We start from the raw sequence: 72,089 nt of genomic DNA, 5'->3' as shown, positions 1-72,089 counted from the left end.
ATGTGGAAAAGGAAGTAGGTTCGGCTGGAAGGTGTTTAATTGTCACATCTGGTTCATCAACCGACAGTGCAAGTGAGGAACCGAACCTGACTGAGGATAAGTGTTTTGCGGCCAAGCCTGTGAGTGAGAAGATCAACGACTACGATCGGTTGATCAAAAAGGTACAATCCATCCTTGAATCACTTAAAGTTCCAATAACAGATTACGAAGAAGAATTAAATGAATTAAAATTTAAATTTTCTAACTTAAGTGGTAGTCTCATGCAAACTCGCTTAGCGAATTCTAACCTAACTGACCAACTCAGCAGGGTGTCTTCAAAAAGTGATGAGAGAAGGATGTGGATTGAGCTGAAGGAGGCGGAGTTAATTAGGGCTAGGGATGAAAGTATTTATTTACAAAGAGACAATTTAAAGTTTCTAAAACAAATGAATGTTTTTTGTTTAATTGCTAAGCGTTTATACTTTAATATTGCTCAATTGCATTTAAGTTGTGAGATAGCAAAGAAGATTCATAAGATGATGTTACCCTTCCTTGAATTTAAGGAGGATGAGGTCATAGCAGAATGTGAATCAGTAGTGTCCTCAGAAGAAACGTCAATTCATTACAAAATCGGACTGGACAAAATAAAAACCTTCATTGACTCTAAGGAACATAAATGTATGCTCAAAGATCTTTTAGATGAAAATGATAGGTTAAAAATAAAGTCCGAAACTATTAAATCATTTGACTCGTCTAACGCAAAATTGATTTCAGAAAATAAAATGAACTTAGAAAATACGTCTGAATTTGATGAGGAAAGTGAGATGAGCGAAATCTCAGTCGAAGACGAAGTTGATTGCTCTGATGAAGAGTGAAACCGAGAATAAGAAACCCCTCATTTCTGAAAATTCGGTTGAATTCGCTCGCTTGTCGAAAGAAAAGCCACAGAAACTCAAGGAAAAAGCTATGGTCTATCAAAAGGTTCAAACTGTGCCGAATCAGGTATATGCAGTTACAGGGGTCACTGCTAAACAAACGACAGAATTAAAGATCTTGGTCGACAAAGACAATGCTGAAGGATGCGACGATTACTTCTGGTCTGCCCCTATCGACAACGCATACGAAAACGTAGGCTTATCTGAGCAAACTTCATGGAGGGTTAAAGGAAGATATGTTGCTGAACCCATCAACAAACCCTCAAGTTTTGACAAACCAAGCACAAGTGGAACTAAAGAAATCCCTGAAGAACCGATGACAGAAGCAACTGTTCCAGCAAATACAACCGAAAGTCAAAAGGAGAAGCCAAAGGCCAGCTTCAATATCCACAAATCACAGAAGGAGTTAACTGAACAGAAACGCTTAAGAAATCAAAGATACGCAAAAAATCTGAATGAGCGAAATCGTCACTAGGAATCCCAAAATCCCAACTACGTACCTCCTAAGAAAGAATCAACGGATAGAAGAAAGGTAAAACTGAAAGGAAAAGAAAACTTCAGCCCAAATTCCTACTATTCCAGATCTCAGAACCGAAAGTCTACTTTCGGCTCCCAAACTAGCGTACCGAACCGAAAGACAAGTTTCGGTCCCCACATGGACTTACAATACCGAAAGACAAGTTTCGGTCCAACCGCCAAGGCTAACAACCAAAAGCCTACTTTCGGTCCCAACAATAGCACTCAGAACCGAAAGTCGAGTCTCGGTCCTAAGTCTAGTTTCGGTTCTTCTAACTCCCAAAGAAAATTAACTTCAATGAAGGATATCAAAGGCAAGGGAAAGCTTGATTCTGAGTTCAATAATAAGAAAAAGTCAGCTAACCCTAGGATTCAAAAGAATATTCCTAAACCATCTAACAACACACAAACTTATACACCAAAACCGAAACAAGATAAAACTAAAATCAAGGTGTACACCATTAAAAGAAAAAATCAAACCACTCTCGTAAAAAGAACATATTTGGTTGATATTTCTACTGTAATTCCTTTTTCTGTGAAAGACTCACCAGGACCCAAGAAACTTTGGGTTCCTAAATCTGCTTAAATTTGCAGGTAATTAGTGACGAGCAGTTCGATGATGAATGGTATATAGACAATGGCTGCTCGCGTCACATGACAGGGAGGAATGAAGAGCTGAGGGAGTTTCGGTCCCTAAAAGATGGTGGGTGTGTAAAGTATGGAAATAACTCCTATGGAACAATCAAGGGATATGGTATGATTACCAATGGAGATTTCTCGATTTGAAAAGTGGCGTATGTGGAAGGATTGCAGCATAACCTCATCAGCGTGTCACAATTAGTTGTGGGAACAGGTCTGAAAGTATCATTTGATGATGAGGGGTTTGAGATAATAGAAAAGCAAACGAAAAAGTTATGCTAAAGTCTGAACGCAAAGGAGAAATGTATCCTTTAAATCTCAACCCAATACGAGGAAACCCATCAATATGTCTGTTGTCAAAGGCGAACACTGATGAAAGTTGGTTGTGGCATCGACGGCTATCGCACCTGAACTTCAAAGACATTAATAATTTGGTGCTTGGTGATCACGTTCGAGGCCTCCTTCTTCTCAAGTTTGACAAGGAACATCTGTGTGCAGCGTGTGAGATGGGCAAACAAAGCAGAAAGAGCCACCCTACACGAATTAATACAAAGATTGTTGAAGCTCTTGAACTATTGCACATTGACTTATGTGGACCTTCGGCTATCGAGAGCATCGGTGGTAGTAATTACATACTTGTGATTGTAGATGATTTTTCACGCTTCACCTGGGTTTTCTTTCTTAAACAGAAATCAGATGCAACTCCCAAGTTGAACACATTTATCAAACAAGTGGAAGTGCAGCTGAGAAAGACGGTGAGGAATATCAGAAGTGACAACGGTCTGGAATTCAAGAATAACGATTTTGAGGACTTTCTGGCTGACAAAGGGATAACTCACAATTTTTCAGCTCCTTATACACCACAACAGAATGGGATTGTTGAAAGACAAAACCGTTCTTTGTGTGAAGCAGCCAGAACCATGCTCAGTTTCGCTTCTCTTCCGTTATACTTCTGGGCTGATGCAGTTGCAGCCGCGTGCTACACTCAGAACCGATCTTTGCTCAACAAGAGATTCTCGATCACTCCATACGAGATAATAAACAATCCGAAGCCGAACGTCAAATTTTTCCATGTGTTCGGTTCAAGGTGCTTCATCTTTAATTCAAAGGAGAACCGAAACAAGTTTGACGTCAAAGCAGATGAAGGAATTTTTCTAGGATATTCACTCTCTTCTAAAGCTTACAGAGTGTTGAACAAACGCTCCAAACGAATTGAAGAAACATATTACGTCACCTTTGACGATAATTATATGAAGAAAGTGCAAAGGAGTGCAAATGACTTAAGTGGAATATTTCCTGAATCTGGACAGGTCTCGGTTCTAATATCCAACCTGTTTGAAGAGTACATTCGGTTATTTGATGAACCAGAGAAAGCGGCACACTTAGAGGCAAAAGCAGCAGATAACAAAATTGATAATCTCAAGAAGATCATAGATGAAGCTGCCAAAGGAATGGAAAGTGAACCTCTTAAAACTATAGGTTTTCAATCCTCAACTGACTCTCCCATCAACGGCTCAATATTCAAGGGGGAGAGTTCTTCAGTACCAAAGACAATCGAAATGTCTTTCGAGGGGGAGAGTCCTATTCTATCCCCAACTCCTAAAGGTCCAAGCGAGGGTGAACATATTGCTCCAAACCCACTCCATAGTTGTCCAATCAAGGGGGAGAATCCTACTCCCACAGAGGATGTAAATTCTGATGATGCCACAGGTTACACTTCGCCAGTCGAGGGGGAGAAAGAGAATGCAACTGACGAAGGCGAGGGTGATCAATCAGAACTTGAAGAGGAAGTGAATGCTGAATTGGATCCAGCATATGACCCAAATTATCCTCCGTTAGTCAAATGGACCAAGGACCATCCCAAAGCTCAAATTATTGGAGAATCATCTGAAAAAGTACTCACTCGCTCACAGTTGAAAGCGAAACAAACTGCATTATTCTCTAAAGTTGAATTCTGTATGTTTAATTCATTCATATCCAAGGTCGAGTCGAAAACAGTTAATGTTGCACTTGATCATTCTGACTGGGTTCAAGCAATGCAAGATGAGCTCCATGAGTTTGAACGCAACCGTGTTTGGAGGCTGATTCCTACCCCAAAGGATGCTTCAGTGGTGGGCTTAAAATGGGTCTTCAGAAATAAATTAGATAAAGAAGGGAATGTCATTCGCAACAAGGCTCGGCTGGTGGTGAAAGGTTATTGCCAAGAGGAAGGGATAGATTATGAGGAAACCTTCGCTCCAGTAGCTAGGTTGGAATCAGTGAGAATCTTCATGGCATATGTTGCTCATAAAAACTTCGAAGTTTTTCAAATGGATGTCAAATGCGCTTTCTTGAATGGGGAACTAGAAGAAACAGTGTATGTTGAGCAACCTCCCGGGTTTGTGAATGAGAAATTCCCTGATCATTGCTATGTGCTGGATAAAGCGGTATATGGTTTGAAGCAAGCACCGAGAGCCTGGTATGAAACTTTAACTCGCTTTCTGAAAATGTCAAAATTTAAGCAAGGTTCGGTCGACCCAACCTTCTTCCGAAAGAAAGAAGGCGAACATCTAATGATAGTTCAAATTTATGTCGATGACATCATCTTCGGCTCCACGAATCCTAGCTTAACAGTTGAATTCAGGAAGTTGATGGAGACTAAATTTGAAATGAGCGCAATGGGTCCTATTAATTTTTTCCTTGGTTTGAATATTAGACAGGGACCAGAAGGTATCTTTATCAACCAGGAGGCGTACACAAAGACCCTGCTAACAAAATTTGGCATGACAGGAGACTCAAAAGTGAAGGTTCCTATGGCGTTTGACACTAAGTTAACACCTTCTCTGGAAAAACTTGCTGTTGACATAACACTATATCAACAAATGATAGGGTCCCTTATGTATCTAACAGCTAGTAGACCGGACATTATGTTTTCAGTTTGCTATTGTGCTAGGTTTCAAGCTAATCCAAGAGAACCTCACATGGTGGCGGTGAAAAATATTTTCCGTTACCTGAAGCGAACCTCATCTCTCGGTCTCTGGTATCCTACTAGATATGGTTTCTTCATTCAAGCCTTTTCTGATGCTGATCTTGGAGGATGTGGTCTGGACCGAAAGAGCACTACAGGTGGATGCCAATTTCTTGACGGGAAACTGGTTAGCTGGCAGTCCAAGAAGCAAACATGCGTGTCACTTTCAACAGCCGAAGCTGAGTATATTGTTGCATCATCTTGTACTTCTCAAGTCATTTGGATTCAAAGTCAACTAAGAGATTACGGGCTAAGTATGAAGAAGATTCCTCTCTATTGTGACTCATAAAGTGCAATAAGGATATGTCACAATCCAGTACAACACTCAAAAACTAAGCACATTGCACTTAGATATCATTTCATCACGGATCACGTAGAAGATGGGAACGTGGAAGTGCATTTTGTTCGATCTTCTAATCAATTGGCCGACATATTCACTAAAGCCTTACCTGAAGCGAGTTTCAATAAAATTCTGCAAGGCTTGGGAATGATGGAAGCAGAGTCGGTACCGAATCCTTAATTCAACACCTAAAAATTAGACAAGCGAAATGGAGCGAACACTCGGTCTATTTCGGCTCCATAATTTTCGGGAACCGAAATGAACCGACCGCTCGGTCTATTTCGGCTCTGGAATTTTGAGGAACCGAAATGAACCGACCGCTCGGTATATTTTGGCTTCATAATTTTCGAGAACCGAAATGAACCGACCGCTCGGTCTATTTCGGCTCTGGAATTTTAAGGAACCGAAATGAACCGACCGCTCGGTCTATTTCGCTTCATTCCTTTAAGATAAGGTTTCGGTTGTAAATTTTGTTCAAAATGTGTTTTATGCAACTTTATTTTCTTTTTCTGTTTTTATTATTTTTCAGAAAATCTTCAAAAATCCAAAAATATTTTCTTTTTCTGTTTTTATTATTTTTCAGAAAAACTCAACCCTTAAAAATATTTTTCTTGTTTTTGTTTGTTTGTTTTGGTTTTGTGGTGTGTTTGTTTGCTTGTTCTTTTACATAGGTCCCAAGTATACGAGTATAACAGAGTTTGGAGCTAAGGAAGGTATAATCATTTAAATAAAAATCTAGTTAAGGGTCCCTAGAAGCATGCTGCTGCATGTTGACCAATGCCTCTACGACTTCAAGCAGGGCCTTAATGATTTGATCTCTACCTATCGTTTCTTCCCAATCAGGCTCTTAAAATCAACTCAGTCTAGAGCTACCTTACTCTTCTCATATGAGTTAAGAGTTTTTCTGCTTTGTCACGTCTATATAGCAGAAGGTACTTTCGGTTCTTTAGCCACCCTCCTTACTTTCTCCATCAACTTTCGGTTCATCACTGTAACCCTTGAGACTCTCAGTCTTTACCACTGAGGTTTATGGTTGCACAAAATATGTGTTCATGATCTTAGATACGGATACCACGTACTGAGTGAAACCCACAATCCAACACCAACAACGAATTGACGGTGAATTTTAATATTCAAGATCTTACTGGTTACCTAATGAAATCTCATTTTTATTTTTGAGTGATCTTTTATGAATTTGTCTAACACCAAGGCTTTTTCTTCCTATAAAGATCCAGTTTCTTTTTGTTTTTGAGATTTCTATATCTTCTTTAGTCACTATAAAATATATCCTTCCTACTTGTTCAACAGACCACATCGGTCTCACAAGTACTTCTTCCAATGTTCGGTCTTATGTTAAGAGTCGACGTTCGATTGAAGATAAGCCACCTTAAGCCTATGACTTAAAAAGAAGCCTTTAAATGTTTCTCTACAAACATTTGATCGTTATTTCACGGGAACCTACACAAGCACTTCAAGTCTCTCTTGACTTTGAAGGAAGCGATTCTTGCCCGGAATCCCCTGCTTTATGTCTTCTAATAGACATCACTCACATCCAATACACATTTGCTTTATTTCTTTATCTTTTGTCACTCTATTGCACGAAAATTTTAATTTTCCAACATTCTGGTTGCTGTTGGTTCGATTTGTGTTTATTTTTTTGGCGAAACAGGGGCAATTCTACATCTTGGAGCGAAACTGAATTTCAAACGACGATTGAGGATAAGGATTTGGGTGCGTCAATTTGAACGGTCGAGCTACCCACGCGTACTGACGTATACCTGGGACTAACCAACCTATCACATCGTGCTTTTTTAGGCGACGTTTTAGTGACCGCGTCATTATCATGATGATTTTTCTCTCTCCTGGCAACGGTATATAAAGGGTTTCTACGTTTGTTTGTCTTTTACCAGCACCAAATTCTCTCACTTACAAAGGAAGTTCAAACTGTTCATCTTCTTCCTACGATCAACAATGGCGACTTCTTCATCAATTCACGATCAGACTGCTTCGTCTACATTGCTTTCGATCAAGCCTAATCAGAACTTGATTATTGAACTCAATCCGTTTATATACGACGCTTATATGCTACACGTGGTTGAATGTTTGAAATATTCACCATTGGTTATAGCCCTAACCCAGGTGGAAGCTGTTCCAATGTCCCTTTTATCGCAGGTTTACTCTACTTCTTCTTATGACAAGAACAAGGAATGCATGTACTTCCAAATCCACTCTCATAAAGCTTCTATGTCAAAAGGGAGATTTTGTTCCCTTTTGCACCTGGCTATAGATTCATCTGTAATTTCCCCTGACTTCATCACCACAAATCAACTTTTCTCAATGCTATATGAGATGGGTTACACCGATGTGCTTACCACGATAGCAAAGGTTAAGAAGTCGTGCCTATCGTCTCCATGGAATGGAATCCTTACTCTTCTTATCAAGAGTTTGGCAGAGCGAAGTGCTGGATCTGATGGCACCAGCAAGGGTTTTCTGACCCTTCTCTACGGTCTTTACAATGGTCTCAATCTTGATTACGGGAGTATTATCTGGTCTCAAGTGGTTCAAAGCCTCAACACGTCCACGAGGCATTCTGAAATTTCATGTGCACGATCGTATACCCTTATTACACGACGGGCGATTAATCAGTTGGAAATTCCGATAATGAAGGATGCCATGGTTGCGTCTATTGCTACCTTTCACACCAAGAAGATTATAATTTCTGATCCAAAGAAGTTCCCTCACATTGGCTCTATCCCAGAGACAATGTACAGGTGTGTTACAACCGCGAGCAAGCTCTTCGTTGAATATCGAAAGATTCCTACCAAGGAACCGAGAGTCCTTTCTGCTGAACAGCAGGCTGCCCTAGATGCTCTGGACAAGCTGAGTAACCGAGGGAAACGGACTACTACAAAGAAAGAGCCAACAGATGATGCTAAGTCTAAGACTGCCAAGTCAAAGAAACGAAAGTCTGAGCAAGGAGATTCTTCTAAACCGAAGAAGATCAAAAAGATGGCGAAAAGATCCAAGAGTCCTACTCCTCCAAGTTCTGAACACGATGAGGATAAGGAAGAAGAAGAAGGTCATCATGACTCACCGAGAGGTAACACTCCTCCCAGATCTCCTACTCCAACCGAATCTCCTCATAACCAACTTCCAACCCCACCTCTATCACCGAAACAGACAGTTTCAGTTTCGGTTCCTCCTATTCCCCTATCTACTACATCTCAAACAACAACTTTACCACCAGTTTCGTCTATTCCTATTTCTTCAACTCCAATCCCAACTCCTATTTTTTCCCAATCCACTACCACCACTATTCCTGAACCGACAGTAGGAGTCAACGTATCTGATACGGGGGCGACTACTGAAACAGAACCCCCAGTTACTTCTACACCCCTTTCACCCTCACCTTCAACCGACTCCGGTGCCACTCTCGGTGGTGCTAATGATGAGTATGATTCTACATACTTTAGTCCCTATCGGCTTCCTACTGATGAGGATGATGATGCTTCTGTCACACGTCAACACTTGCAAAGAATTCATGAGAAGCTTGATAAATTGCTTGAGGACAGCAAGTCATATACTGGTGTTGTGCTTAAAGCATTTTTGGATACAGCTCTAGAACAATACACCGATTCCATTGATAAATCCACCAAAGCTGTTAATGCGTCTACCTCCTCTTGCCAAAAGGCCACCTCTGATGTTACTGAAATTGTACATAGTACTCAGATTTTTCTTGAGTCACTTAAAGGGCATGCTGATACAAATGCAGCAAAGGTAAATGCTTCTGTTGATTCTTTGTCCAAGTCTCTTCAAGAAGAACAAACAAAGTTTGAGGATGTGCGTTCTTCCATCCAAGCCGAGAACTCTTCACTTATCAGTTCAGTGAAATCTAGACTTGAATCTCTTCACACTGATCTGGCCAAAGAAAGTGCTTTAAAAGAAGAGCTGGCTCGACAAACATCCGTAGTTGAAGTACAGAAAGTGCAGCTCGCCCAAGCAGAAAAAGAAATTTCTTTATTGAAGACCGAAAGAGCTGTTTTTCGTAGCTGTGCAGGGGATGTAAGGATATGCTCACCAACATTCTTGGTGCTCATGATCCTATCCTCACTTTGACCATTCGGAATCATCTTACAACAAAACTTCTTCCCGCCCTTGCATTGTTACATGAGATGAAGGGTGTTTCGGAGAGATTTATTGCTCCAAAACAAGGGGGAGAGGGTGCTAATCAACCGAAGGTTAAGACTGAAACCGAAACTGTTCAACCGAAGGTCAAAGTTACAACCGAACTGAAGGATAATGTAGCTTCAGGTTCTGGTCCACAAGAAAAACAAAAGGAGATTGATGATGATAGCAATGATGAATCTGATGAAACTATTGTTGAGGCTCTCAAGCGAAAGAAGAGAGATAAAGAGCTTGATGAAACCTTGAAGGTTGCAAGGGAAGCAGAGGAGAGGGAAAGGAGAAACAAGGAAGAAGAAGAAGCCTTGAATTGCAAGAAGGCCTTGTTTCCCTTATGGACTAAAGAGGCACTTATCAATCAAGCTATAGAGTTTCCAAGTATTTATTGGTTGGAACCTGTTGCTTCGTTTGACTGTGATAATTCTAAGGACTCGCAGTTCGATATGCCAATCACACGAAAAGCATTCACGTTCCACTACTTTGATTCGACTGCTGAGGTTCCTTTTCCTCATCCAAAGGATAACCGAGAGCTTATTGATTTCTATCTGAAGTATGGACAACCTCAGTACATGACATGGAGCGCACAGAAAATAATCACTGTCAAGGTACTGAAACCTACGTCTGCTGGGAGATTTGTAAATATCAATTTCAAAATCACACGAGGTTCTGCAAACTCGGTGTCGATTATATCTCTAGCAGATCTTCCGAATCTAAACCCTCATGATTGGATTTTATTGTTCAATATTCTGCTTACAAATCCGAGGGAATATGAACCTATTTTGGAGCACTTGAAGAGGATGTTGGCTTCTTACATCCATGAGGTCGCAGCTATGGATCAAGAGATAGCGAAAGTAATGAACAAGAAACCGACCATCAAGCCAACATCAAAACCAGGAGATGTGAATAAGATGAAGATGGGCCAAATAGATTCAAAACATCTCACTGTGATGTTTACAAAAGGCGAAGCTCACAAATTTTTGTTCGCTCTTGTTGATAAACATTTATTTTCAACTGACTACTTGGAGCACATCATCAACATTATACCTCGGTGCAAGCAGAACTCAGAGGTTGACAAGAAGAATTTTACTGACATGCTTCGGTGGTACATAACGTTCCGTCATCATTTGCTGGCTATCATTCCGAAGGTGTTCAAAACAATAAAGAAGACTTCTGCAGCTCAACCGAAGTGAGCTTTCGGTCCCATTGACGCAAAGGGGGAGATTGTTGAGTCTAATTATGTTGCGTCTTGGGCTTTTTGTTTTGTATCCGGATTGGGCCTGTCCATCCGTGTTTATCTGATAGGGTTATACTATAAATATGCATGCATGTATGCATTAGACCGTGTTTATTATTACATTCATTGTTTTGTAACCCTAAACGCCTCTACAGTTGAAGTTCTTAATCGAGCTCTTCTGAGGTGTTGAAGTATTAATCATACGACATATTCAAAGCCATTCTTGTGTTCTTGATTACATTCTTAACTGTTTGCTTGCATAGAATCTAACGATCCTAATAGAACTTTGTTCTAACATATCCATTTTGTTCAAAAGTTCCCTTTTAACGATAAAACTTCTAGATTAAAATTTATGGGTTCTAGTATGAGCCTATAACCGAACTATGGACGCGCAAGCCTCTGTAAAGCAGTACGGTGAGCAGATGTATTGTGACCATCACAACACTTCATCGACGTTGTGAAATATATAAGTGACTGAACGATTACGCCCGTTTTGACTCGTCAGGCGACGGTTGTAGCTAACAACCGCAGGCGGTGCTGTCAACCCGTATAGATCTATACCAATGTTCCACGTTCTTTTCGGATTAACAGTTATAGCACAGAGGGCTTTGTACTAAGTTTTTGAGTTCTTAACGATGAAGTGTTTCTCATACAGAATATCCTTAAATTGTTAAGTCTAGGATTTTTGTCGTCATTGATATTCCGAGCCTTAACAATATTTGCATTTCTTTGTCGTCACATTCAGATATATAGTTGTACATACACTATTATACATATATTTTTAAGAGTATGTAAATATGTATGTATATATCGTTGAAGGCATAAAAATATTACTTCAATTCTTTGTTTTTTCTTGAAGCGTTAATAGATTTTTCATAAGTTTTCTTTTTATATAAAATATCTTATTTTATATAAACAATCATATTCTATAAACTACTCATTTTTATAAAATACTACAAGATCTCCTTATAAACTCTGTTTTTATATAAAATATCATTTTTATATAAAAATTATCATATTTTATAAAAACCACTTATTTTTATAAAATGTTACAAGATCCTTTTGTAAACTCCATTTTTATATGAAATTTTTATTTTATATAAAAATAATCATATTTCATAAAAACTACTTATTTTATAAAATATTACAAGGTCTTTTATAAACTCCATTTTTATATAAAATAACAATTTTATATAAAATAATCATGTTTTATAACATAAATCCAATGGAACACTTATGTATCTATAAGTATAGTTATCTCATATTATATTTACATTTTAGACCTTGCTTGTAAATAAATTAACAAAGTAGGTCCAAAGTCTATAATTTTATTGGTTTATTTTATTAATGACCATTCTAACACTAATTGTTAGTTTTGATTATCAACCAAAAATACTTGCATGGACTTATGTCACAAAGATAATACGAATACATATATTTATATTGGCATCTAATATTTTATATAATTGTTTTAACGCTACATGAACAACAAAGGAGGCTAGTTTATCATGCATGAAATATTTTTGTATACTCATTGCATGTTTGTTTTGATATAAATAAGATGTTGGGTGGTAACACGTTAGAGAAAATGTTAAGAGTATATGACATATTATAGTATTATACTTTCTTATCTAGCATGCAACGTGTGTATGTAACTCCCCCCAAAATTTGTAAAACTAAAATAAAAGGGGCCATAAAGACTCACTTTTGTTGTGTGATCTAAGCTCGAGATTAGTTTGTTTTTGGAAAGCTTCTCGTGCCAGACCACAAACCGATAACAAGGAAAGGAAACCGAGGCTCTTGTCTCTTCTTTGTTTGCTGGAAATCGTAAGTTCAACACCTCTAAGAGAGGTATTCTTGGGTTGAGTTTGAAATAAAATTTATGCAGTGAGTGAGGGAGTTTTACGTGGGTTTTGTGGGTGTCTTAAATGGGGAAACATTCATGGGCATTTATATGGCTGCAAATGTGAAGTGTGGGTCTCATGAGATTGGAGGCAATAGTTTTCTTAATAGTTTAGGTGCATGCAATTGTCCCTTTCAATTCTTAGTAAAATAAACGTGTTTTTTTGCCCATTGGAGTTATATTCCCTTGTTTTTATATAATCATGATACCCAAGATATGACAATTGGGAGAGGTTATCTGTAGAGAAATAGACTTTGAAATACAATCACTATTCTTCATCATGAGTTCTTTTATGGTATGATATTATTGGTTCTCACTTTTTGATAATTAAGATAGGTGGTTTCCTAGTTGATGTACGTAAGTATTGTTAATACTATATGTGTGGTTTTATATTGGTTGAATAAAATATGTCATTCCAAATAATGAGGGTAATTTGATTAAACAAATGGTTAGTAGCGTCACATTTAGTGATGTTTAACTTGCTCAAAACGATTTCTCATTTTAGGTGGCATGTGACAATAATTGTAAAAATAAAAATTACCGTTTAAACAAGATTTTTAATAAGTCGAAGCATTTGGCAAATAGTTATAGATTTAAAACGTCCCACATATGTTTTATTATTCCACCATTTCATTCCTCGGTTCATAATATAATAGTTTTATTGCGGTGGTTTGGTCGACGTTTTTCGACCTAAAAATACCAATTGTTACATTCTCCCCCGTTAAAAGAATTTCGTCCCAAAATTTAACTTGCAGTCGGGGCATCTTTGAACAATTGGGGATATTTCTGCATCATCTGATCTTCTCGTTCCCACGTCCTCTCTGAGAGTTCCAACGCACCTTCACAATAGGTATGCGACTCTGCCTTAATCGTTTTATTTCTCGGTCCATTATCTCTACAGGCTCCTCAATGAAATGAAGTTTGGTGTTCAATTGGATTTCCTCAAGAGGGATTTTGAGTGTGTCATCAGAAAGGCACTTTTTCAAGTTCGATACATGGAAAACATCATGTACCCTTTCTAACTATTGAGGTAGTTCGAGTCGATACGCAATAGGTCCAATCCTTTCTAGGACCTTAAATGGTCCTATATATCGTGGGTTCAGTTTTCCTCTCTTTCCAAACCTGATCATGCCCTTCCAAGGTGATACCCTTAACATTACTCCGTCCCCTACCTGAAATTCTAAGGGTCTACGTCTTACGTCGGCATAGCTCTTCTGACGATCACGCACAGTCCTCAGTCTGTCCTTGATTTGTACTATCTTTTCAATTGTCTCGTGAATTATCTCGGGTCTAGTTCGTAGAGTATCTCCTGAACGTACCTTGGCCATTTGGGTGTCACCAACCTCTGCCCAACATAGTGGTGACCGACATTTCCTTCCGTATAATGCTTCAAATGGTGCAAACTTTAAGCTGGTATGATAGTTGTTGTTATAGGAAAACTCAATCAAGGGTAAGTGAATGTCCCATGAATTCCCAAAGTCTATCACACAGGCCCGGAGCATATCTTCTAGAGTTTGGATGGTTCGTTCACTCTGACCATCTGTCTGAGGATGGTAAGCCGTGCTCATATCTAGACGGGTACCTAAGGACTTTTGCAATGACTACCAAAATCGAGAGGTGAATCTACTGTCTCGATTAGAGATAATAGAGATTGGGACTCTGTGTAGTCTCACAATCTCTTTTAGGTATGTTCTGGTCAACATTTCCATCTTGTTTATCTCCTTAATTGGTAGGAAATGGGCGGACTTTGTTAACCTATCCACTACCACCCAAATTGTGTCGTAACCACATGGTGTTCTGGGTGAACAAAATATTTCGTCTTATGAGCTTCGTCCATTACTAGGCTCCTCACGTTTCCGAATTTGGGTGTCTAGATACGGTTCATGAAGTATCGTGTTCCATCATTTCTAAGATTGAATTGCTTATCCATTCCCCGCAAAGCTTCGTCCGTTATGTTTTCCTCCTTTACAAATTCAAGTTGAGCTTCTCTTATTTGTGCACTGAGGTTGGAATGGATAGTCATAGTTAGTGCTCGTACGCGTCTGGCTTTGACGGGTTCCTTACGACTCAATGCATCTGCCACAACGTTTGCTTTCCCTAGATGGTAGCGAATTTCACACCGTAATCATTTAGTAATTCAACCCATCTTCGTTGTCTCATATTTGGTTCCTTTTGATCGAAGATGTGTTGGAGACTCTTGTGGTCAGTAAAGATGGTACACTTCGTACCATACAGGCAGTGTCTCCATATTTTGAGTGAAAAAATCACTTCTCCTAATTCGAGGTCATGAGTTGTGTAATTGGCCTCGTGCACCTTGAGTTGTCTGGAGGCATAAGCAATTACTTTATCTCTTTGCATTAGTACGCAACCTAATCATTGATGAGACGCGTCACAGTAGACGACGAAGTCTTCAGTTCCTTTTGGAAGTGATAAGATTGGTGCGCTACACAACATTTGTTTTGATTTCTGGAAAGCAGTCTCCAGCTTGTCCTCCCAAATAAATTTCACATCCTTTTGTGTCAATGCAGTCAGAGGTTTGGCCGTCTTACAGAAGTTCTCAATAAATCTCCGGTAGTAGCTAGCAAGGCCTAAAAACTGGCGCACTTCGGTTGGTGTTCTTGGTGCTTCCCAGTTCTTGATTGCTTCGATTTTTGCGGGATCTACATGTATCCTTTTGTTGCTTACGACGTGCCCTAAGAAGTGTACTTCTCTGATCCAAAATTCGCACTTGGAGAATTTTGCGTACAGTATCTCTTTTCTTAACAGTACCAATATTAATTGTAGATGTTGGTCGTGTTCTTCTTTTGTTTGTGAGTATATCAGGATGTCATCAATGAATACAATCACGAACTTATCTAAATAATGCTTACAAACACGGTTCATGAAGTCCATGAACACTGCGGGGGCATTCGTCAGACCGAACTGCATAAGTAGAAACTCATAATGTCCGTACCGAGTTCTGAAAGCGGTTTTTGGTACATCTGATTCCATCACTTTAAGTTGGTGATATCCAGAACATAGATCTATCTTGGAATAGTAACTAGAGCCTTGCAATTGGTCGAACAAGTAATCGATTCTTGGGAGTGGATAACGGTTCTTGATCGTTAACTTGTTCAACTCCCGGTAATCGATACACATTCTGAAGGATCCATCTTTCTTCTTGACAAATAAAACTGGTGTCCCCAAGGTGAGAAACTTGGTCTTATGAAGCCTTTGTCAAGAAGTTCTTACAATTGGCTTGAGAGCTCTTGCATCTCTGACGGAGCCAGCCTGTATGGTGATTTGGCTACCGGGGCCGCGCCGGGAGTTAGACCGATTCTGAACTCAACTTGTCGGTTTGGCGGTAACCCAGGTAGGTCTTCTGGAAACACATCGGGGTAGTCACATACATGTGGTATGTCTTTTATCTCCTTTTCCTTGCTCTTTTTATCTACTATGTGAGCCAAAAGGCGTAACATTTCTTGTGTAGATATCTCTTAGCCTTTGTGCAAGAGATTAACTTTAGGTTTTGTCCTGATTTCTCCCCGTAAATTGTCATAATCACCCCATTGGAGAGGGTCAACTGCACAACCTTCTTGTAGCATAGGATCTCAGCATGATGAGGGGAAATCCAATCCATGCCAACGATAATGTCGAAGCTTCCGATAGGCATGGGCATAAGGTTTATTTGAAATACGTGGTCATTTAGAGTTAGTGTGCAATCTATCAGAATTTCAGTAGTGCTCTCTATTTGACCGTTTGCTACTTCTACTTCGTATTCTACCTCTAACTTCTTAATCTCATGGTTTAAACGTTGTTTAAATTTTGGAGTTACAAAGCTTTTATCGGCACCCGAGTCAAAAAGTATTGTAGCATACAAGTTATTGACGAGAAACGTACCAGTGACCATCGATGGGTCTTGGATGGCGTCCTTGTTTCCGATCACGAATGCTCTTCCACAGGCATTTCCTGTCTTGCCCTTCAGCTTTGGGCAATCTCGCTTGAAGTGTCCCTTTTCACCACACTCATAACATGTCCTTGCTCCTCCTCCTCCTCCTACCCCAGTGCCAATGTTCTGACTTCCCACTTCTCCTGTCAGGATTTTACAGAAAGGGGCGATATGTCCCTTTCGTTTGCAGTTGGTGCATTGAAAACATTCCCCGCTGTGGTGTCGGTTGCAGATGACACACAAGGGGTGTTTTCCTGCATAGTTTTTCTGGGGTGTAGGTGTTGGAGCTGGAGTTGTTGTTGTTGCAACGTAGATCTTCTTTCTCTTTGTTGTGCGTGAATCTCCTCCGCCCACTTTTTGTTTGTTGGGTTCAACCCTAGGAGTTTCAACCTTTGCCTCTAGGGACCCTCGACTAACTTCATTGTTGGTCAAACATTTAGCTAGGTTCTTAACACTTTCGTAGCTTGTAACCCTTGATGAGATGACCATTCCCTTGATTTGAGGTGCCAACCCCCAAATATAGCGTACAATCTTTTTGTGCCCTGGCTTTACAAGTGTCGGGCATAGTAGGGATAGGTCATTGAACCTCGTAGTGTAAGCTTTAATGTCCGAACCTTTCATTCTTAGGTTCCAGAGTTCATTTTCTAGATTCTGGATCTCATCCCTAGGGCAGTATTCTTCTACCATCATTGCCTTAAGATCTCCCCAAGATAAGGAGTTGGCAGGAATGATGCCCATTGTTTTCACCTGCTCGTTCCACCACGACAGGGCTGAGTCGAGGAGAGTGCAAGTAGCAAATCGTACCTTGCTATCCTCAGCACAGTAACTGATTTGGAATACAGATTCCATTTTCTCGAACCACCTTGTTAAACGTATGACTCCTTCATTGTCGTAGAAGTTCTTAGGCTTACAGTTCATGAAATCTTTGTACGAACAAGCCCTTCGGTTTTCATTGTAGTTGATGTTTGTACTACTCCCTGGTCTTGTTCCTCTTCCATCGATTTCTATGATGGGTTTTTCATGGTTTGTGCTCCTAGCATTTTTTAGAGCTATAAGGCGGTCTGAGATTAGTTGCTCCAATTCAGCTGCTGTTTGGGGAAGTCCCGTTGTCAGAGGTGGAGGTGGTGGAGCATCATTCATTTGGTTTTTAGTTACTAGGGTTATTGGAAGGTTTCTTACTGGCCTTGTACATGGTCGCCCCCTTCGTGTAGTCGTTGGACGAGTTCGGGGGTTGCTTTTTCGTGGAGGCATTGTGGATGTCCTATTAATCCAGCAGCATGTTATTAGTTTCATGTTGTTATGGTTGTTGTTTGTGGTATGGGACTGAATAATTGGTTTATTTATTATAGCGCATGAATTTAAATGTTTGCATAAAATTTTCATGATGGATTAATAATAACTTCCTTATATTATTCATTGAGGTACGCTTTTTATTAGCACACATTACAACAAGAACATGATAGGGTACAAAACCCTAACCATGTTTACATGGAAAACAGATAAAACCTATATGTGAATCGTTAAGCGACCCACGACTTATTACACATGCTTCTACATGCTCATTCTTCTCCATTACCAAGTTTCCTTCTCCATTCATCCATTCCATAACTCCCTTGCCATGCTACACTCTCCTAATTGATCCCGAAATTACGAGACAATGTTTTCAGTATTTCTCGGACCTGTTCCTCCAAAGCCCGAATCCTTTGCTCCATCCCTCGGGACCTTTTGTCTGCTTCGATTGCTCTAGCCATTGTCGTCCTCATCAAGCCCTCAGATTCCTGTTGGCTTGCTTCTTGAGTACTGATGTAGTTGTAAGTGGCCATCACCATATTGTGATCCCCCCTGATAACATTATTTCAAGAAAACAAAGTATTGAAGTAATATTTTTATGCCTTCAACGATATATACATACATATTTACATACTCTTAAAAATATATGTATAATAGTGTATGTACAACTATATATCTGAATGTGACGACAAAGAAATGCAAACATTGTTAAGGCTCGGGAAAAAGCCTAAAAGGCGATCGATGGCAGAATCACCGGGGTTGCGACGTGAAACGTCGGTTCATAGTTAACAACATACATCGAATATTACAGGATTAAAATAACATTACATTCTTCCAAAGTATGAAAAAGAAGAAATACATTCTTTAGTAAATCCCAAACGACAACTAATACCTAATTCAAGTTCTATAAAGCATATAACAAGTGGACCGGTTACTCGGTCAATAGTTTATTTAAGGAGAAATATTCTCCTTGCCATGTAGGCGTTCTTCCAACTTTTAAGTTCATGAAGATACATACGTTTTAAAAATACGTCAACAAAAATGTTGGTGAACTTTATAGGTTTAGACTCCAATGGTTTATAATCACAAATACATTTGTGACCTTTTAAGATTATAAGTATGTATTTAGTCCGCACTTGTAATCCCATACAAGTAAAATAGTTTGGTTCATTGTTCATAACCAAGAAATCATGAGTCGTGAGTATCGTGCTGAAAATATTATAAATACGAATTATATATAATAATGTTTTCAACACTTATCCATTTTGTTCAAAAGTTCCCTTTTAACGATAAAACTTCTAGATTAAAATTTATGGGTTCTAGTATGAGCCTATAACCGAACTATGGACGCGCAAGCCTCTGTAAAGCAGTACGGTGAGCAGATGTACTGTGACCATCACAACGCTTCATCGATGTCGTGAAATATATAAGTGACTGGACGATTACGCCCGTTTTGACTCGTCAGACGATGGTTGTAGCTAGCAACCGCAGGCGGGGCTGTCAATCCGTATAGATCTATACCAATGTTCCACGTTCCTTTCGGATTAACGGTTATAGCACAAAGGGCTTTGTACTAAGTTTTTGAGTTCTTAGCGATGAAGTGTTTCTCATACAGAATATCCTTAAATTGTCAAGTCTAGGATTTTTGTCGTCATTTGTATTCCGAGCCATAACAATGTTTGCATTTCTTTGTCGTCACATTCGGATATATAGTTGTACATACACTATTATACATATATTTTTAAGATTATGTAAATATGTATGTATATATCATTGAAGGCATAAAAATATTACTTCAATTCTTTGTTTTCTTGAAGCGTTAATAGCCTTTTCATAAGTTTTCTTTTTATATAAAATATCTTATTTTATATAAACAATCATATTCTATAAAACTACTCATTTTTATAAAATACTACAAGATCTCCTTATAAACTCCGTTTTTATATAAAATATCATTTTTATATAAAAATTATCATGTTTTATAAAAACCACTTATTTTTATAAAATGTTACAAGATCCTTTTGTAAACTCCATTTTTATATAAAGTATCAATTTTATATAAAAATAATCATATTTTATAAAAACTACTTATGTTATAAAATTTTACAAGGTCTTTTTATAAACTCCATTTTTATATAAAATAACAATTTTATATAAAATAATCATGTTTTATAACATAAATCCAATGGATAACTTATGATATAAGTCTAGTTAGCTCATATTATATTTACACTTTAGACCTTGCTTGTAAATAAATTAACAAAGTAGGTCCTAAGTCTATAATTTTATTGGTTTATTTTATTAATGACCATTCTAACACTAATGGTTAGTTTTGATTATCAACCAAGAATACTTGCATGGACTTATGTCACAAAGATAATACCAATACATATATTTATATTGGCATCTAATATTTCATATAATTCTTTTAACGCTACATGAACAACAAAGGAGACTAGTTTATCATGCATGAAACATTTTTGTATACTCGTTGCATGTTTGTTTTGATATAAATAAGATGTTGGGTGGTAACACGCTAGGGAAAATGTTAAGAGTATATGACATATTATAGTATTATACTTTCTTATCTAGCATGCAACGTGTGTATGTATCTCCCCCCAAAATTTGTAAAACTAAAAGAAAAGGGGCCATAAAGACTCACCTTTGTTGCGTGATATAAACTCGAGATTTGTTCGTTTTTAGGAAGGCTTCTTGTGTCACCTCTAAAACCAATACTAAAGAAGAAAATCGAGACTCTTGCCTCTTCTTTGTTTACTCGAAATTGTAAGTTCAACACCTCCAAGAGAGGTACTCTTGGGTTGAGTTTGAAATAAAGATTATGTAGTGAGTGAGGGAGTTTGTAAGAGTTTTGTGTGTGTCTTAAATGGGGAAGAAAACTTGGTATTTATCAATTTGAAGTGCACTCGTGTGTTCCATTATTTGGTGCAAATTATGGGTTTTGTAATAGTATTATGGAGTACATAGTTAGTAGGAGGGGACAATACATGGAAAATATTCTCATTATGGCTACACATTGGAGAGTGTCCAGTGACTTTAGTGAATGATTGAAATGAAATGGCACAATTCATTTATGTGCTCACGTACTAATTGCTTGAGTGTACATGTGGAGAGAAAGAGACTTCATACAGCATAAATAGGGATTCATGTGCAACCAAATTTGTTTGATGATTACTCTTCTTTTATTTATCTCTTATAGTCCTTGATCTTAAGGAGTTAGTCATATTTGTGACCTTTAATTTGTCACCCATTAATGTTTGTAATTTGTATATCAATTTACGATATTCACCAATTCCTCTATCATTAGACAAGATTTTTAACAAATTGAGATATTTGGCAAGTTGTTATAAATTTAAAATGTCCTACATATATTTTATTATTCCACCGTTTCATTCATCGGTTCATAATATAACAATTTTATTGTGGTGGTTTGGTCGACGTATTTCGACCTAAAATTACCAATTGTTATAATTTAGGATTACAACTTAGGCTTAACACTATAATTTATAACTTTTAACTATTTATAAAATATTCTCCTTTTTTTTCAAGTTTAACTGAAATTTTGATTTAAGTTAACCGTTTAACATTATATTGAAATTAATAATTTAACTATTTTGCATAAAATCATAAATTATACAAAAGTTGTAACTTTAAAATAACAATTGCTCACATACGACAACGTATCTAAACTAATAAGTTAACTATAATATGTTAAAAACTTAAAGTCATAATTATATAAATGGAAGTAAAATATGATATTTTAATATTGTAGTTTAGTTAATTTATGATTAGAACTTGGTTTTTGAATTAATTTAAAATTATTAACCAATTTATAATAATTATTAAAAAGAAATTGATAGGTTATGGAGGTTTCAAATGCATGTGGTGCAAGTAAAAATGCTTCTTTTATAACGAATTCTTGCGCGTTGCGCATCGTAGGTTAAAAATATATTGTTAAAATATTGAAAAATATATGTTTAAAATGGTTATGTTATTGACATTAACTTTGAAATAATATTTTTACATTAATATATATATATATATATATATATATATATATATATATATATATATATATATAATCTCAATTATTTCGAACAATAATATTCATTGACATCAAACCACATTTCTCATTAATAGAATTAAATATAATTATCTATTTAGTATTATTTTTAACAATTATTATGATTGATTAGTTATATTTTTACTTATGCAATCATTTTCTAATTTAAATAATGATGTTCATTTAAAATAAAATTTATTTGTAGCTAAATGTAATTTATAATTTGATGTTATTATCATTTAAAACTATTATTCATTAATTTTAAATCACTTATTATTAATAATAAGTTAAAGAAGACTTTTAAGAAACACTTAATATTATTATTAAAATGTGAAACATACACTAAATAATAAAGTGATAAGATAGACAATTTGCATTTCAAAAGAGACTTAAATGGATAATATGATATATCCATGATTTTTATAAGTTGATTTTATTATTTATAATTATTGCTCATTAATTTTATAACCACTTATTATTATTAATAAGTGAAAGAAACTTTTAAAAAGCACTTATTATTATAATTAAAATGTTAAATATATACTAAAATATAAAGTGATAAGATAGACAATTTGCATTTTAAAAGTGACTTACATGGATAATATGACATATCCATGATTTTTAATTAGTTATTGCTTTGAAGCAACACGAACATACAAACATGTATACAATAGTTAATTAAATATTATATATATCACCTTCCATAACATATGATCGATAACATGAATCTAATCTAATTTACATTAAAATTTCAACCACAACATACAATGATATTCTTAAAAGAATACTTAAACCAAGAAAATATAAAAAAGAATTAGTATATAACAAACTTACAAATTAAAAACTTCAACATTATAACATGACTCGAAAAATGGTCCAAAGCCCTCAAACCAATACAAAAACCTTTAAACTTGTTTTCTTTGTGAATTTTGTATGTTATTTGTATTTGTGTGTCTACTCAAAAAGATTGACCTTTTTATAGTAAACTATCCCTTAATTGTTTATTAAACTTATTATATAAGTTATAAAACCTTTGAACTGTTAATCATTATTAAGAGACTTTTGAGTGGTAGTCATTAAAATAGGAGGTTTCAAATGAATGAGGTGTTTGCAAATTTTTGTGGGGGGTTTCAAATGCATGAGGTTCAAGGAAAAATGTCTCATTTATAAGTATAGTATGATAGATATAGATACAGATATAGATATAGACTAGGCGAATGTTCGTGCGTTGTGCAGGTTAAAAAAATATTGGAAAAAATATATGTTTATTAAAATGGTGCATGCTTGTGCATTGTACAAAATAAAATAATAGGATAAAAAATTGTATATTATATATGAACCTATAAATTTTGGATATAATTTTAATACGAAACTAATTATAACATGGTTATCACAATGTGTATTATCTAACAATATTCATATTTTTCATCACAAATTTTAAAGATAAATCATATGTTCAACACGTTAATATAACCAACAACAACAACACATTTAATAATATCTATGAATTATTATAGTAAAAATAAAGCATATTAATAATAATATAAATGTCACATGAAAATATTGTATTATTGTGGATCATTTTTAGGAGAATCTCATCTGGTGTAAAAAAAGAAAATGTTACATAGGGATTCCACGTGGTAGATTTGTGTACTTAATATATCTTAAGATACGTAAATGATAAAGCATATATAATAGAACAAAATAACCATAAATTTCGTTTTATTTTATATGTAAACAATATGAACAAATCCAAAAGGTAAACTACAAAGTAAATGGTTAATTGGACACATGACATTTTCTAGAATTTTTGAATTTTCTATATATCAAAATCTTTTTGCCACATGTCATCTTCTCCTTTATTTGGACACATGGCATTTTCTAGAATTTTTTAATTTTCTATTTTCCACTTGTCATTTTATTGTATTTTTCATTTTATTAAATTAAAATTCCACATTTAATATGTAAGGTAATGTATATGTAAGCTATTTATTAGAAGAGGTTTATATATGTAATCTATTCAATGTATTAAAGTCTCATTAATTTTAATAATTCAAAATTTTTCTTATTTTTCTTATAGATTCAAACTTATCAAATTGTTAAAATTGTATATATATATATATATATATATATATATATATATATATATATATATATATATATATATTAAATAAACTCATGTAATACATGGGTGTCACACCTACTATATATATATATATATATATATATATATATATATATATATATATATATATATATATATACTAGTTTATAACCCGTGGAAATCACGATTATAAAATTAATTAAACTTTCATAATAAAAGTTTATAATTATTAATCAATTATTTTAAATAAGTCATTTTAAATAAATTATTAATTAAGAGATATATCAAAATTTTAAAGTTATTATAACTTCAAATTTAACATATAATTAGAAAATGTAAATTTGAATTTTGAAATGAGTTGCCTAATATATCTACATGACACATGACATAATATTAATGATGAGTTGTATTAGAGTGACACTTGGCAAAAGAAGATTAAAACTATTCATTTATTAGAATATATATATATATATATATATATATATATATATATATATATATATATATATATATATATATATATATATATGGGCGAGGCTAGTAATGCCAAGGTGGGTCCCTTGACCCACCTAAATTTTAAATTTTTACAATAAGTTATATTTAAAAAATATTTAGGACATATCTTAAATATTTTGAAGGACTTACCTTAATGTGTTTGACAAAAAAATGAAGGTAAAAAGTGATATAAACTGTAGACAGTCAAAAGCATATCATATATTTTGGCATCAAAAAATCACAGATCAACTCCAGGAAGAACGTCATGAGGAGATTTTTCATTATAAATAGTTGTTTCCTCTTTCACGCCTCCAACTTACTCTAAGTATAGTTGGTTTTAGAAAAAAAAAAGAAAAAAAAATACAGATTTGGTTGGGTCCTTTCACCACCAACTTTTATACATGTTGCACCGATTGTTTTTTTTGTTTTACCAACCCGATTGAAACAAATTTTGTTTTGAGCCGGTCTGGTTGAATCGGTTAGGGAACCACGTAGTTTTCTATTCTATACTCGACACTAAATTATATATATATATATATATATATATATATATATATATATATATATATATATTGATCATATGTGTCCAACAAATAATTGAGATTATTGCTTGTCTTATTTTTCTATCAAATGTAACTTTCAAGAAAATGAATGTGGAGGACATCAAGTTGATCTCGCTTATGTAAATTTTCATCTTCCAAATTTGCACCTTCCTCTTTCTCATTCAATATGAATACATTCACCAAAATGTAGAGTTTTGAGTGTTCTCAAATCATTTTTTTCTACACCAAACTCTAACAATCTCATCTACATATGTGGACTATTTACGTCTTTATATCAACCAATTAAATATAATAATTACCATTTACTAACAATAAGTTTAAAAAAAAATTTCATTTGTGTGATTTATTATTTTAAAATTGAAATCATAATTACACATAACTAATCATATATATATATATATATATATATATATATATATATATATATATATATATATATATATATATATATATGAAAATGATCAAACGAGAACACCTAAAAGGTTGAGAACGTGAGAACAGTTCTGGATCAACCAATTTCTAAGGTAAATTAGTAATTTTATATTTAAATTAAATTGCAACATAGTAATATTAATTGATGATCTCCTAAAATATAGGGATAATGATTTTAGTTACCTAAAAAATTAATAATTTTTTTAGTTAATGGAACATGAAAGATTTTTTTTTTCACTTTTCCCCAAAATTAATAACTTACGTTTTTTTCTCTTCAAAAAGAAGTGAATACAACTTCAATCACAAATAAATACACTTGTATTTACAAATAATTTTTTTGTTTAAAAACTAAAATAACAAACAGGTTCGTGCTCCATCACATATTATTAAGCTTCTATTTAAAATCACAAATGAATATATACTTCTATTTACAAATAATACACAGGATACATGATTACAATGTTTTTTTTTCATCAATTTAAAATAAAAATTGTCTAAAATTTTATCATTTTTTACAAATGAATGCATCACAAATGAATATACGTTTAATCACAAATGAATATAGTTACATATATTGTAATTTACATCTTGAAAAAGATAGAACATAATATAATTTCGCAAACAGGTTCATGCTCCATGATATCAGACCTCTCTCACGAATTTTAGCAAACAGGTTATGTGCACAACCTTTTCCTTTGAATCTGATCATTAATGCAAATAGTATAAAATATACCTCTAATCATATTAATACACTTGAATACTAATTTAATCATAAATAAATACATCTGATGGATATAAATTACTATCAAAAAGAAAATATTTATAAGAGACAAAGAAACCCAATGACTATATTGTGTGTCTCCTTAATAGATGCAAAGAGTCAAACCCATATTCTTGTTTTTTCTTGGTCCTGCGTGAAATAAGGAAAGAAATACATAGCCAAACTCTGTTCATCACCATTTTTTTTTCATATAGAGAGGGGAGTAGTCTTCATTTGGTTCTTTCTAGCTTATTACTAGAAAAATCATACTCTGACCCACATTGATTGAAACAAGTGGAAGATGGCTGCAACTTCCTTTTTTTTGCTATCGTAACCAGCAAAGAGGGAACGCCAACATTTTGATTTTGTCTGGATCAAAGACAAGAAAAGACGGGGATGACATTAGATGGATGAAGGTAATTTTTTTTCAATACCTTTGACCCTTTCGAAGAACAAATTTTTCCCACATCTCGATCTCTCTCCGAATGATCTTGCAAGGGACGACGTTTAGATCGGGGAAGAAGGTCGATTGTGGCTGCGACATCAGATGATGATGGTGAACAATGGTGTTAGTAGACGGCAGTGTGCCGGAGATAATTGGCGCTCTTTGGCCATCGATATTGGTTGGCGTTGTGTGGGACGATGGTGGCTACGGAATGGGATGAAGATGCTCACCAGATCTTGATGGTCGTGTGCATATGATGGAGGCGATTAACTATGAAACCCTAGGTATATAGAAAGAGAAATGGGAGATACGGTAAGATGAAAGAAAAGAGGTGAGAGAATTAGTAATTATAGGAACAAACTCATAAAATTACCTAAGTATATTTTTTGGTATGTTTTAAAATACCGGAAATATTTAAATTAAATATAAAATTATTAATTGACCTTATAAATTGGTTGGTTCAGAATTGTTCTCGCGTTCTCAACCGTTTTGGTGTTCTCATTTGATCCTACTCCTGAGTTGTAGTGATTAATTAATTTTTGGATAGAAAGACTTTTAAGTTGAAATGAAAGTTTTAAATATGTATGGTGTAAGGAAATTGGTTTCAATTAGATATATAGATGTGTCAAAACTCAATTTTCTATTAAAAACAAATTTTCGTTAAAGCTATTTATAAATATTAATGTGTTTCTACATGTCATTAATGATTTTTTAGAATATTTTCAAATCATAATAGTTTTTATCATAAAAAAACAAAAACAAAACAAAACATAAAATAAAATTTTATAAAAATGATCAAAAAAAGGTTAGTAAAAAGGTTATTTAAATACCTAAAAAGCATTTTATATTCATGTCAATAAAAGGGCTAATTAAGTATATAAAATAACATTTAATATTTATGTCAATATCTTAATGTTCCACAACTTATTTATGTTATGTTAGAAAAGGGTAAAAGTCAAGATTTTATGTTTTAATAAAAAATATACATATAAAATAGCAAGTTATAAATTTTTAAAAATCCACAAAGATTAAAGTGATACCAATCGATTCATGATACAGATGTCTCTAATTTTTTTAAACATTTTCGATACTATTCTAACATTATAATATAATTAACCATTTACTTTATTGATTGAGAAACGATACTCTTAAATTTGAAGAATGATCCAACATCATGAGATATACATCACTGTTGATTATTGGTTGCTCCAAGATCTTTCATTCCTACAATATAACACAACAAAACAATTATAGTATCTAATTATAATATTCGTAACATATAAATATCATGCAAAATAAAATTATAGAATTAAAAAATATAAAAAAAAAGGCAATTGGCCATATCATTCAATGTGCTTTGAAATTTTGATATAATTGCTTTAAACCAATCAAATATGTTGATCCATTGAATATTTGATATACCCAAAGAAAATCGTATCACCAATGATATATTTCACCATTAAACTCTTTCTTTTAAACATATGATAACCACAATATTCTTCTCTATTTGTATGTATTTCATATAAAATAATTAAAAAAAAGAAGTGATGCAAATATGAATAATCATACATGTGAAATCATGTTTTTATATAGGTTAACTATTTCAATTAATTAGAGTAAGTTGAAGAGCTGGAGGGTTTCAAATGAATATCGTATAAAAATAAGACTTGTATTGAATTATATTCATTTGAATGATCTTCTTTATAAGAAATAGATAGATTATAATCATGATACGATGATTGCTATAAATGGTAGAAATTAGATATGATTATAAAAAAAATCATTTTTTTAATAAATGGTTAGTGGTTAGAAGTTAGATTCACTAAGTTAATTAAATCGTCTATACTCAAATTTAAACTGAAGACATCTAATCTAAGGGGCTTCCATCTCTACCAATTGAGCTAGTCCCATGTTGACTTATAATAGTTGGTTAGTATAATTTGCACAACAGTTTAATATGAATGAATGATAAAGGACTGAATTTGATATTTCAATAGCATTAAAGGAGGTCATAGTTGGTTAGGTGGTGTTTGTTTTTTTTTTTAAATACCTCTTCAAACCTCTTAGTGCTGCGCAGCGCAGCACACGCGCAACACTTTTAAGTTCGCAGCAGTTTGTTTTTTAAAAGACTTCGGGCTCAAACACCTCTTCCCGTCCTCTTCCCCACACAACATTGGGCTTGGCTCTTCTCACCTCTTCTAACCTAATCTAAACAAAAAAAAACGTCATAAACAAAAAAAAAGAAACGCGGAAGATCGCTCCAGCCGCATTGCGTTCTCCTTCTTCGTCCGTTCTCCTTCGCTCTCTTCTCGTCGATCCTGTTGAAGACCGACTCCAGCCGTTTGCTGGTTGCCGCCGCCCCTCACCGGTTGCCGCTGCTGCTGCCCGGTGCTCGTTCTTTCCTGCCATCGTCTTCAACATCGACAGGTTAGGTTTTTTTTTTTTTTTTTTTCTGATTTCTTATTTTAGTACCGATTTTATGCTGTGTAGTACCAAATTTATGCTTTGAGTACCAATATTGTTGCTGAGATGTGAAGAATCTTTGCTAAAATCTTTGTTGAATGTTGATTTGTGATATAGTTGTTCTTATAACAAATTTTTTGCTCAAATTTATGTTTTGGTTTATGAATTTTTGTGGTGAATTTGGTATGAATGTTTGGTAAAATCATAAATCTTTGCTGAAATCATATATTTATATGCTGAAATCATAAACTTATATTGAAGAGGATGACACCATTCTCGTTGGTTACACAACGAAACATTATCCTAGCATGTTTTGTGTTTTATAATTTTATAAGAAGAGAGAGACTACGTGATGGGTATTTTGCACGATATGATGAACCAAATGTCTTGGTTCGGAATAAAAATGCAGTCGTTGATAATGATGAAGATGAGATTCCAACACATGGTACTGCAGCGGACCGTGGATATATGACCCAGTTACGGGATGAAATTGCCGAACAATTGATGCAAAATATGGAATGAGAATTATTAAAGTTTGGTTGTATGAATTTTATTTAAAAATGTTATTGTAAGACTAATTTGGTTGTTTAAATTTTATTTCAATGTTTTAAGACTACAATTATTAAATTTTTGGTATTAAAAAACTATTTTCGGTTTATTAAATTACTTTATTTTAAATTTTTTAATATCTGCAGCAGCCTGCAGACGTTAAAAAAACAAACATGCTTCTTATTATAGTCTGCAGCACTTTGGTCCACCTCTTCTGCTGCAGAGGGCTGCAGAGGTGGTCCGCAGACTTAAGACAGTTTCGCTTCGAAAAAACAAACAACACCACCTTAGCATAATTTGCACAACAGTTTAATATGAAACAAAGATAAAGGACTGAATTTGATATTTCAATAACATTAAAGGAGGTCATCTGAAATATATCTAAACAAAAGAACAAACTCGACGATTAACGAGGGTTTCATTCTTGTTCATGTTTATTTCTGATTGTGTATTCAATTGGGAAGCATTTTGATCGATAGAACGATCGATTGAATTCGAAACCCTATGTGATTATATGTATAAACACACATAATATTTATATAAGAAGATGAGTGTGGATCTGGCTTCGAACACCCATGGGAACCTGGACGAGCAGATATCACAGCTCATGCAGTGCAAGCCCTTAACCGAGCCTGAGGTTAACTTTCTCCATCGCTCTCTTTCTGTTTGAAATTTAGTTAATTTCTTTGTTTTTAAGTTACATCTTTGTTATAATTCTCGAATTCTATGTGTGATTTCTAATGGATCTGGGATTGCATCTTACGAGGGCACTAGGGTTCTGCAAATTTGATGTTAGTAAAGCGCTAACAAAATTTCAACTTGTGCTAACTTGTTCATTAGTCCGACTTAAATGACTACTTTTGCAAATCTTTTTATAGGTAATTTATTGTGTGCTTAGCGTTTACTTCCTCCATTCTAAATAAAGAACTGCATTGTGACTTTTGAATGTTTGATGGGGTATTTATCCACTTCTAGAATTTCCGAAAACTAATTGCTAAATACGTGAAACTTATTCATCATTTCCTAAAATAACAATTACATTCTGAATTTTGTAACCAAAAGAGATAGAAGTACATTTGAAACTTGTAACAAAACTAGAAATTAGTTAACTGGTACGTTTCATGCCACGTTATCTGAGTGGTTTCTTGTTCTATTTCATAACAACATAAATATGTCATCATCCAATAAATGGCCATAGGAATTTCAAGTATTAGTTGGAAGATACATCTGTGATTCAGACATGATTTTATTCTGTTTCCTTTTGTTCTTCTGTGATTCAGACATGATTTAGACACAAAGCAGTTATGGTTTTCTCCTCATGTAATTTTGATAACTGAAGTCAACTAACTTTTTAAGATCAAAACCAATGCAAAATCATCTTAGCTCAACATATGTGATAAAGTTGAAATTTATCCACACTAAACACAATTCTTATTATCTTTGGTTTAATTATTATTAGTATCATGGTTAATTGGTTACTTCTCGTGTTCAATTTAAGTTAATAATCATACTCTAATTAAATATAAATATGTTTGTATTATTATTATTTATGGAAAATAAACTATGATCAATAACAAGTCTTTGATAAACAGTCATTTGTTATTACCATCCTTTTCTATAAAGAAGGATAAAATGGTCATTTACCTGTTCATTCAGTCCAAAAAAGAAACATTTGTTACGTTATGTATACAACTCTTTAGAAAAAACAAAAAGAAACACAACGATTCATTGATGAATTCTTAAGAAATCTTAAACCATATATAACATTTCTTAATAGGGTGTTACATTATATACTTAAAGGAGTAATTATCAACATAGTTTTCAGAACTTTTATCTGTTTAAAAAAGGTTCATAAATCATAATTATTGCAAGACCTATCAGGATGCTGGTATGTACATGACTAACTCAAAATAAATGACCATTTTACCCTTCTATTTGGAATTGATGTCAAATAACACATGACTATTCATTTTAATAAAAAGATTGTAAATATTTTATATATGGATGTAGGTTAAGACCTTATGTGAGAAGGCGAAAGAGATACTAATGGCTGAAAGCAATGTTCAGGTATGACTTTTTTTCCCCTAATTTTTAATATAAAAAAATATTTATTTTCACCTTTTCTTATTATAATTTTAAATTGTTTGGATTTTCCCTTTTGCAGCCAGTAAAAAGCCCTGTGACTATCTGTGGTGATATTCACGGGCAATTTCATGATCTTGCTGAACTTTTTCGCATAGGAGGAAAGGTATTTGTCAAAAAAAAATTCTTTTTTATATTTTAAAATATTATTTATCTATATTTCTAATTTTTCAATTTCAATGGCAGTGCCCAGATACAAATTACTTGTTTATGGGAGATTATGTTGATCGAGGATATTACTCTGTCGAAACTGTTACAGTAAGCACATATCTTACTATTTTTTTTTATTTTTATAAAATAATAAAAAATAAAAAGGTTGATTTAAAAAATTGTAAAATTCAACTCTTTATTTTCAGCTGTTGGTGGCTCTGAAAGTTCGTTACCCTCAACGCATCACAATTTTAAGAGGAAACCATGAAAGCCGTCAGGTATTCTACTTTTATTTTATTTTTCATTTTTCATGTTTTTATTCAAATAAATAAAAACTAATTTTCGTATACAGATCACTCAAGTCTATGGGTTTTATGATGAATGCCTTCGAAAGTGAGTTCAACTTTTTAATTTTTCTTTTTAATATTATATTTGATTTTATTTTTCAGCCTCTGAAAATATTTTTATAAATTATAGGTATGGGAGTGCTAATGTTTGGAAGACTTTTACAGATCTGTTTGATTACTTCCCATTAACAGCATTGGTTAGTAATAGACTAATAGTATATTATGCTTATTATTTGTTACTATATAAATGTACAAATTTAAAAATTTGTTATATATTTTTATTACTATATTAGGTTGAATCAGAAATATTCTGCCTTCATGGTGGTTTGTCACCTTCAATTGAAACTCTTGATAGTATAAGAAATTTTGATCGAGTGCAAGAGGTCCCACATGAAGGTCCGATGTGTGATCTTTTATGGTCCGACCCGGATGACAGATGCGGGTGGGGAATTTCGCCCCGTGGAGCCGGATACACTTTTGGCCAGGTAATAATAATTAATAAATCTCTCTCCCTTTTTTTTTATAAACATTTTTTGTGTATATATATTTGTAACATAAACTTTTGTAGGATATTTCTGAGCAATTTAATCATACAAACGGATTGAAGCTTATTGCTAGAGCTCATCAGCTGGTCATGGAGGGATTCAACTGGGGACATGTAATATTTTATTTTTTGGTTTATGTTTTTTAATTTAAGTAGTGAACTTTTTATAAAAAATAAAAAATTTGTTTGACAGGAGCAAAAGGTTGTGACTATATTTAGTGCACCGAATTATTGCTATCGATGTGGGAATATGGCGTCTATTTTGGAAGTGGATGATTGCAAGGGTCACACGTTTATCCAGGTCATAAATTGAAAATAATTTTAAATATTTTGTGACACTTGAATAATAAATATATATACATGTGAAATAAGTAAATTTAAAATTGATTAAATAATGTTGCAGTTTGATCCTGCTCCAAGGAGAGGAGAACCAGATGTAACAAGACGAACACCTGATTATTTCCTGTGAGCTTCTGTACCTGATTCATGGTCATTTGCTTTTTTTTTTTTATGGGTTTTGTGAGAGTGATTTATTTAGTCATGGGTTGATCAAAGTTTGATTAGTTGAAGCTTACATAAAATTAAATATTTGTATTGTTAATTTAAGCAATTGCCCTTGAGAAGAGAAGTGATCTATTTTGTTTCCTAGTATTAGTATATGGTTTATCGGTTGTGTTTTGTTTAATTTTTCTCATGAAACTGATTTCAAGTCAAGATATCATATCGTATATCATTAATCAAATCAGCCAAATCAGAAATCCTGGTATATGTTGGTATCATGTGCCTTGGTTAAGGTTCCGCAAACATATCAACAAAAAAGAAAGATGCACAGAACTCTTTAACGCTGATGTGGTATTTCCTATTAACACACACACATATATTAAAATCTGTGATATTATTGAGTTACATAGTGTGATTGGCTCTAAAACCTATCACTTATGAGAACAAGCAATGGGGTCAGCTATGAAGAGGATACGGGAGTATTGAGAAGCAAGATAAATATACTATTGATAAAGGGGTATATATATGATACATAACATATGCTACAAAAGTGGAACAGAAGTATAATATCCTAAAATATAGGAACCAATATCTTGAATGAGTATTCTTATCTTTATCTCTTATATGCCCCCTCAAAATGGGTGATCTTTCTGTGAAACCAATCTTGAAAACTAGTGATTCAAGTTGAGGACGGGATAGATGCTTTGTTAAAAAATCAGCAAGTTGATCACTTGAACGGACATGTGAAACCCGTAATGTGCCATTTTGAACTTGTTCCCGGATGAAGTGATATGCTTTCGAGTGAAAAATCGGATTTGTGCAAAGGTTTGTAGCTCCAGTATTATCACAACAGTTATCAACTGGAGTAGTTGAGACAGCAAAGCCAATTACGCTGAGAAGATTTTGGACCTACATTAGTTCAATAGTTGCTGCTACAACTTTATATTCTGCTTCGGTAGAAGACCGGGCTACCGATTTTTGCTTCTTAGAACTCCAAGTGATATGATTTTTACCAAGAAAGACAATGTGACCCGTAGTTGAAGTGTAGTCATCTTTGTTCATTGCCCAATCGACATCAGCAAAAGCGTGTAGAGTAAATGGTGAATCACGAACAATATGAATTCCTTTTTCCAATGTACCACAAAGATATCAGAAGAGGCGTTTAACCGCTGCCCAATGCGTATTGCGTGGCTTGTGCATGTACTGTGACAACTTGTTGACAGCATATAAGACATAAGTATTGTTAATGTAAGATATTGAAGACTTCTAACTGCTGCCCAATACTCAGTTGGATCATCTGGATCATCTAGAAGATCTCTCGACATTAACGTTAAAGGAGGATTAGCAACCACAGGTGTTGAAGTTGGTTTTCCATATTGCATATTGAAACGTTCAAGAAGATCCATAATATACTTCATTTGACTAAGAAATAGACCTTTTGGTGTAGGTGTAACTTCAGCTCCAATAAAATAAGATAAAGTTCCAAAATCTTTCAATGAAAATCTATTGGCCAAACTTTTGATAAAAACATCAAGATTAGTAGCATTTGGACTGGTGATAATAATATCATCCACGTACAAAATGAGATAAAGAGGGTTGGTGGATTAATTATAGATGAATAGTGATGCATCAACAATCGATCTTTTGAAACCAAAGACAAGAAGAAATTTTGTGAGTTCCGTATACCAAGCCTTAGGGGCTTGTTTTAGCCAATAAATAGCCTTTCGGAGTTTGCACACGTGAGTAGGAAAGTTCACATCCGTGAACCCATATGGTCGCGACATAAAAACTGTTGGATTAGGTGTCTAAGCCCATAACTATTTTTGGTATGTACTTGATTTGATTATGAGCATAGTCCTTTTGGGTTGCCTTCACCATAGCAACTGATAGGATGAATTATGGAGAAAGAGGATTAATTATGATTTATTAATATATTATAAGAATAAGATATTAATTGAGAAATCATATTATTTAATTAGTATTGATCAGAAATTAATTTGGTGATCAAAAGAGACTGATTAAATTAGTGGGAACTGATTATGTAAATCAGTAATATTTATAGTTTGTGCTTATGGACCTTATTGGTATAAGGTGGACGAAATCTATATGAGAGTCCATAAAGATTTCGTCCAAGGCTTGTCCAATGGGAGTCCATATGTTGCTTAGGGCCTAAGCAAGGGAATTAGGGTTTCCAAGTTGAAAACCCTAGTAATCCTCAACTATAAAAGGAACCCCAAATGACTCTCAAAATCGACCTATGCCTTTAGAAGGAACCCTAGCCGACTTTTGAAGCCTCCTCCTCCTCTCTCTCTCTCTCTCTCTCTTGTTCTTCCTTGTTGCTAGTGGTGTTTGTGACTCCATTAAAGGTGCAACACTTGGGGCACTAAGCTTTCAAAGGTCAAGGAATTCTTGTTATTACAATATAACAAGTGAGGTAAAGTTTCTAACTCTAATCATATGTGATTTTCGATATATGTATGCTAGTCATAGGGTTATTGCTTTGGTATTCAATGTTGTATGTTCAAATTAGAAAAACCTAGATCCAAAGCAATTAGGGGTGCATGTACACCATAGGATGTTGTTATGCTCAAAACCCAACAAAAACCTCCTCATGAAGCGTGCCATTTAGGAATGCATTATTGATGTCAAGCTGCCAAAGATGCCAATTGTTTGTTACAACTAGAGTGTGTAAGGTACGAATGGGAGTTGGTTTCACTACAGGACTGAATGTTTCGGTGTAGTTAATTCCAGGTCGTTGAAAACCTTTTGCAACTAATCAAGCTCGGTACCGTTGCATGCTACCATCAGGATTGTATTTTATTCGAAACACCCATTTACATTTGATAAGGTTTTGTTTCTTATCGGGTGACACTAAATCCTAGGTTCCAAGTTTGTGAAGAGCTTCAATTTCTTCAACCATAGCTTTTTTCCAGAGAGGGTCTTTGAGAGTTTGACTGGTGGGTTCAATGTGTTTTGACTGAAGAATGGTATTGTAATTGTATTTGGGATTAGGTTTGTGAATGTTGTTTTTTGGCACGTGTTAAAATACCCGTAATGGGAGATGGAGGGTTGTTTTGAGTTGATGGAGAGTTGTTACTTGAAGTGAAGCTATTTGAGGGCTGTTGGTTGGGTTCTAAAATTGGTGTAGGAGTATGTGATGTGTTTTGGGTTACTGTTGGTGGTGATTGGTTTCTGTGGGTTGGCGAGAATGAGTTGGAACCATTCGCATGTGTTGGAATTATAGTCAAGAGGATAGGAATTGCCATATTACTCCACTTATCGGGAGAAGCTGTATGTTATATGTTCTTTTGAGCTATCAAATTAGCATATGGAATCTCAGTTTCTACAAATCGTACATGGCGAGAAGTGTAGACCTTATGAGTGATAGGGTCTAAACAATGATAGGCACTTTGAGTTTTAGAGTATCCAATGAAAATACAGGGAACAAATTTTAGGTCCATTTTGTGTTGTGTATAAGGTGTTAACCACAGATAATAAAGACATCCAAAGCTGCGATGTTTAAGATAATTAGGAGGTGACCCGAAAAGACGATGAAACGGTGATTGATTTGAGAGAGTATGTGTAGGAAGTCTATTAATGAGGTATGTAGCAGTGGTGAAGGCATAAGACCAAAAACTTAAAGGAAGTTTAGAATGAGCAAGTATAGAAAGTCCTGTTTCAGCAATATGACGATGACGTCTTTCAGCATAACCATTGTGCTTAGGTGTATAGGGTGGAGATGTGAGATGAGAGATACTATTGATTGTAAAATAAGTTTCTAAAGCTTGATATCCCCCCCCCCCACATTGTCAGAGTAAAGACTTTTGATGGTTTTACCAAAATAATTTTCAACTAAAGCTTTGAATCGAACAAAAGTCAACTTTGTATCGGATTTTCTTTTAAGAGGGTAAAACCAAATGTACTTAGCAAAATGATAAAAAAATGACATAGTAGTTGTACCCATCAAGAGAATAAACTGGAGATGTCCATAAATCTATGTAAAGAAGATCAAGAGGTGCATGAGACTGTAAAGTATTGGAACCAAAAGGAAGTTTATGACTTTTATTACATTGACACGCATTGCAATTGAAAGAAAGATCACTAGAAATCTAAAGCTGAAAGGTAGATACTAAAGTATTGAAAGTATATTGAGATGGATATCTTAGACGATGGTGCCGATTTATTGTTGAAGCTTTAACACTTGAAAATGCTCGAATGGGTGTTGCAGAAGGCCATTCATAAATGCCTTGTTTAACCGGTCCCTTGAGAAGATGAACCCCCGTAGGACAATCCTTTAACAAAATCATCTAATGAAAATTCAATTAGAAGATTGTTATGAAGACATAACTGATAGATGTACATAATGTTATGATTCATAGTAGGAGCACATAAAACATTTAATAAAGATAAAGATTTGGAAGAGGTGGGAATGGAGAATGAACCAATGTGAGTGATGGGAACACCCGTGCCATTCCCAATGATTATTTCTTCCAAGCCATCATACGGATGATGAAGTCTAGATCATGGGTAACATAATGAGAGGCATCTATATCTAGTAGCCATGGAGAATGTTCAGATGAGCCAGTAGTAGCAACATAGGCTTGTGGAGTGGACTGGTTAGTAGACGGGGATGGTGACTGATTGGTTTTGGGCCTTTGAGGTGTGCGGATATTGGGAAAACTAGCTTGGAAGATTGGACATCTTTGAAGAGAGTGACCAAAGGTATGACATCACTGACATTTTCCTTGATACCCTGTTGTGTTGGTCATGTTGGAACGTCTGGTAGCAGAGTTGTTTTTGTAGGGATGTTGCAATCGGTAATTGTTTTGTGGAAGAGGGTAAGTAGATCTAATGGTGGTTGCATGAGCAGTAGCTAGGAGATTAAGAGAAGTGGTTTGTGATTTGATAGAAAGCTCTCTATTCAATAATTTTTCATGAAGTTCATTAAAGCTAATCGGTGTATCATGAGCATGAACAACATCAGTGACTCCTTGATAGCTAGATTCAAAGGCTATCAAGAACTTTATCTGTGATGTCTTCTGGATTCATAGGTTCACCAAGAATGGCTAGTTGACCGGTACACATCTTTATGCCATTCATGTATTCTGTGATTGATTGAAAGCCTTTGGTAATGGCCTTCAAATTGGATCTGACAGATTTGAGATGACCACGCGATTGTCTAGCAAATGTGTTGGCAAGTGTTTCCCATGCATTTTTGCTAGTTATTGATCGAGATATGAGTGGAACAAGGGTTGGTTCCAGGCTGCTAATAAGTGCTCCAAAAAGGAGTTTGTCTTGCTGAATCCAAGTAGTATAAGCAGGATTCGTAGTGGTGGTGGATGCAACTGTAGTTGATGTAGTGGTAACAGTAGGAGATGGTGCTGGAAAGGTACCATCTAGGAACTTCAAGAGACCGTATCCAATGAGGGTTGCTTCGATTTGGATTTTCCATGACAAATAGTGTAACATCCTGATTTTAGGTACTTTTTATTGATTATTGAATCTTTATCAAAAGTGGCACATTTGGTCCCTTAGAGTGAATGGCTTGCAAATTGGTTGTACGGAGGGTGTACGTAAGAGTACGCGCAACATACTTATGCAGTTTGGAACACGGATGACCAAATAGTACGCTAGGCATACATGTGGTGCGTCAGACGTACTAGCCCAGACTTCAAACCCTAATCTTAAGGGTTGCCCCTATTTAAAGAACATTATGTCTTCATTTGATCATCCTTATCATCCACCAAACCCTGCCTAAAACCCTAATCCTGAGTTGTCTTGCTTGTGTGAGCTTTTGCAAGTTTTTGAGTGTTCTTGGTGCTTGTAGTGGAAGAATGAGACTAGAGAAGAAGGAGTGGGTGCTAGCAAGCTTGAAGATCCAAAAACCTTTCCTCTTTGTGCATCATTTTCAGGTACAAAGTCTATACCTTGGCAAGCTTTTCATTAGATCTTCATGGTTGAAGTTTTATGAACTTTTGTCCCCAAGATTGGACCTTTATGAGTTTGGAGCACTCCAGGAAATTGTAGTCGTCCTTTCATGCATTTTAGGACCTATGGATTCATAAAAATGGTTGCTTGATTATTCCTTTTGGTTCATGCATGAGTATAGTAGCTTAGAGTGTGTTACAAGTTAAAGTTATTGCATTGGGTCCTTCCTAGCCATGAAAAGGCTTAAAGCCAACGACTTTATGGTTTAAGACATCTTAGAATAGTCAGATCTAAGGTTGGGCTAGTTGTCTTAAGTGATTAAGACACTAAGTTGGTGGAAGTAGAGGCAGACGGAGTACGCCGGGCGTACTCCTGGCTACGCCCCATGTAGCCGGTTATGCCCCCGATGGATGCTGATTTCGTTGTACGCCCCGCGTAAGAAGTGGTACGCCCAGCGTACTCGCTGGGCAGTTGACTTTTGACCTTTGGTCAAGATTTGGGGTTTTGGACCATGAGAAGGGAAAAATAGTATTTTTTCCCCTTAGGAGATTTAGTTGTGGGATTTGGACTCACAAGTGGGCTTTGGACCTTTATTATTAGTTAAGGTTAATTATTTTGTTGATTAGGCAGAGTCTAGATCCGGCAGTTCGGGTGTGAGATTTATTTGTCGTCAATATCAGGTGAGTCTCCTCATTTATTCTTACCTGTATGGTAGAATAGCTGTATTTGTACTGACCAGCTGGGTCTAGATGTTATGATTATGTTATGCTGTGTATATGTGATTGGGACTGTAGATAGTCTCCAGGGTTGCTAATAATAGGGCTGTCAAATATGTACCACGGAAAACCAACCAACATGTTACCAACCAAACCAAAAATGTTGGTAACCAATATGTTTGGTAGCCAACATGTTTGGTTGGTAGTACCATACCAATTGAGGAATCATGGTACGGTAGTGGTACAAAATTTTCAATACCACGATAATACCAACCAACCAATTCAATATATATATATATATATATATATATATATATATATATATATATATATATTGCATATTTAAAGTTTTAATATGTTTGGTGTTTAATATTATATTAGCATTCAATGTATTAGTAAAGCTTAAAGTTTTAAACTAATGATAGCGTGTCCAATTTTCCTCTGGTATTTGAAATTATAAACTCATGGTAGACATTAATAAAATCTTTTTGGATCGACTTTTGAATCCCAACCATTACCAAACTCGAATTCACAAAACCTCATTCACATTTCACAATGTTCAAGAACATGTAAATCGTTATTTACAAATTTCTCATACATCTTGATATATACCATTACCAACTTGTACCAACCGAGCTTATTGGTAGCCAAACAAGTTGGTACCAACTATAGTTGGTACGGTAGTGGTAGCAAAAAATTTATACCAACTACAATTGGTACGGTACATGGTTTAGGCAAAAAATAATCGGTACCGTACCAATTCCACCCCTAGCTGATAACCCACAGGGCATGCTGTTAGCCCACTAGGACTGCTGATAGTCCCCAGGGTTGCTGATAACCCATAGCTGTTTATTTTATGTTGTGTTGTATGTGGTATCTTGGGGAAATCACTAAGCTTTGTGCTTACAGTTGTTGATTTATATGTGACAGGTACTTCCAAGGACCGCGAGAAGGCGAAGGTCTGATTGTACACACTTGCTGGGAGATTTACTACTGGAACAATTTTATGAACTCTGATATTTGTGATACTGGTTGTTTTGGGATAGTATGTATTTGATAACTTGGTTGTGAAATCTTAATTTTAGTAATTTAAAAATGAAAATTTTGGGTTAAGATTTAAGGTGTTACAAATAGTTGGTAGTTGTTAGTTTTAGGATGTTGGTGAGATTAACAACTACCAGTGGAGTAGTGGGATCATCCGCATTTGGAATGGTGACTGAAGCCATTGAAGACGTGCTTGAGGAAGCAAGAAGAAAAAAAATGAATTATGGCTAGGATGAAGCCTGCTCTAATACCATGAAGAGGATACCAGAATATTGAGAAGGAAGATAAATATCGTCTATTGATACATGGGTATATATAATTCATAACATATGCTACAAAAGTGGAACAGAAGTATAATATCCTAAAATACAGGAACTAATTATCTTGAATGAATATTCTTATCTTTATCTCTTATACGCTCGACACGGTCAAAGGGACATTGCCACATGAAGAAATTTTTGGAATTAGAGGGTGGTTTGACAAAAAAAACTTATTGCTTATTAACTTATAGCTTATTGGCTTATAAGCTAATAAGTTAGAGGAGAGTAACTTATGAAATGCTACACAAGTTCATATTATGCCTAAAAAGAGGTATGCCTTCCCAGCGAGGAAGACCGCTTTTTCCATCATCCAAGTCCATCTCCGACCCCCTTCTTCCTAAAGCCCCGCTCCAGCCTAAAGGAAAATGGATCAAATGGGCTCCTCCTCCTTTTGGTATTTTGAAGTTGAACACAGATGGTTCTTCAAGGAATGGCATGGCAGCAGGTGGTGGCATTCGAGCCCTTTAGTTCGTTATCAAGCAGCTTAGAGGGTGATCGCTGGCCACAAACTTGCAAGAGTCAGCTATTTGTTCACCTTCAAGCGATTACAGTCTCTTTCCCAGGGTCACTTTCCCAGGGTCAGACTACTCCATAAGATCAGCAGTCTAGGGTGTTTCAGATATTAATTTATCAGAAAACTCCATAGGGATCTCGAACATTCTGGAAGGGACTTGGGATGTTTTGTATTTGATATTAGGTCATATATATCTCTTTTGTACGTATATATCCCACAACAACTGTAAAATGTAAAACTTAATAGAAACATATTTAGTTTGTGTATGTATGTAGCATGACTATCCCAATCGTGTGAAACATAAATTCTTGTATGTTTTTTTATTAGTATTTATATCGTATATTAATATGCACATTTCTTTTTTAACCCAAACATATATTTGCACGCCACAATTTAAAATAATAATTTCGTTATGAAATTTAGAGAGTTTTTTTGCCGGAAGATAAATCTTGCAAGAAACAACATAATAGAATTGGTTGTCATGTAGCAAGATAAAAGAAACCTGAAAAGAAACAACAATCTAATATTTAGAATGATGATTCCAAATAATTTATACTTGAAGATATTCAAAATTAGATGGAAGTCAAAAAGATAAAATATGAGTGTGCATAATATGTAGAAACGTAACGTATTGGAAACCATTTGAAATATGCTTCTTATCCTAACACCAATATCTTTCTTCATATAAATTCGATTTTAGAATATAGAAATTATTATATTTATCAGATTAATGTATTATAGGGTTGTTATTCGGGTCATAATCGGACCGAACTGACCCAAACCCGAATAACCCGGAAACCGAATAAGGATAATTGCATGAATTGAAAACCGAACCGATTAACCAATACGGGTTCGGTTCGGTTATTACCCGAATAACCTGAATAACATATACAAAATGATTAAGGACATAATATAACTGAAAAAAACGAATAAACCATATTAGGATTCTATAACCCGGATAATAGAATATCAATGTACTTTTATACATCAACATAAAACATTCAAAGACTAACATAACACAATAACCTATTGAAAGAATAACATTTACATAGTAGATTAACATAATGAGAATTAACTTCTTACTTGAGTTTCTTGAGTTGAAGCCTAATTTTTTATGATTAGACAAAGTAGGAATTCGTAAATACTTAAAGACAATATGAATGGTCAATTTTTGAAAGTCTGAAACAAGAGGAAGAATCGACAAAAGTGATTTCGAGTTTGGAAATAGTTGAGAAGATTTGTCGATTTTGAAACGACGAGAACGAGCGTAAAGTTTTTTTTTCCTGTTATGAACGACGAGGACAAAAGTATGAATCTTGATTTTGATTTCTGACGTTAAGAAAAAGGGGACGAAGAATGCTTATTCGGGTCGGGTATTTAGAACCGAATAAGCTCTTATTTGGATAACCCGAACCGAATAACCTGAGAACCGAATAAACATAACATAGATACCCAAAACCCGAATTAAATTGTTTATTGGGGCCTAATTCGGTTCGGTTTGGGTTTTCGGACTAAATTCTCATCCGTAAATGTAAATTCTAACTTTTTAAGTTGCTAAGTTAAATTAGTTTCTTGTCAAAAGCCAATATTATATAAATTGATTTAAACTACATGACAAATAAAACTTTACAAGTTTTAAATGACCAAATTGAATATTGGTTGATTCGTGCTATGAAAACTTGAAACAACGTTTGTCAAGATGCTCAATATTTATATTTATATTATTTTATATAAACTGAAATGTCCATTTTAATTCGTCATAAATATATTACTATTAAGATTTTTTAATTGTATTTTACAGTTTTACTTATTACCAATTTATCTAAATGATATTACTACCTTTGACATCATCGGCGTTAGATACCAAATGACAAAATTTGTCAAATAGTACAATCGTATAAAACAAAAACGAAGGAATATGCCGTTTATAACTTTATATACAATCTTATTTTTCACAAACAACCCTCGGCTTTTCATATATATATGATACATTTTTTTTTTATCATTTTATAAACCAATCAGAAATTTGTAACAAAATTTAATATAAAACAAGAATTCATCACATTTCATCTCTACTCCAACTGTTTTTCACTTTGGGTCCCGTGGGCCCATCCTCACCCAACACCTCTCTCGGAATACTCTTGATTAACTTGTCAAAAGCAGATTTCAACTTCCCTATCATAACCTTCTCCAATTTATTAATTTCTTTGTCAAGGTCATAATCAATTTTTGGACCCCATTTTCTCAAATAGTTTAACCATGGTGGCTCAACCACTATCGACCCTAAGTACTCCGCCGCAACCACCATCGCCCTAACGCCCGTATCCATCACCTTATCACTTTTTGCAGTATCGTCTCTTATTCCAACATCGACCCCTTGGGGGCCAATCAACACTAATCCTGGTTTAGGGTAGGAGGCGTGACCATTTAATGAGGAGTACACTATTGGTTTATTACCACTAGCGTACTCAAGAATCGAAGCACTCATCCATATCCCCCAACTATGTTGTGCAAAAAAAACGCTGTTTAATTCACCGTTGAAATTGCTGACCCTTAATGTAACGTGCTCCCAATCACCCACATGTTCCCCTATTTTTCCCAATGAAATGTTGATTAACCCAACTTTGGCTCTTGATGCCCCATTAAAAGGATAAAAGAGCCAAATGGCAATATCCGTAAATAACCCTCCATACATGGGTTTGATGTGGAAATAAGCATTTGAATCTTGTAAGTCGCCTTTCTTAACCCTTTCTTTACTTGAACCATCTTTTGGGAGGTCAAGCCAATATGGGTCATCATTTGAACCACCTTGTGGGAGATTCGAACCATTTTGGGCAATAAGGGTAGGGTTGGACTCATCTCCTTTGTGGTAGACCAAAGCCCCATTTTGAAAGAACCAATCAACGGAAGAAGGAAGGTAGAGTTCGTTAGGATGAAAGTAAACAACCGGAGAATATGTTTGAATTAAGGTTTCAATTTGGTTCAAATTTGGCATCGAATTTACCAAACTACCCTTCAAATTCTTCAAACAAGATATTGACAATGTGTTGCTCCCGATCCCATTTTCAACCACAAAACCTCCCATCGGTGCACCCATGGCTTCAACACCTCTATTTATTGGCCTACTACTATATACATTGAACCCATTCGCATTTAAACTCTTATTTGGTCCCCATATCCATGTGTCGCTCTCCAAAGAGTCCGTTAAGTCAGACCTAACACAACAGACTCTTTCAAGAGGAGGTTTATCTGATGTGCTAGTAACGACGTACCCAATGGCCCTATAGCCATCGGGTGGGTTTGGAAACCAGATGTAGCCATCCCCATCTTTCTTGATATTGAGAGAGACACTACTCCAAACAAGAGTGTAATCAATTGGTAGTTTGAGAGTAGGGTTTGAAGAGTCATTTGTGACATCTTTACCTACAAGAACATGCCCAAATAAAGGCATGTTGTTTGGTTGGCTATAAAACCCTAAAATAAAAAACCCTTGGGGGATGGAAACCGGGTTATAAAAGGTTGCACCGACATTTCCGGGTCCTCCCTCATTGGCTGCCCATATCTTGTCGAATGTTGATACTTGACTAACTTGTAATCCTCCTAAATCCATGGTTCCGCCACCAAACCCTCCACCTAAAACCAAATTTGAAAACTACACATCAAATATCCTTGTGAATATATATACAAGTCAATGTCAATGTGGTTTCAATGTCTTAAGGAAGAAAATGAAAAGAAATATATATACAAACAAACCTGGAGGCCAATTAGGCAACGGGGAAGGAAGTTTGAAGCTAGTTTGGATCCCAGCAAGCTCCCTCCTTGACGAACCATCTTCTAAAGAAGGCAATGACAGGTTCAACGATTCCACCATTGTTGTGCCATTGAAGAACAAGAAGATTATAACAACAGAGAAGAATACACTGAATGATGAATCCATCTTGAATAAGATGGACCCAACTTTCGATAACAATAAAACAAATGATGCTTCCTTTATTGTACAAATCCTGGGGGTTGCTCAGAACTGGTTTTGTGTGTATATGTAGTCGTGGATATCATCGACTGTTTGTTGTGTGGTGTTATGGATATGCATGTGAATGGCCAGTATGCTAATTAAATAGAGATAGATAGATGGGAAGTTACCAGAAATTTGGGAGAATGGCAAAAATTTGCACCTTTATTTTAATAGTAGTTATGGATATTATATTTTTCTTTAATGTGTATTAAATTGGTTTGTAACGTTTCTGTTTTATAAACATATATATAGGTAATTAACTGTAGTATTTTATTTTTGGAAATGTGTTAGTTATAAATTATTATTAGAAAAGAGAAGTTGTTATCGAATGAATTGATACGTTTACACTCGAAAAACATTAGTTTTATCATTGTTTTGTCGGATCTAATGTTTAAAGTTTTGACTTTAGGCTTTTGTTTTATTTTTTCTATACCTTCTACCACGTCAACTTCTTCTGGGAGATAATATTCGGTGTAGATGTATCATGTATGCAGGTTAACTTGGTTTGTTAACATGATCGATCAAATGATTACACAAAGAATATGTTAGGTCTTTCTCTAGAGGCTAGTTTTTATGAACATTATTATGAAACGTGTATAATCATGGTTGATAGGAGATTGATCGTGAACACATTGAGTTTGACTTTTTTTTTTTTACTTTATAATTTCATTTTAGTCACGAAAAATCTCATGCTTTCCAGCAGGTATATATATGTAATATAATCAATATAACTTTATTGTCAAGTGTAAAACACCACATCCAACAAATAATTGCAAAGATACAACAAATTTAAATGTGGAATATGTCAAAGTTTTGGAAGAATAAATAACACAACTATTTATTGTTATATATAGAATGTTTTGATATTCATACAAATAAAAATATAAAACGGGCTCTTGGCTTAATCTAAACCCTAATGAGAATTAGTTTAACCCTAATCACTAACATCCTCCTGCAGTTTGATCGAGAAGAGATGACTAAACTAGAAAAATAAACAAAAAACAAAACATAAAAAAAACATAGATGAAGACAGCGGCAAGGACGGTTGCAGAGCTCGCGATGACACAAACAGTGACTGCTCGTTGGAGAAGAAGAAACGGTTCCGTTGTAGAAGAAAAGATAATCGATGGAGGTGGCAAAAATCATGGAGTTGATGACAGAGGAGTCTAGAGAAAGGTAGCGAGAGAGAAAGATGGCTCGAGATACAACGGATGAACCCAATTCCAACGAGATCGATGATTGTAGTGTTGATAGAAGGGGGGGGGGGGGGGAGAGAACTGAAGATGAGAGGCTGCCAGACGGAGAAGATGTTGTCTAAGGGAGGAAGCAACAACATCAGAAGAGCCTGACACGGAAAAGATATCCGTAGAAGAAGAGGCCAACCGAGGAGAGGGACCATCCGAGGATGAAGCAGAAGGAGACGAGGCAGTAGAAGCAGTCGAGGAAGGAGCTCTGGTTTGATGTCTGGAGAAGAGGCCGACCGAGGAGAGGGGCCATCCGAGGATGAAGCAGAAGGAGACTTGCCAGTAGAAGAAGTCGAAGAAGGAACTCTAGTTTGATGACGGTAGCTATATTGTTATTTAGGAGGATAAACACACCAATGGTTTTAAAAATATGTTAACATGCCTACTTCTTGAACATTTTCTTAAACATCAGGCATATGCCTATAATGTCTCTATATTGTTTTAAAGTTCTAGAAGTATAGTGTTTAACATCATACATCTTACATAATTGGCATCATTGAGGTGATCTCGTAGGAACATCTCACATCCCTTGATTCTCCTAAGTCACACTCATCGGGAACTAGTTTGTCTGGTTGGGAATTGGTTTGTCAAGAGCATAAAGTTTACATTCAATTCTAAGAACGATTATTAGGTTCCAATGTCATTTAGGGGTCTTATGATTTAGTTTATAATCGTGTCCAAAAAATGCAATTTAACATGTTTGATATTATGTTTAAACTCTTGGACTCGGTCCAAGGTATGGACTTGATCCATCAAAAGTGAAGGATTCGGTCCCCTCTTTCACAAAGCAGGATTTGCTCCAAGGTTTGAACAAAAAACCATGTTACCGTTTTTCCCTACACATGCCTCCGCAGAGCAGGATTCAATTTTTTGCTATGAAATAATCAATTTACTGTTGTGAATATTAAAATTTTTTTGTTGAGATTTTGTTGTTGCTATTTGTTATGGTCGTTCTTGTTGACTGTTGTTGTGCTGTGATTTTTTTATACAATTGTGTGGCCCAAATGGAATAACTAAATGAGTAATTTGTGTGTATGTTTGTATATTTGTTTCTATGTGTGTATATTGTTGTGTATGTGTATGTATTTTTTTACCCTTATGTGTGTATGCATTGTTTGGGCATAGTCTGTAATGGTAAATAACTTAATTCGTTCAGCAACTTTTAAGTGTATTCAGACACCTAATTGGAGTTAAATAGATGATACTTTTGTTGATTTTGCAGCATGCTGCTGGAGGGATACTTGGATTGGTGGTGGGGATCCTTGTAGAAACATGAGCTTTTAGAATTGCATGCTAGTATGGTTTTCAGATACGTGGATAAAATGGCTTGATTAGTGTATACTGGTTAGATTTTCCGTTGCCTGGATGCTGCTTGCTTTGTGCTTTGTGGGACTCTTAGCGATGTGGATCAACTACTAAGTGAATATGCTAAGTAACATGTGGAACATGTTAAATAATCACAGAGTGATGGATCTGACCCTATTACGTAGCTCTTGTCTGAGTCCAATTGTTCTAGGGTTGAGTCTTTTACTCGAAGGATTATCTGATCTCTGTTGCATGTGACTATATTCATGAGGTAGGGTGAGGTCGGGAACCTAGGAGAGCCTAGGAAATGGACATTGGTGGGGGCCGTTCAGCATTAGTGGACATTGGTGGGGGCCGTTCAGCAGCTGAGGGTAGGGTGAGGTCGGGAACCTAGGAGAGCCTAGGAAATGCTTCAGTGGGATTAGTTGTGCTGCTTAGTGATCATTGGTTGCATCAGTTTAAGAAGGTGACTTAGAGGATTCATAATGATTCCTGAGGAAAGTATGGATAGGTGTGGAAGGTAGTATTGATCCTGTACTACTAAAAGCACAGGATCCATACTCAAATTGGGGAGAGTCTTGGAGAATCTAGGAAGCTTGTGGAATGAGGATCCTTGAGTATGTTCTGATTATTTGCATGATTGTATTTCAGTTTGGTGATGAGCACTCAGGGAGGAGGATCAGATTCTGGTTCCGGATCAGGTGCAGACACTGAGTCGATCAGCGAGCAGATGCGGGAGTTAATCTCGTCGGAGATTACCCGCGGTATTTTGGAGCATACTGGATCTTTGGTACGGTCAAGGAGGGGATTCTGGATATTTTGGATGAGCGCTTGGGCGCGTTTCGTGCCGAGGTTATGGCTATCGTTGGAGCTCGCATTTTATTTTTCTATGAGTTCCGTGCATGTGGAGATCCCGCGTTCCATGGGGAGAAGGACCCCATTGCAAGTAGGAGGTGGTTAGCGGATATGGCCAACGCGTTCAGGACGAGTTTCCGCCCCGAGGACTCGAAGGTCAGATTTGCTTCCTGCCTTTTAAAGGACATGACACGATACTGGTGGGGGAGCTAGGACATGAAGTGGGTGATGATGTTGTTGATGCGATGACGTGGGATGATTTTTCGACTAGGTTCCGAGCCGAGTTTGCATCGGTGATTGAGGTGCACCAGTTGGCGCGAGAGTTTTAGGATCTCCGCCAGACTACTAAGACTGTGGAAAAGATCACTGCCAAGTTCCGGGAAAGAGCTTTATTGGTTCCGCAGTATGCAGTAGACGAGGAAATGAAGAAGGTAAGGAATCATGATATGCTGAGGGATGACATTAGGGAGTTTGTGAGTATTTTGGGGTGCAAGACCCTGGATGATATGATTTCTAGAGCTCGAGAATGGGAGATCCACCTGGAGCACCTGGGGAAGAGGGGGCCAGATCAGGTGCAGTCAGTTCAGGTTCCCGGGAAGAGACCCAAGACTTTTGATCAGCGACTAAGGGGCCAGCAGGGTCGGGGTCAGTGCAGCACGTGCGGGAAACTGCACGATGAAATTTGTCGGTCTAGGGGTATGGGCTGCTACAGGTGTGGCGGGGTTGGTCATGTCAGTAGGGATTGTCCTCAAGGGGCAAGCCCGTTATGTTTTCAATGCAACCAAGTGGGCCACAAGAAGGCCAACTGCCCGATGATGAGGAGAGGATCAGTGGGTGAATCTACTTCGGTTACTTTGAGGATCACTGATGGTCGTGAGGGTAGAGCAGGAGCCCCAACAGAGAGGAGTCGGGCATTGTAGTGTCAGACGGGGGAGGCCAGGACTCCAACAGATGATATTGCGGGTATGTTATCTTTTGCTTTCTCTTTGGTTGTTATCATTATTTATGTTGCTTGGAATTTTGTATCATTTTGGGTAAGCTTTATATTTGGTCTAATTCTCTGTTACTTTCATGGTTAGTATCATCAAAAAATTGTTATATGCCATTTTTGCATGCCATGAATCATTAGTGGGTCAGTAAGGGGTTGCATCTTGTTGAGCGGGTTCCAGTGTGTTCGGTTGTTTTTCCGGTTCTTTGTTGGGTTCAGCTCAGGGGTATTGTTTGGAAGGTCTATGGCCAGGTTCAACGGGTTAGTTCTCTAGTATAGTCGGGGTTCAATGGTTTTAGCATATGAGCATGATTGGACACCGAGAATGCCAGGGAATGGATCTATTGCTGAGATTTAGGGGAGTGTTTATATGGATTTCAAGAGTTGTGCGGACATTGGGATGGGCTAGTGAAGGAGCACCAGTTTTGGTAAGCGCAGGGTGTCGGCGGTTCGACCATAAGGAGCAAAGATGAATGGGGAATCCATCAGACTTTGTGGGCTAGAAGAACTTCGTCAAATCGAAGTGGGGGAGAACCGTTCAGTTTTCCGGGAGCGAGATCGGTCATGGAACTAGGATGAGTTTCACATTCCCGTTGGGAGGAAAGACGACTCGGGTGGCCGTCTAGATTGAGGATTGTGTGAGTTGGGAGTTCAGGAAACTTCCAGCAGTTGGTTCGCGTCTTCTTGTTGATGGATAACAGGATTTTGATGAACCCATGTTGGGGTTCCAAGCATGACCCAAGCCCCAGTTTGGGCGCTTGGTCTGATACGTGTTCGAATCAGGATGAGTATGGAGGGATTGATAGATGAGTGTTAGGACCATGAGCAATGGCCATGGCAAGATAGGAGTGTTGTAAGACTGCGATGGTGGCCTGTAGCATTCACTAGTTGGCAGATAGTGTGGGAGTGTTGTAAGACTGCAGGGTGACCCGTAGCATTCACCAGTCCCTGTACAACGGTGAGGGTGTGGCAAATCCATGATTGGTCATGGATTTCTTCAGATAGATTAGACCAATATGGGTCAATTTGTAAGACTGTGGGAAGTCCACAACATGCATGGAATCAGGAAGTGGTAGGTCGTTGGAGGCCGGTTGTGATATAAGACTACAGTTGGTCATATAGCATTCACTTTTAGCATTGGATTTGGTGGCATTAGGATTTTCGAACTATTATGATCGGTTGGAGCCATAAGTGGCGAGATAGCTTGGGCAATTGTTTCCAGATAAGGCTTTCATTCGGAAGTCGCATGGGGTGACTGTGTGTGTCTTTTGACTCAACAACTGGGCGGGAATCCAATGTTTCAGTTAGTTGGCAGGCAAGTTGGGACCAGGGAGGTCTCGACTGCTTTTGGAAAGCAACTAGGGGGCATCGAGATAAGTCAATGCAGTATTGTGATTTGGGACTCGTGTGTGGAGTCGCTTGTTATTTGGAAAATATGAAGTTACTTGCAGCTTGGATTGGATAATCTCAGAGTAAATGATTTGACCCTGTTGCGCAGCTCTCGTCTGAGTTTAACCGTTGCTGTCACATCCATAAAATTCAAGCCAATTTAAAACTTTTTCAACCATTTAAAAGCCATTAGTTATTACAAAGTGTTTTCAAAATAGTTTCATGTCAGAGTATCCCAGAAATCAAAATCATAAATATGAGGAAGTGCACGATCACGCATTTGCCTTCCCGCGATCATCTGAAGTACCCGAAACAAAATCAACAACTGTAAGCCCAAAGCTTAGCGAGTTCCCCTAAAATACTCGCACAACAAATAACATAGATACAATAACACCATACTATGGGCCCAATCAACCATCGGGTTGGAATGCCCCATGCCCTCAACCATCGGGTTGGAATGCCAACATACTATGCGTCCAATCATCCTCGGGATGGTATACCATCGGCCCACAACCATCAGGTTGGAATGCCCACATACTATGAGTCCAATCATCCTTGGGATGGAATACTCTCGGCCTACAACCATCGGGTTAGAATGCCCTAGTTTGTTGGCTCATGCACAAAGCAGAAAAGCCTCAACCACCAATCAAACATGTGCACATATATCTGATAATCACATAACAGTCTACAGACAGCCAAACCGATCTACAGATCACTAAGCATAGCAAAATCCTATATATCAGGACACTGATCTAACAGATCATAACCAAATAGAAACCTCCTATCTACCAGGATACCGATCTAACGGATCACAATAGTAATAACATAGGATAACAATCCAAAGGGCCGACCTTAGTGCCTTATACCCTTGAGTATATTGAGGAAAACTCACCTCACAATATCGAACTGAAATGAAAGAATCATGCTCCCGAATCACAGCTCCAAACTTAAACACCTACAATCATCATAGGACCAATTCTATCAAAACCTAAATTACCAAAATACCCTTAGAGTCAAACTTGGTCAACCCCGGTCAAAGTCAACGGTCAACAGTCAAGGTCAACAGTCCTTGTTGACCCAACTCCCCAAGTGCATCTAGCAACTCGTCGAGTTCCTTCAGAACTCAGAGACGGAAAACCCGAGTCAACTCGACGAGTTTCCAAACAACTCGTCGAGTCCATGCAACGTCCAAAATATCGTGAAAACTCTAACCAACTCATCGAGTTGACTATACAACTCGTCGAGTTTGTCACGTCATAACGTGTTCAGCCCTTTCCAGTCGACTCCAAGGCCACAAACTACAGATCTAGCCTCTTAGGGCTAAGATACCACGTAAAGTTGCTAACTTTACGTGCATGCAAGGCTTCAAAGAGCTAAAACACTCAAAACTAGCCTTAGGAAGAGGTTTTGGACATGGAGGAGGGCCAAAGCTTCATAAAGCTTGAGGCTTTATGTCCATAAGGGCCTAGAGGAGTCCAAATCTGAAGTTACAACTTCAAATCATGCTCAAAACCAGAAATACTTCAAGACTAAGCTAGAAATGACCCTAAACTCTTAAATGAGGAGATCTAACAAGAGAATGATCAAGGTAATGACTTTTTACCTTCAAATGAAAGCCAAAACGATGTAGATGTTGGATCTACAAGCCCCCTTCTCGTTCCAAGCTTTTAAATCTTCAAGAAATGCACCAAACACACACTTTTAGCCTCTCACACACTCAAAATAGGGTTATCTTGCTTAGGGTTTGCTTCTGGACATGAAAATGTGGTAAGGAGGCTGGAAGAAGGACAGACTTAAGGTCCTTTGAATAGGGTGAAAACCCTAAAAATTAGGGTTTTTATGCACAGCCTCTACTCGTCGAGTTGGAGTCCACCAACTCGTCGAGTAGGTTCCATAAACCACGCGGGCTGAACCGTCTTTACACGACGAGTTGGGGTAGCCAACTCATCGAGTAGGTCTAAAATATAAATATATAACTTTTAAATTTTATACCTGGGAGTTGGGATGTTACAGTTGCAGGGATGAGTCCTCTACTCGAAGGATTATATGAGCCTTCTGTCAAGTATAAGTGTTCTGCAACAATAATGGTCAGTGATTTTGTTTCCTTTAGAAGCATCAAGTCAATCAAGGGTTGGAAGCATTTTGTTTAAGTTTGGACTTCAATGAGGATTGGCCTGGCAGTGGTATAGTATGGATGGTGTGTCGGGGAGTCATACCAATTCGAGATTTCAGGTTTCAGGTAAAGTAAGGGTGGTTTTCTGCATGGGATTATGGATTCGTCTTCTTCGGGTTGGAAAGTTCTGCTTGGGTTGGGTTCGGTTGCCTTGGGAAGGCCGTTGTATGCTCTAGGTTGTGGTTGTGTCCCTCAGGATGTTGGGCATGTCGGGGATGGTAAGGAATGATTTCGAGGACGAAATCGAATTATCATAAGGCATAGGGCCTTGGGGAAGAAAGGATTTGGCCCTTTTTGGATGCGGGTATTATAGATTAGATGATCCAAGAGTTCGATGGTGTTTCAGAGCCCAAGGGTATAATCGTAATTTGATAATTCGGTCCTTCATGAATTTTGAGTTTTTGGTTCGGGAATTTTTAAAGCTAAGGTGATTTTTTAGAAGTGTAGGGCTTCTTGTCACCTTTTCTGTGGATATAAAGTTCGTCGGAAACAGACTTAGAATGAAGAAGTTAGGGCCAAATGAAGTTTTAGGGTTTTAGAGGTTCAATGAGTACGCGAGGCGTAATGGTTAAGTTAGTCGCGGATGGTCCTTGAGTACGCCAAGCGTACTAAGGGGTATGCAAGGCGTACTCCCTTCAACACCAAACCCTAATTTTGGGGTTTTAACCCTATATAAGCATCATTATAACCTGCCTCTGGGCATTTTAAGTCAGTCTCCATCCCCTTTAGCATACATTGAAACCCTAGAGTGCCTTGAGTGAGTTTTGGAGCTTGGAAGAGTGTTTATGGTGGCTTTTGTAAGAGAAGAAGAAATTTGAAGACTCGTTTCTTGGAGAGGAGCTTAGAGATCCAGTGTTAGCATCTTCGTTTCGTAACTTTGGAGGTATAAAGTCCCTATCTTGTCTACTGATTATGTATATCTTCTTTTGGGTTTGTTTATGGTCATTTTAGCCTATTTTGGTTGGTCCTTGTGAGCTAAGGTTGTTTCAGAGGATTAATCTTGTAGATCTGGACGTTTTAGGTGTCGCAAAGGCATAAAAATGTGATCTTTATGGTTTATTTGGACTCATGTGTGTGTTAAGACCCTTTATTAAGCTCTTTTGATCTCTAGAGCCCCATTAAGCCATGCATGCAAGTAAAGTTGCCAACCTTACGTGATAAGTTATCAATAGCAATCAGATTTGAGAGTTTGGAGCAAGGACTTAAGTGGTTAAGTGCTTAATGGAGAAGAATGGGGTTCAGGGGAGTACGATGGGCGTACCTATCTGGTACGCTACGCGTATTGGCCCCAAAGAGTGTATGTTGGGCGTACCAGCTGAGTATGTGGGGCGTACTCGTCCTGTTTGACTTTTTTTGTTTTGTTGACTTGTTGTCCATGGATCGTTGACCAGAAGTTTGAGCAGGGTTGACCATTGGTTATTTTGAGCCTTTTAGGATATTGGGCCTTCTCGGGTTAGGCCCATGACGGGATTGGGCCCAATTTGCATATTTGGGCCTTATTGGGCCTTGTGGTGTTATTTCAGGGTTTGGGCTTATGATGCTTGGGGATTGGTCTTTGGATTGATGGAAAGTAAGGAAAAAGGGTAAAATAGACTTTTACCCTGAAGATTTGGTTATTGGACTAGAATTTTGGTTGGGTCGAGAACCAATTATTGATGAAATATTATTTGATGTTGTCAGTGCACGGATTCCGGTAGCAACATCTTGAGTATTTGGTTATCTTGGTTTGAGGCGAGTCTCCTCACTATACTATGGGTCGAAGGAACCAATGTCGGCCCATTTGGTTTATGTTTTATAGGAAGACCAGGGGTGGCCCTTGGCATTTATATGAAAGACTAGGAGGTGGCTCCTGGAAAATCTGTATGAAAGACCAGAGTTTGGACTCTGGCAGTTAAGTAGATAAGTAGTTGTAGATTGTATTCTAGTTGTCATTATGATGCTTGCATGGAAGACCAGGAGGTGGCTCCTGGAACTTGTCTGTAAGACCCAGGGTTTGGTTCCCGACCTAGCAAGGAAAGACCATGATACGACTCGTGGCATAATGGCAAGACTATGGTTGGCACATAGCACCTCCTATTGCATGTTTGATAAGTATGACTTGTATGTTATGTATGGTATGTGGTATTTGGGGAACTCACTAATCTTTGTGCTTACAGTTGTTTTTTATGGTTTCAGGTACTTCCGGTTCAAAAAGGAAGGACCCGGCTTGATCGCAGCGCATACACCCATATTTTCTGCAACATTGAGATTTTGGGATTGTACTCTGATAACTGCTTTTATTATAAAATACCTTTAAGAGTTTGATAAATGATAATGAGTGTTTTGGTTGTTTTAAAAATGAAATTTTTACATTCGTATTTTGGGGATGTTATAGTATGTGTGACCTCGGGACAGAGAAGATAGAGGTGGATTAAGGAGATTAATGGGTTTCACAAAGCCACTTCTAGATCTAATGTGCATGTGGTGAGTGAGAGGGGGACGGATTAGCGGGAAGAGTAGGACGGGAAGTCAAAGGCGTAGAGGTGGGTCTGGCCTCGGGATAAGGAGTAGGGGTAGGAGGGTCGGTGTGAGTGGTAGAGGGATTGGGTGGGGTGAAGTATTTGATGAAGGTTGGGAGATATGTTAGTGTCAGACAGGAAGTCATGGGATGAAGGATCAGTGGGGGTGACTGATCTGTAGGGAATATAGACTCGTCAACTGTGACATGATGTGAGATGATGATCTTTAGAGTGGAGAGATCGAAACATCGAAAACCACGACGGAGAGTGGGGTATCTAAGAAAAATGCACGGTGTGGAGAAATGATGGAGTTTATGTGTAGTATGAAGGCGAGGGAAGCAAAGACAACTGAACACACATAAGTGATCATATGTAGGGTGACGTCTAAAAAGGCGATAGTGAGGAGTGTCAATGGAAATAGAGGCAGTAGAAATTATATTGAGTAAATGGGCTGCCATGTGGAGAGCCTCTGGCCAAAAGGATGGATGGAGGTGAGAATGGAAAAAAAGAGTACCCATCATGTTATTGGTAGTTCGAATCATGTGTTCAGATCTTCCATTTTTCTGAGAGGTGTGAGGGCATAAGAAGCGAAAGACGATGCCATGAAATTCAAGGTAGTCATGGAAGGGTTTATTATTGTACTCCCCTCCATTGTCACACTGAAGTTTTTTGATAGTGCCCCCAAATTGAGTTTTTATTATGTTGGAGAGGTGTAAGAATTTTTGAAATACTTCAGATTTATGTTTAATAGGATAGGCCCAAAGATAATGAGTAAAATGATCAAGAAATAAGACATAATAATTTAAACCACCATTACTAGTAATTGGAGAAGTCTAAACATCATATGAATAATCTCAAAATGTGCAGAAAAAATAGAATCAAACAAAGAAAAAGGAAGTCTAGTGTGTTTCCCAAGATGACAACCTTGACAAGAAACATTACTTTTTGGTAAATGATAAGAAATAGAACTAGTAGAAAATAAATGCTTCAAGACTTGATCTCCGGGATGACCGAGTCGTTATTGCCAAGTAGATGACGAGGTGTAGATGAAGGCATGACTTGTGGAGCTTGTGACAGGATAGAGGACCTTTGCTATCACAACGGATGAGAGGACGACGAGTCTGATAATCAAGAATAGTGAAACCCTAAGGATCAAAGTCAATAAAACAATTGTTATTGGTAAATTTGTGAACAAATATAAGGTTTTTGATAATATTAGGTGTGATGAGGACATTTTGTAAATGAAGGGTATAGTAAATATTTGGAATAGGAAAGTAGTATGTCCTAATGTCACGATAGGTATTGCAGAACCGTTACCAACATAAATAGATCGAGGATAATAATGATTATTAGAGACGGATTTGAGTATACATGTGTTGGTGTGAACGTGATCAGTTGCTCCAGTGTCCATGACCCAACCACTATTTTCCGGGTCATTCAACGACATAGTATTAAATAAGCTGGGGAGCGAGGTGGGCTGATCACTACCAAGCCAGGCCCATGGGGGCTGATCTGGCCCAAGAGATTGTATATGGGCATGAGGAATGGCAGCCGATTAGTGCAGAGTTGATGGGGGCCTGCTACCAAGAATGATTGGGCCGCTTGAATTGGATTTGCCCCAATTTCCAATGTATTGTTGGGCTTTCTGAGGGAATGAATTTGGGGGAGCCCAAAACTGTTGACCTGGTGTGTTCCACACATGAGAGGAAGGCGGTGGAAAGTATACCCATCCAAAAGGGGTGTTTCGATTACTTTGACCAACAGACGAGGAAGGCACCTAACCACCAGTAAAAGGAGTCAACTGTTGTTGGTGGAGCTGAGAGGTATTCCGACCGCCACCCCGATGGCTGTTATTCCCCCGGTACGACCCGCCCCCACCTCCACGATTTGAGGTCGCCGATGGAGTGCTGATTTGAAGCAGGGAAGGCGTTGAAGAGTGGTTCTCGTGGGATGGGAGAGTGGTGCGGTAACTGTGGAGGCGTGTTTCTTCAACCAGGAGCATCGATCTCATCTCCGAAAATGAAGGAAGATGTTTGGAAAATTGAATGATGCTTTAAATATTATCGAATTTACTTGGGAGGCTGTTTAAAGTATGGAGAACGACATTACGGTCCTTGACTTTTTCACCGAGACCTTCAAGAAGATCTACAATCTTCTTGATTTTCTCACAGTACTCGTGGATGGTAGAGTCTCCCAAGGTGATGTCCCATAGTTCACTCTCAAGTTGCATTGTTTTGGACTCAATGTCATCATAGAAAAGTGCCTTGATGTTTAACCAAACCTGGTGGGCTGTTGCATTGATGCAGTAGGCTGGGGTGATTAGTTTTTGAGAGATGGATCCAAATAACTAGAGTTTCACCAATTGATCAAGTTCTTTCCATTCAGTGGTTATTGGAGGAGTATTGGGGGGCCAAAAGTGTTGTCGATATGATCAACAACCCTGTAAGCAAGACAGTAGGCGTGGAATAAGTCACTCCAAGGTTCATAATTTCGGGTAGAGAAATCAAGAATAAGAGGAACATAGTTGTTGATATTAGTGATGCCATAAGCCTTATGAGTAGGTTTGGAAGGAGAACTAGTTTCCTCTGTCATGGTGATGAGGAAGAAAGGAGAAAACAGAAGATAGAGGGAGAAGATGCATTGTCAACAGATGAGAAGGTCGACAAAGGGTGAGGCAGGCATAGGATCGGCTAGAGTTGTTAAGTCTCTGATAGCATGATAGAGATTATTTTCCCAGGAATTCAATTCTCATTCCAAGATACGTATAAATAATGCACAATACATACAATGTACACGGGCCAATGAAATAGTGCCTAACTACAATGGACTATAATATGAGAATATACAAAATACATAAATATGTCCTAACAGACACCTCCCCAGGGCATCCTACATATTTCTTGGGTTCGTTATTCACTTATTGTAAACTATAATTTATGTCTTATATGATAGGCGTAGGGTAGGTGGCACAAATGACTGTAAGTGATATAGTTAACCATGTTTTAATCATGCAGTTGAGGAAACAAGGGTTATAAACATCATTTTTAGGTAAACCCTAATAAACTACCAATAGGTAGGAATCAATATATGTGTAAAATTGATATAACATCTATAAAATCATTAGGTTTTGTGATGTATGTTAGTATAACTCGGACTATAATAATACACACAAGTATCATATTTAAAGTTTAAAATAATTTATTTTTAGTAAAAATTTTACAATGATTGCTTAAGATTTTTTGTGGAAGAAACACTTAACAACTACGTTGATAAGCTTTAAACAAGTCCCTGGCAATGCATATACATAAAACACTCAATAAAACTCACTGGCATATAAGATTGTTTTGGATCCACCCAAATATTAAAGTTTAGAACATAGGAAATGAATATTTTTGAGTCATGTGTGAGGTCATTGTTGTATATGGGTTATGCTAATTATCTTCTACACACTCACTTGCAGAAGTTAGTTTGATCATTATAAGCCCTCTAGTTTGCACATGATGTTGATAAACCATGGGGGTGGGGTGGGGGGGGGGACTGTAGTTCGTTTGAATCAATTTTGTCAAACGAAATCAAGAACATAATGCAATGAGAACACAATCATAAATCAGTTCTGTTTGGCTCGTTGATTTATCTGAAAGAGTACAAAGTACAACTGTACAAGAGAGAATGTATAAACGAAGTGATCTAAAATCATACTCTCTACTTCAATACTAACCCTATTTATAAGGTACATCAGATAACAAAACATTACGCTTCGACATCTAACAATGCCTTACAAAATACATAGCGAATAACTTCGACACTAAACAGACCATAAGAACACAAACATACCATAATTACTTCAAATCTCACTAGACATTTCGCCCTAACAATCTCCCCCTTAGTGAGAAGTGTCGAATTCACGAAATCAACTTCATGGTCTGGAGAATAACTTTGCGAACATCCATATACCAAATAATAGCCTTCCTTATTTCATCCTTGTCTTCTGCACTATTCTTTTTGCAAGTATTGATTCGCACAATCAGACTTGTATACTGGACATTCGTGTATCTCTCAAAATCAGCAACTTGAAACAAAAACTTTGTCATTTTGTTGTTCTTGTTCTTTCCAACAAACACTACTCCAAAAGGCTGATGTATAATTTCTCCATCTTTATATTTGTCAATCTTAATCTTCCCCATTAACAAAGATTGAGGAACTTTTGAAGTCTTGCGAACATCCATGGCAAGCTCGATATCTGTGATTGCAAGGCAATCATAATAACTATCAATGAAGACTTTGATATGAGCAAAAGCGATGCGGAAATCATCCTTGTTATCATCTGGAATTTTCGATATATCCACATTGATTAGAATCGATTTCACTGCAACTGTGAAATCACAAACTACGTTGTTCGCCCTCACCACAACATAGCAAAATTTTTGAAGAATCCCTTCAAACAAATTTTCCTTAGTGATTGACATCACTTTAACAATCTTAACAGCATACCAAATCTCCTCTTCGCTTTTTCCTAAGACTACATGAAATCTCATTTTTAGTGTTTTATATTAAGGATGAGAATTTGGCCCGGAAACCCGAACCGAACCGAATTAGGCCCGAATAAGCAATTCGATTCAGTTTTTGGGTATCTATATGAGGCTTATTCGGTTTTCGGGTTATTCGGTCCGGGTTACCCGAATAAGGGCTTATTCGGGCCAAAAGGACCGAACCGAATTTGAAAAGTCACAATTTTTATTTTCTGTTTCAGCATGTTTGCAAATTTTTAGCCAACTTTGAATTGTCATAACGTCTTTGTTAGTTGTCCGATTAGCTCGATTTTTTTTCCAGCTTGTAGTTCACAATTTAAACTACAGTTTACACTATTTAAATGCTTTATTTGGTTGTATATTCAGTGAGATACAGACCCCTAAACATGGGGTATTAAAGCTGAGTTTTTTTGTTTCATCATGTTTGCAAATATTTAGCCAACTTCGAAGTGTCATAACGTCTTCGTTATTTGTCCGATTAGCCCGATTTGTTTTCCTACTTGTAGTCCACAAATTAAAATATTGTTTACACTATTTAAATGAGTTATTTGGTTGTATATTCAGTGAGATACAGACCTCTAAACATGGGGTATTAAAGCTGAGTTTTTCTGTTTTAGCATGTTTGAAATTTTTTAGCCAACTTTGAAGTGTCATAACGTCTTCATTATTTGTCCGATTAGCCCGATTTTTTTCCAGCTTGTAGTTCACAGTTTAAACTACAGTTTACACCATTTAAATGCATTATTTTGTTGTATATTCAATGAGATACAAGCACCTAAATAAGGGGTATTAAAGCTGTTTTTTTTTTTACAAAAAAAAAATACTAACATTTACTTTATTATAATAGATCCTACATATGTTCGAGATGTTTTGACCCCCACAAAAGAAGATTTCAACATTTTTAGAGCTATGGTTGGATTTCTCGAGAAATTCAAGGTGAAAACCGACATAGTATCGACGTCAATAAAACCGATGGCACATCGTTTTTTTTTTTTGGAGAAATATGTGATGTGTACAAACACAAATTCTAACTCTTTTTGCACCTTTGAAACAATTATATATACTTTGTATTATTTTTAATTAACAAATTTGTTTCTTTAAAAGATTTTTTATGAAATCATAAGCTACAAAAGTCATACAAAATACAATATTTATAATCACATTGTAAATGTTATTTGGGTTATACAATCATAAGACGGTTTATCCGGTTCTTTTCGGTTGTAATAGGTCCTTAATCATATTGTACAAGTTATTTGGGTTATTCGGGTCGGAACCTAACCGAACTGAATAATACCCGAACCGAACCAAACCCGTATTGCTTATTTGGTTCGGTTTTCGGTTCATACAATTACCCTTATTCGGTTCTCGGGTTATTTGGGTTCAGGTCGGTTCGGTTTGGAGCCGGCCCGAATAACATCCCTATTTTATATTCATCCTTGTCTTTGGAGCGATCAACCATCTTGTATTGGGAGGAAATATAAGTCATGTGATTGATAGGGAAATATAGTTGACTGAAGTCTGAGTTTTCAACATCATAACTTTTCTTTGGAACCTTGCGAAAATCATGCATCTTCCCCAAAGAAACAGCTTGCTCAATAGTTTCATAGCACCAGTGTTTGATGGGATCACCCTTGTTCAAACCCGCTGGATCATTCTGTCTTTGCCTCAGAATACTATTGATTTGTCTCTATTTTTCAATCTCCGTCCCCAATATTTTATTTTTCTCTTCTTCAATAGGAGTAACTTCGATACCTTTCCCTTTGTCTCCCTTATCATATTTCGAAGGAGGTGGTTTTGAACTCGACCCCGAGCCTCCATCACTATCGCCAATAACAATTCCTTTTGTTAAAGGTCTTGTTGTGGTGGTTGTCGAAGTAGTTGATAATAAGACCGGTAGAGAAGTAGGTATTTGTGTAGACATTACCTTCCCTATAACTGCATCTTTATCACCATATTTGGAAGATCCAACCTCTCCACATCCTTTTTCTCCCCCTTGCACCACTTGTTTCGCTGGTGGAGCATTTGTTGGTAAGAGAAGTACCAACTTAAGGATGGGATCAAGTTCGGCCTTGATATTCGATTCAAATCAAGAGAACATCTTTGAAATAGACTCCTGTGAAATCGAAGAGTGAGTTGAAATATCAACTTTCGAAATAGATTCCTTGAGACTGCTCATAAATTCCTCCAGCTTTGCAAAAACTTTGGAATCCGACGCTGACTTTGCTTCAAGCTTAGTTGAATAAGCAGTATGATATTCAACAAGCTTCGCTATGGCATCAGCAACAACATCTACTTTGTTATGAAGAACAGAATAATTTTTCTCTATATTCACCACTTCTTTCGTCATTTCGGTTTTAAGCTCTGCCACTTTGAGATTGACTGATTCTTCCAACTTCTTGATCTGCTCAAAAAAAATTTCATGACGCTCTTTAGCTACGTCACGAAGTTTTGTAATCTCATATACAAAATTGTGAGCATGATTCTTTAATCGTTCCTCGTGTTGTTGCTCAATAGTCTCCATCACACTCTTAGGTCGATGCTCTCGAGATTTAAGCATGTACTCCACTTCAATCCCGGAAACGAAGTTGCATCCCCCCGTGTCAACTTGAATCTGTAACAAAGACTTAAGTTTGTTATTGAGAATATTGAACTGCTTTCCTGGCAGAAGCATATTATCAGGAACATTGTCTTCCTGAGGATCAAACTATAAATTTGCAAATGACACCATTGAAGGGTTTTGAGCACTCTAACAACCTTATGGTTCACATGCAACTCTAGATGCTTTGGATCTATGTTTTCTCTAATTATACATGCAATTTGATTTTCCAAAGCACACATCCTAACTAGCATACAATTTGACAATTGAACAATATAACTAGTTGGATAACTTACCTCTTAGTAGTACGTGTAGTTCTTGGCCTTCAAAAGCTTTAGCACCTCAAGTGTGATGCCTCTAATGTGTCACAAACACCAAGTGCAAAAGGAGGCTTGAGAGAATAAGTTACTTAGCACAAAATCGGTTCACACTCTCCAGGAATGTATGTGGCAACCGATTTTAGCTCTAGGGAGTTCCTTTTATAGTGTGACAAGTGCTAGGGTTACATCCTTGCAAACCCTAATATGCCATGAATCTTCATATTACTTAGGCTCCATGGGTTAAACCTCCATGGACTATCCATGTTGGTTTAGCCTATCCTAAATAATCATGGATCATTGGCCCACACTATAAGAATCATTGATTTACCAAATCAGTCCCTGTATATTTAATTAGTCTCTTTTGATCACTAAATTAATTCCAAATTAATTCTTGATCAATACTAATTAAATAATATGATTTCACATTAATATATTATACTTGTAATATATTAACAAATCACAAATAACCTTATTCTCAAAAGTCCATCCTATCAAATTGCATTGGTGAAGGAAACCCAAAAGGACCATACTACTCTCGGGTCAAGTACATACCAATTATAGTTATGGGCTTAGACACCTAATCCAACAACCATAACTTCATCATCATTCGGATCTTCATCATGAACAAATCTATCAGGCTATGTGGATTGTGATGAAAAGAGAGAAGTAATAGGTTCAAGCATGATGTTGGAAAATGTTGGTGAGATAGTCGACACATGAAGTGTTGATGGTATTGGAGAAGACAGTGGTGGTAGCGAAGTAGAATTATCAAGAATTGCGGTTTTGATGGTTGAAGAAAGAATGAGTGATGTAGAAACCGTAGAGGTTTCGAGATGAGAAGTACCAATGGCTTCGTTATGCATCATCCCTTCCCCCATAGTGACATTTGTGTTCGTATCAGATACAATCACATGGATGTCTGAGATTCGAACCTCCTTCGTAATGGACTCAGTTGTCAAAATCTCGGGTGGTATGACAATTGCCTTCGCTGGAATGGAAGTAGATAGGGGTTCACTCAAATTGATGGTTTTGTCCGTATTAGATACATGCACATTTCCATCAGGATTTCCAGTCTCCTCGAAATTCGACTGAACTGGAGAATCCCTTTGAGGTGACCCAAATCTAAAACCAATATCCTCATAACGAATAGCTGACCTTTCGCTTTCACTGTGATGATCAGTTTCAACAATGACTTCATCAAGTGGGTCTTCTAATTGTCTCTTCTTCTTCTTGATCTTTTTTACCATTTCACGAGCTTTTCGTTTCTTCGAAGCAGATGAATCAGGAACAGGAACATCGCGAATATGCACACCCCTTCTGTTAAGTTGAGGTTTGTGTATTTTCTTTATCCCCTTCGTGGTAGACACTTCCTTAGATGAAGCAATATTATCAACTGGAACTTCTTCAATGATTGGCCTTTCAGGAGAATGACGAGGTCTATGAGCAGACTTCTTTGTCCGTTTGAGAATTGTAACATCCCAAAAATAATACCATAAAATTTTTCATTTTTAAATTAATAAACCATTAATATATATCATTTCCACGAAACCAAAGTTTAAAAGGACAATTTCAGTGTATATGTGGAGTATGGAACTTAGATCTGAAGAATAGGGGCTTAATCCAGTTAGATGAAGCAACAAACTGAAGAACTCGGCGAGTTCATAGAGGAACTCGACGAGTTTGTTTCGATTTGTCCCGATTCTGTTAAGGACAGAACTCGGCGAGTCTGGGGGAGGACTCGAAGAGTTGACTCGCATTATTCCATTTGAAAGTAGCATGGAAACTTTGCGAGTCAGGAGGATGACTCGACGAGTGGAGTCAACTCAGGGTTGACTTTGACTTGATTGGACGTTGACTTTGACCTTGAATTTGACTTTGACCAAGGTTGACCCATGAAGGGGGTTTTGAGTATGGACTGGTATCTAAGAGATTGTTCTGTATAGGGTGTGAGTAGAGCCAGTTGCGGAGCGGGGACACTTCAGCTATTCACACGACATTGAGGTGACTTTCCTCTAGTAGGAACGGGTTTACGACACTGTAACATCCGGATTCCCAGGTATCTTAAATTATGTATTTTATTGAGTTTTGGAGAGAGACTCGGCGAGTAGGCGCTCAGACTCGCCGAGTAGAGTCGCGAATCTCCATCCGGGTTAATGACTGGACTCGGCAAGTCCATACATGGACTCGGCGAGTCCACGCTGTTTAATGAAACCCTAATTTCTCGGGTTTGGGGACTATTTAAAGGCCCTTATGGCCGCCATTTGAGGTCACCAGTCATAGAGAGAAACCCTAGAGTGCTTGAGCGTTTTGGGAGAGGAAGGAAGCCATTTTTTGACCTTGGGAGTGTTGTTTAGCAAGAAGAAGGAGGTACTAGCCAAGAGGAAGCATAGGAGATTGCTATTCTGTGGATTTAGAGCTAAGATCTTCACATTTGAGGTAGTAATTCGACTCCCCTTCTGTTCTTATGATGATCATATGGATTTAGGGTTTCTTAGACCCTTTGTTGCTTAGATTTGAAGCCCAAATAGTCCCTTATGATGAGGAGGCTTTGGATCTGGATCCATAGAGGTCCAGAGAGCCTTATTCATTAAGCTTTTTGAATAACAATGGAGGCTATGACCTTGAGTTATGGTATTTGGGGCTAAATCATCATATATGATCAAATAGATGTTGTATGTGCATCAATATGGAAACTTTACGTGGTTATTGGGTTTGGGAATGATAGATCTATTGGTTAGAGGATTGGATCTGACCTCAGGAAGTTGTTTGAGGATGTGCATGGAATGAACTCGCCGAGTCCATGAACGGACTCGACGAGTAGAGTCGGGTAGCCCCGCGACTCGCAATCTGTGACGACTCGTGGAGCATAGGGTTGACTCAGTGAGTCGGAGGGAATTAGAGGACTGGAGTTCAAGGCGGAACTCGCCGAGTCCATGAACAGACTCGGCGAGTTGAGTCGGGGTGGCCCCGCGATTCATGCCAGGTGTCACCCGTCGAGTAAGGGAAAAGACTCGACGTGTCATGCGAGATCAGAAAGATAGTGGGCACGTGTAGACTCGCCGAGTCGCCCAAGTGCACTCGGCGAGTCGGTCAAAGTTTGACCGTTGACCTTTATTGACTTTTAGGGTTTGGTCAATTTTAGGGTCTTTGAGCCATGAGAGGGGTAAAATGGTCTTTTACCCTTCTGAGAGTACTAAGAGGAGGAATAGTCTAGCCTTGAGAGATGTATTGATTCAGAGTGTTTATTTCATATGATTAGGCGGAGGCTAGACCCGACTTTACAGAGTTCGAGCTTTACCGAGTTAACCGAGGTGAGTCTTCTCACTATACTTTACCTAGAGTGGTAATTAGAGCTATGAGACAGAGTATTGTGTATGCTTTTGCATGATGTGATTTCTATGTGTTATATGCTATGTATGCTACAGAGTTTTCAGAGTTAGGACCGGAAGGTCCACAGAGTTAGGGTCAGAGGACCCATAGAGTTAGGGCCAGAGGGCCCACAGAGTCATGGGACTGGGGGGTCCCACAGAGACACTTTGACCAGAGTGTCAAACAAAGTTATAGCCTCGAGTGGCTAATATGTGTTATGTGTGGTATTTTGGGGAACTCACTAGGCATTTATGCTTACAGTGTTGTGTTATGTGTCTCAGGTACCAGCGAGGATCGCGGGAAGGCGCCGGCTTGATCAGTACACACGCGGGGAGATTTTATTATGATCTTGGGAGATGATGTTATGTGATACAATGGTGTTTTTATAACGATTATGAATGAAAACGTGTTTTATAAAATGTGAAAAATTGTTTTGAAAATTTGGGTGTTACAAGTTGGTATCAGAGCCTTGGTTTGAGGGATTCGGATTCATCTTCGGGCGTATCTGAACTCAAACTGAGGATTTGAGAGAAATTTTGATGACTAAAAACTTTTTAAAAGAGTAAAAAGAGTTTTGAGACAAACAGAGCAGAGCCGTGTGTATGATCAGCCAGCGCCCGAACGGTGATTTCCCAAAATACCCTTGTAATTAGTGTTATGAGATATATTATGTTATGATATATGATGAGTTATGCTATGCATGCTAGAGTAGACTAGGTATTCTCATTAGGACTAGAGTGGCCTGATATGTGATGCCTTAGTCTAGGAGTTTTGCTGCTAGGGATACTTGAGAGTGTTTAGATAGCAGTGAGGAGTTTATGAGAGAGCTGCTAGTGAGTAGCATATGGTTAAAGAGAGTAGAGTACTTGGGACTTGGGATCCAAGGAGGAGGACTTAGAGTGGATGCTGATGCGGTGTGGACGCTAGTATAGGGCCTGTACTACTGAAGACACCGGAGCAGTGCGCACCCTAAGTAAGAATCCATTGGGTACTAAGGAGCAAGTAGGGTGGAGTTATCGAGTGCGAGTATACTCCAGCGAGTCCCTGATATTTATTATGTTGTATTTCAGAGACATCATGGTTGGGACACACCACACACCAGAGAGCAGCGGTACTAGTGATGAGGAGATCCGTAGGATCATTCATGAGGAGGTGGCTGCGGCCATCAGGGCAGAGATACCAGAGATGTTCGGGTCTATCAAGACCACAGTGATAGAGACATTTGACGAGAGATACACTGCTCTTTCTGAGGCTGCGGTTGCTGCGGCCACTGCAGCTATAGCTGCGACTAGGCCGCAGGGTGGTGATGCGTTGCTGTTTCGTGAGTTCAGCAACACAAAACCATCGGAGTTTGATGGGACCCAGGCCCCGATTGCAGCGATGAGGTGGATATCAGACATTGAGGGGTGTTTCTTTACTTGCTCATCTCCAGAGCATTTGAGAGTCCGGTTCGCGTTGAACCAGCTTCGCTTGGGAGCGAAGGACTAGTGGAAGTTTGTGACGGCGCACTATTCGCCTACTGAGCTTGTTGCAGTGACCTGGGAGAGGTTCACTGCTATGTTCCGAGAAGAGTACGTTCCCCAGGTGGAGAGGGAGCGTTTGGCCCATGAGTTTTTGATCCTCAAGCAGGGTACAGAGTCTGTTACAGTGATCACCAGGATGTTCCATGAGCGGGCGATGTTCTGCCCAGAGCACGTGTCCTCCAAGCAGGCACGTATGAGCCGATATCTGAGCATTTTGAGGAGGGATATACGAGAGTTCGTGGCGAACTCGACGTACCGGACATTTGCCGAGCTTCAGGCAAATGCCCGGAAGAGGGAGATAGAGCTGGAGACTCAGGCTAGGGAGGAGGCGGAGTCTCAGGGGAGGGATCGGCGACCGGCACAGTCTCAGCCGGCAGCCAAGCGGGCCAAGCCTGCTGATATCGCAATAATTATACATATATTTCGAGCGATATTTATGTATTTTTAGCTATATTTTGGTATGATTTAAGATAAAAGGTACTTATAAAGTTTGAAATTCCATTTTACAGCTAAAAATCATTTCTGAAGAAAAAGGAGAAGAAAATGTGCAAAAATCCGCAAAAAGAAGTGAAAGAAATTACACGAAGAAAAACGAGATCAAAAAGTCAAAGAATTCAAAAATAGCCGCGTTGGAAAGACGAGAAAACAAAATAAAAATATAAAAAAAAGAATTTAAATTAATTAATGAGGTTTAATTAAAATAAATTATTGGGAATTAATTATTTAATTTCTAAATAATTTATATTAATTAATTTAATTTAATTTAATTTAAATTGGAAAAAGAAAAAAAAAATAGAAAAGAAACAAAAACCCGGAGCCCAAAATCGGAGCCCAAAACCCGAAGCCCTGATCCATTCTCGCGACCCAGATCCAGAAGATCCGCGCATCGACCCGATCCGACCCGGGTTTAGGATCCGCGCTTTTTTTCCGATTATGACGTCATCGACGACGTCACTCGGTTCTGATCCGCATCCGACTTCGATCCAGATCCGACCCGAGAATCCGATCCGTTTCCTCTCACATAAGGTCAGCGTGTCGACCCGATTCCGACCCGATTTCCGACCCAGAATTCGATTCGGTACTATTCATGCCTAAACGACGTCGTTTTGAGTACCAGATTTGCCAATTCCGATTCCATTACGTTTTTAACCATTTTTTCTCCACTTTTTCCTATTCTAAACCCATTCCTTTCCAACCAATACTCAATAATTCACCACCTTTAAACTTTCAAACCATTTATTCCCATCTTTTTATTTCTTTTGAATTCTTTTTCATTAGATCCAATCTCAATTCATTTCTTTTTGGTATTTAATTCTTCCAATTTTTACTATAAATACCACCATTTTTCACCACAAAAAAAGGGAGAAGACATTGAATCATACACTTTGATACACAAATTTCTCCATACAATTTCTTACCATATCACCACTATACCAAATTCCATCCAACCTTTGAACCACAATTGGGGATTCAAGAGTCAAAAAGCTAAGGAATTGAAGATTGCAGTGGCATTAGGGACTACATCGGGTTTGTTTTATCGACATGTTTAACATTCTCAATATGTTTTCTATGTATGTTGTAACCTTAATTATGAGCTAAATTATCTTTGCTTTCACTTGGATAATGAAACCTTGAAAATATGATTTGATTTATATTATTCGGATATTAATTGTTATTTATTTTATCATGCATATTTGATCATTTATTTGTATATGTTAAGTTTTTGTAATTAATTTTCCCATAACTAAGTTAATATTTTTAAAAGATCACTTTAATTATATTATCTTGAATCATAAATTTTTCATAACCATTGATATTTATGACTAGTAAAGGACAATATTCTAGGAATTGGGCAAAATAAAATACTAAAAATTTAACATGTATATTTTATATCGTACGACCAACTTACGATTCCTATTTGTTTTACTACCACTAAAATGAATAGTTTGATCAAATGTTTGCATGATACGAATTAATTATTGTTAATAAAATTGTTAATTGCATGACAATTGTTTTTAATTAATTTTATTATCAAAACGGTAAAAAATTTAGATCATGATTTTTAACCAATTTTAGAAATCGGTAAATAACTAATAATATCCATTGCACTTAATATAAATCATTCATTACTAAAAGATGGAATTAAATCTAAGTGAAAGCATCCTTATCATTCTTGATTCTTAAAAACTAATTCTTGTTCTATATTTATTCTACACTTTAATTGTTAAAATTCTCATTATTGTCTTGTTACTAGAAATTCCCCCAAGTTACTTATCTTTTAAGTTAATTAGCGACAAATAGTCTAATATTAAATCATACTCGTTTCCCCAAGTGTTCGACATCCGTTCTTACCATTGCTATATTACAAATTCAATTAGGTACATTTGCCTAAGTCGATAGTAAATTCTAGTATCGGTAATTTCAACCTTATAAATTTAAGACTAGAGTGAAAAAATACACATCAAGTTTTTGGCGCCGTTGCCGGGGAAACGGTTTTATTTGGTTTAGTCTTATTGTTTGTTAGTTAACGTAAAAAAAAAAAAAATTAAATTTTTTTTTTTTAAATTTTTAAAAAGAAAATATTAAAAACAAAATTAATAAAAAAAAAGACGAAATTGATTTAAAATATTAATTTTACTTATTAAAAATTTTTATAAAAAAAAATTAAACAAAAAAATTTAAAAAAAAAAAAAAAATTATTATATTTTTTTTTCTTTTAATTTAGTATTGCATAAATTTCCTTAGTTGTAAGTTAATTATAGGTTGTTAAATTTTCTTAGTTAATTATAGATTGTTAAATTTACTTATAAAAAAAAATTTAAAAATATTATAAAAAAAATAATATATATATATTTAAAAAAAATTATTAAAAAAAAAAATTTAAAAATAAAAAAATAAAAAAATGGTATCAGAGCCATGTTTATATTGCATGAATAACCTTATTTAATTCGCGTGTAATACGAGTAATTCTACTTACCAGAACGGAGTTTGGAATTGGTACGTTGGTTTTGGTTGTTGGATTTCAGAAAAGTTATATTTATAATATACACCGAAATGATCCTGTCTCCCGGCTGCCTCTCTCTGTCTGTTCTCTATTTGATAGTCAAAGTATTACAAAAAAAAAAATTAAATAAATAATTTATGCAATATAATCAATTCAATTTAAGATAGAATTTCCCTAATATATGACCCGAAGTTCAAATTTCACTTTCGTTCCACCTTTAGAAGAGCCCGAAC

General features: G+C 36.7%; 3 protein-coding genes across 3 annotated transcripts; 1 reads left to right on the top strand and 2 right to left on the bottom strand.

Moving 5' to 3' along the window:
- Positions 1–16,168: 16,168 nt before the first annotated feature.
- Positions 16,169–17,803, bottom strand: LOC145104670 (uncharacterized). The gene has a single exon (XM_079041875.1). The coding sequence runs from the start codon at positions 17,801–17,803 to the stop codon at positions 16,169–16,171; it is 1,635 nt and encodes a 544-aa protein (XP_078898001.1).
- A 12,448-nt stretch (positions 17,804–30,251) lies between these two features.
- On the top strand, positions 30,252–33,656 carry LOC145105726 (serine/threonine-protein phosphatase PP2A-2 catalytic subunit-like). Its single transcript, XM_079042806.1, has 11 exons — positions 30,252–30,482; positions 31,856–31,912; positions 32,010–32,093; positions 32,174–32,245; positions 32,344–32,415; positions 32,490–32,530; positions 32,615–32,681; positions 32,778–32,969; positions 33,053–33,142; positions 33,222–33,329; positions 33,432–33,656. The coding sequence occupies exons 1-11, from the start codon at positions 30,393–30,395 to the stop codon at positions 33,495–33,497; spliced, it is 939 nt and encodes a 312-aa protein (XP_078898932.1). The 5' UTR covers positions 30,252–30,392; the 3' UTR covers positions 33,498–33,656.
- A 10,365-nt stretch (positions 33,657–44,021) lies between these two features.
- LOC145105721 (hypothetical protein At1g04090-like) lies at positions 44,022–46,176 on the bottom strand. Its single transcript, XM_079042802.1, has 2 exons — positions 45,805–46,176; positions 44,022–45,684 (listed from the first exon to the last, which is right to left on the bottom strand). The coding sequence occupies exons 1-2, from the start codon at positions 45,986–45,988 to the stop codon at positions 44,111–44,113; spliced, it is 1,758 nt and encodes a 585-aa protein (XP_078898928.1). The 5' UTR covers positions 45,989–46,176; the 3' UTR covers positions 44,022–44,110.
- Positions 46,177–72,089: the final 25,913 nt, after the last annotated feature.

The sequence above is a fragment of the Lactuca virosa genome, chromosome 4 (genome assembly GCF_052849685.1).
Source record: "Lactuca virosa cultivar CGN04683 chromosome 4, Lactuca_virosa_CGN04683_v6, whole genome shotgun sequence".
Classification (NCBI taxonomy): domain Eukaryota; kingdom Viridiplantae; phylum Streptophyta; class Magnoliopsida; order Asterales; family Asteraceae; genus Lactuca; species Lactuca virosa.
This window is presented reverse-complemented; position numbering and strand designations above follow the sequence as displayed.

Bases quoted from the DNA above. Each gene is read 5' to 3' on its own strand.
- LOC145104670 (XM_079041875.1), bottom strand. From the start codon at position 17,803: ATGAATGATGCTCCACCACCTCCACCTCTGACAACGGGACTTCCCCAA.
- LOC145105726 (XM_079042806.1), top strand. From the start codon at position 30,393: ATGAGTGTGGATCTGGCTTCGAACACCCATGGGAACCTGGACGAGCAG. The intron at 32,246-32,343 runs GTAAGCACATAT...CTTTATTTTCAG, and splicing joins ACTCTGTCGAAACTGTTACA to CTGTTGGTGGCTCTGAAAGT. The intron at 32,531-32,614 runs GTGAGTTCAACT...TATAAATTATAG, and splicing joins TATGATGAATGCCTTCGAAA to GTATGGGAGTGCTAATGTTT.
- LOC145105721 (XM_079042802.1), bottom strand. From the start codon at position 45,988: ATGGATTCATCATTCAGTGTATTCTTCTCTGTTGTTATAATCTTCTTG. The intron at 45,685-45,804 runs GTTTGTTTGTAT...ATTTGGTTTTAG, and splicing joins GTTGCCTAATTGGCCTCCAG to GTGGAGGGTTTGGTGGCGGA.